Below are 72,089 nucleotides of genomic sequence, written 5' to 3'. Positions count from 1 at the left end.
TAGAGGTGTTGCATATTGTCTTGTTAAAAATTTCGGTGTTGACGTTTGTTTGTCTTCATAGTTTGAGTCATATTGATTTTGAAAAGATAACTGCATACTGTCAATCTGTCTTTCAAGTATTGATATTTCATTTTGCAGTTTCAAAGCTTCATTTTGGTGCTGCAAATCTCTGAGTTTTTCGTGTAACAAAATAAGCTCATTGCTATTACTAAAATCTTTACTCTCAGCCATTTTTACAAATATCTATTTTAATATGTGGGGCCAGATAATGGTGTTTTTATCTATATGATCCCACCGCTGCCACCAATTTTTGTAACGTGTACCGAGCGGATGTACAACGAATATATAATAAATTTTTCTTTGGGCTACCTGCCGTTTGATTAGATACAAATGATTATGAAATTATCATATACCATAAACAATCAGATTGAATTAAACTCCGAAATACACTATTAAATTATCAAAAGTCACAATACAGTAAATATGTTTACAATATAACACTATGAAATAATTCAAAAGCTATAGATATCACGCTGCAACCCGATAATTTCCTATAGTCCAGCAACTACCTCCCTATCTATGAAGCATGGCTTCTATTTAGATAGAAAGATAAGCTGCTAGCAGGGATTTACAACAAAGTTCCAACTATTTTATCTATACAAACTTATTTGTTTTTAGAACACCTCTGGATTTTTAATACCTATATGTTACCAATTCCCTGATAGCGAGGCTTTCAGGAAATGTGGAGATCTATAAGTTCCCAGAGTCAAATACAACTTCACAACTAAACTATAACGACACTATATCCATGAAGCTAGGCTTCAATTGGATAAACAAGGGTATATAGTTTTGCCAATTCTTCTTTTCTACCTATGAAGCTAGGCTTCAGTTAGGTAGACGAAATTATCCTCTATGTATGAAGCGAGGCTTCAATTACATAAAGTAACCTGGTCCCGGTGAATTCCTCTGCAGACTGAATAATGTTGGCTCTGCCGCCGTATTTATACCTGCTGGGATGATCGCTCAAGCATGACTTATTTTCATTTGCTGATTAGAATGATCACTATCACTGAGACGATTATTATATTATATGATATAAAACGTTTATTGAAAATACGTATACCAAACGTATATTGTAAAGTACCGTAAACTAAAATATGTTGTCGCAATATAAACAATTAACATAATAGTAAAGTTACACTAAAATCATTTCAGCAAACGATAATCTTTAATAAAATCTAGCTTAGTAAAAACGTCAAAACGTTACAATAAGAATGTAAATCTTTTTTTATTTTTATAATAAATAATTGAGTAAACAATTGAAAAAAAAAATTACTTAGAGCTTTCATCAATAGAAATGATATTGATGTGTATTGTTGATAATTTTTTGTTGATCAGTACACATTTTAGAAAATCGATAACTTTGATTTAATAATTGAATGTCTAGAAATTATGAAAATTCAATCAAAACATAACCATGCAGAAGCAGATTTCATGGCAGTGATGACAAAAATTGTTAGCAAAAATCATGCAATGGGCATTTGCTTGAAACAGGACACATTTATGAAAAGACCATGTTTTTACTGAAAGCATTCAAACAATTATGGAAAAGAATTAAGAGACAAGTAGTACGTAATTATCAATATATCTGTGTATCATCAAATTTTTTCATCTTATATTTGTTTTCCACCAAATAATTAACAGCTCTTATATAATACACTTTCAACTAGCTAGGTCTACTAAAAAATTTTATTGGTTCATTTCTATTTACTATTAATTTTCAAATATTCATAAAACTAGTAATGTGTCCATAGGACACGGGTGTCCCCAAACGCCACTGTTCTGTCAATCTTATGACTCTAGGTCAAATATTTTTTGAACTACATGTCCCACAAGTTGAAAACTAAAAATCCTTTACTAAGTAAAAAGCAAGAATTTTACAAAAGCTGAATAAATACACAAGCAAACTCCAAGGTGCACAAGTACACATGCTGACCAAGATTCTGGCCTACAAGTCAAATACTTAGCTATACATGAACAAGTTGAAAATTGCAAATTTATACTACTGTAAGTCAAGGACAATAAGACGAAAATACCCAGGTGCACAACAACACATGCTGATCAACATTCCTGTCAAGTTTCATGACTTTATGTCAAATTCTTTTTCATGACTTTATATCAAATACTATAAAGATCCAAACAAAAAAAACCAAGGTGCACAACTACACATGTAAAGTTTCATGACTCTAGGTCTAATACTTTTTGAGTTAAATGTGACACAAGTTGAAAATTGCAAAATTTTTACTAAGTCAAGGGCAATAACTCTAAAAATACTATATAGATCCACATGAAAATACCCAGGTGCACAACTGCACATGCTGACCAATATTCCTGTAAAGTTTCATGACTCTAGGTCAAATACTTTTTGAGTTACGTGCGCCACAAGTTGAAAATTGCAAAATTTTACTAAGTCAAGGGCAATAACTCTGACAACACTAAAAATATCCAGAAGAAAAGACCCAGGTACACAACTTCACATGCTGATCAACATTCCTTTAAAGTTTTATGACTCTATATCAAATCCTTTTTGAGGTACATGGGACACGATAGAGATCAGAAGGACGGACGGACAAGGGTAAATCTAAATGCCCCCAACCCCCCACCCCCAAAAGTGGGGGCACAAAAACAATAGAATGTATTTGGATTTTCTTGTAAAATGCAGCTTTAGAAAAGGATAAAATTCTAATGTGATTTAGAATGACCATTTATTGGATGAATTATAATATTTATTCTAGAACTTTGATAAATATATCACACTTGCCAACAACTTCCACTATATAATTCCCTCATGGTCTGTTGTTATGACAAACACTAAATACTGTCAACATTATTTTTCATTCTAAGACTAGACCATTTCAATTTAAAGGGACTCTACTGAGGCTTAAAAGCCTAAAAACCTAACATTTGAATTCCTTACATAAATGAGCTGGGGCACCTTAAACAAAAATATTTGCAAAGATAGCTAAGAAAATACTTTGAAATAAATTGAAAATCGTATTTGTATGCTTTTCTTAGCCCGATTTGAGTTAAAAGCGTTTAAACGCTTCTCATTTTGGGTCATTTTTTTACAATTTGAATAATTATTCTGGAAAAAGAAGTGCGCGAATGAATGATCTGAAATTTTGCACAACGATTAGTGGTCTAAACCTTCATCAAATGGTTCATTTATCTCGAAAAAATATTTTAGTCCCGTCATGTCAATAAACCTGGAGTCCCTTTAAAAAGAAAGTGCTTTTTTTTTATTTTTGAATAATATATTCAAATAAATTTCAAATTTACTGTTTACTTTTTTGGATAAATTTTATATACAACTGACATAGGATTTCATGACATTTATTGACTGTTTATTACTGAATGAATTGTCTAAAAATATAAATAACATTTTTCAACCTATAAATTTCCAGATATTTAGTGTGAAATATTCTGTATTTAGTTTGATACTAAAACCTGCAGCTTAAACAGACTGATGACTGCCAGATCCATTGAGCTTACAACAAATTTCTCTTCAACAAAAATTGAGTAATGTCTTTTTCAAACTTTATTTATTAAGTATTATTACAATACAATTTTAATACAATAATATTTTGGTTGGCTTCAGTTGTACTAGAATTATTTCCCTTTTCCCCAATTTTCAAGACACATTTTTCGAGTTCATAAAATATGTTCTTAGGTAACAAAAATGGATTAAAGGCCCATTATGACTCAGAAATACATTTACTTTTCTTTCTCAAAAGCTTTTAATTTTGGTGTGCTTTTTATAGTATCCATTCAAAAAGTTACTCATAGGCCAATTACCTCAACCATCTTTTTCATCTGTTGCTTTTCAGCAATAAGTACAGATATAGCAAATTAGTATTTTGTATGGAAGACAAAATAATACTTTGTTCACATTTTGTAACTTTTATGACAAATTATTTCACATTTATCACGACTTTCTTCAGGTAACAAGCATCTAAATTCAATAAAAACTATTTTTTAATCATTTATAAAATTCATGTTTGCCTTTCCAAAGTAAAAATTTATTTGTTATCTGAGGTATAATGTGCCTTTTAAAGTTATTATAGAAGCTCCAATCTATTGCACCAATATTCTTGACTCCATATATTTGGATAATTCCTTTCAATCAAAAGTTTCTGTATGACAAATTTCTGAAGACATTTTCAGAAAAACAAAATTTTTTTGCAAAGTTTTATGGATATTTCATAATTGGCAAAATCCAGTTTAAAGCAATCACACATCTCCCGAACCTGCAAATTTTCATGAAAATTTCAATTAAGTATTAAAAAATAAAATATTGTTGTGAAGTGAACAAAGAAAAATAATTTACACATGCAAAAGGGCACATACAACCCTATGTAAATTACTGAAACAGATGAGTGAAAAAAAAAAATGAAAAAAATAATGCTTACTGTGTTACTAACAAGTAACTAAAAAATTTGGTGAAAAATACTACAAAATCATCATTATTCACAAATAACATGGAACATCATTTACTTATCTATCTTGAATCTTATTACTTTTCTAAAAATCTTGGTACAATTTTATCAGGTTTGATTTTCTTGAAATATTTTGGGCTCATCTGGAGGCATGCAGCTTTAAAGCCTGGTAAAGATCTGTGTTGTCTGTTGAAAAAGTAATGCTGATTCTGCTTTGTCAGCCATGTTTGTTTTCATCAAGTCTGTCCAAGTTAGAAAGTAGGACCAACATTCATATAACAAAAAGCTGATGAACCATTTAAAAAGTGCACTTCCAGGTTCTATGTTTTAAAGACTTTTAAAACAGAAATAAAAATGATAACAATAATAATTATTTACCTTGAATAGTGCTACATTTCTGCAAGACCAAGTACAATCTGTTGTCAAGATTTATACACATCCTTATATTTAATGAATGAGCAAAATCCAGTTTAACAGTCTGTTTTAGTGCAGACAAATGCTATTGTTTTTTGCAGCAAATACAAAAAAACTTTTCAAAACTTTAATTCCAAATAAAGCTGTGTCTTTCTAACACAATCATGTGCTCCATTATTGTTTTCTAAAAAAAGTTAGTGCAAGAATGACAATCACCACTTTATAGCCTTATGAAACTACAACTTAAAATTAAAACACCAGTCCAATTGCTTAAATACGACCTTTACGCATTCGTGCTAAACCACTGAAGTGTGTCTTGTCTTTCATGTACACAAGAAATAGATAAAACGAAGTTTATTTGTCTTTGGACTTACTATTTTTACACAATGCATTTGGAGGCCTATTTTTTTCGAATGTCAGATAACTAGCTTTCCTTAGATGTTAAATTTTTGCAAGTTTTTTTTTAGTATTTCTGCAAAAAATAGCAATTATGTCTGCCACTAAAAACAGACTTTAAAACTGCGATTTTGCCATTCATGAATGTTCAAGCAGCAATCACAACAAACACCAACATAGTGTTGATTGCGACCAGCATGGATCTTGTCGAGACCAGCCCAGCACATCCGCTCCAGTCTGATCAGGATCCATACTGTTCGCTTACAGACCTTTAAGTTATAACAAGTAAAGAACTCACTAGCGAAAACAGCATGATACTTGATCAGCACTAGTGCAGCTAATGCGTCAGGATGAGTCTGGATCCATGCTGTCGCCATAAACCCATTAATGTTGTTTTTCGTTACGCCCGGCTCAAATGTTGCATAGAACTTGGGGACAACAATTCTGTACTTGTTTCAGAAAATGAGCACAGTGCAAGTAAATTCTTATTTTAATCATTTTTTTATTGTTTTGTAATAGTCTTTAAAACATATGACTGAGCTGTACTTTTCCAAATGTCGTCAACTTTTTGTTATTATGAATTTATGCCTACTTGTTACTTTGGACAGTAACCTCTTGGTGAAAAAACAAACATGGCAAAGCGGAACTCACTTAATGTTATTTGACATTAGTCTTCATATTTTGACTGTAAACCTGAATAAAAAATATTCCCTGAGTTATCTTATGGAACATATCTCTGACAATCACTGCAACCCCTCTGTGTGAATTATTTACACATTTTTAAACAGTTTGACTTTCTGTGCCACCATTTGACCTTATCTTAAAAAAAAAATACAATAAAAATCATCCAAGGGTCTTGCCAATGTCAGACTGACCCTGTAACTGTACATAAACAGATAAAAATAAATGTTTCAGAAAAAATCATGGGCCGCTCTTATTACATCAAATGCATGTTACAAATTAAACGCAATGATATCATCATGATTCTCACCAGAAAAAATTACTCCGCTTCACGTTCCCGTATTCGCTATAATGGCCGGATACAGTTCGGTGGGGTAACCCAGTTAGAAGACATTTCCAAATAATTTCAAGTTCTTACCAAAAGTTGGCCTCGTCTTCGGGCATCACCGTGGACGCCCGAAGACACTGAGGACAGCCCTAATCCCAGACCTTCACCAAACCTGCCACAGCCCTCAAAACATGCAACGCTAACCCACATCCATCATTCTCGTAAGTTTGTAAGTTTTGTAAGTATTTATTATAATCAGTAAGTGTTATAGTGACTATATGTTGCTGGCGACCATTTCAAATTCTCAGTATTTTATACATGTTCGCACCTCCTTGAACAATACATGTGCCGCATTTTGGTCCAACTTCTCGTGACGTAAGTTATCACGTGCTATTTCACAAATAACCACCAAAAAGGATACTTTGTAAATTTCTCCATATAATATTCAAAATAAATTCACAACACACAATTTTCAACAAAGCATTCCCGTTTCAACTTTAACACATTTGAAATTTAAAGACGCTTACTCCGACAACTTCGTGTTTCTCGTGCAAAACATTACAGACTGTGTCACACTGACTGTTCTTGTTTTCTTGCCTATATCTAACATTCTTAATATTAGCGCACGTGTGATCTGACGGCACTTTTGTTTTATGTTAAGACATGAAAATAAAGAAGCCTTGATTGATAATATCTAAAATTAGTACATGTGACAATAATAACACAGGGCATTGTTTGTTTGTTGGTTTGGTTTTCTGTACTAGTTAGTAACCTTTAACATAAATTTTCTGTTTTGAACTAATAGGTTTTGAAACGCGTCAAATAAACTGCATAGTGAAACAAATGCCTGCACTAGAAAATCCACCCTATGTTATAAAGATTCTTTGATATTAGTTAGAAAATCCCTAAACTTCGATTCATATTTTTAACTTATAAAAAAAAAAAAAAACCACCCTCATCTTTTAAGAAGTTTTCGAAATATCGTTAATTAGTGAACAGCGGATATTACATGAACAGAAGACCAGCTCGGAGACCTTGCTTATAGTTTTGAAACAAGTGATTATAACCATCTCACATTTGACTCTTTCGTGATGACCCGTGTGACACTCCGTCAATTGCCATCTTTCTTAACATAACAAATATCCTGGAGAGTGATCCCTCGGAAGCATATTTTAAAAACCAGCAAATAATTACATCAAAAAATTGCAGACTCGGTTGAATGAAGGAATAATGAAAAATTGCATTCATCCTCATGCCCCCTAGCACCGGCTGAGGCTTACTTAATTGCTCAACACTGTAATAGTGCTGGTCAATAGATACCGAAGGACAAGAAAAAAATTAACAACACTGAAGTTGAAGTATCTGCGGTAACTTTTCTCATCGGCTGCCACCCCCCCCCCACCAAATCCACAACCTTTGACACGATGCTGTTGTGATGTGTAAATATCTGGAACCAAAGTGATCCCTCAGCAGCATTAAAAACAGACGCGAAATTACATGAAAACATTGCAAAACTTCAACACATAAAAATTAGCTATCGATAATATTGCACTTTTCTTTATATATCGGTAATCGGGAGTCGAGTGTGTATTTTCTAAAGTCGACCGAGACAACAATAAGAGATGTTATATTTACGTGTCATTGTATGACAATGACATTTAATTGTTGTGTTTATGATAGTTTTCAGTTATTTCTTTAGGGCTTGTTTATTAGTTAGGTGGTTCTAGCTAGTTATTTCTTACTTGGAAATAGGATTAATATACTGCCTGCTTTTTTTCAGTTTGGGTCTTTTGACAGCACAATCTTTGATATACAGGATTTCATAATTCACCAATTTCCAATCTATTTAGTTTCTCCCATTGTTTAAGACATACACATTCTTTTACTGCGGACCATATTGCCCGTTTTCATGGAATGGCTATTAAACATGTTTATATTGAAGCATTCCATGGAAAACGCCTGACGAATACACATCTGCGGGATAGTTCATAAAATTCAAAATTTATTGACTTTCATTTGTTAAATGTTGAACTTTCTTGCTCGGGCTGGTGGACGGTTAGCTTGCATTTTCCAGTACACTTCAGTCCAGCTATGACGAACAGAGGCTTCAATCATAAGCAAGTCCTATTAACTTTTTTACTATTCCGTTTTGCACGTTCTATTTGCGATTCTGTTTCTCTCTATTTTTACCAAGTGAACGTCCCATATTTGTATGTATTATTTATCTTATTTTATGAGGCATATCAACCAATTAAATCATGTATATACTTTACTCCAAACATATTACTCACACATAAAATGATTCAAGGCGACCATTTTAATGAAGAATTTAAGTAAAATATTGCAAAACATTTGAAAATAATGATTATTATTGAAATAATTTTTGGCTATTACAAAATACCATAACAATTAATAAATTGCACGCCATTTTTATATCGTCTAATGTGATGGTAAATGGGAGATTAACCCCTAATAAAATGTGCTATAGTGCGTACACTGGTTATGCTATCTTGATAATGATTTATGATTATCATAACATGTTATGACGCTTAGTTCGAGGGTGCACGTTAACTTAAACTGTATTTCTATCAAATATTGTACAATATATTTGTCATAAACCGAATTCTTATTAATGCCAATATTTTGTCAGTTAGTACTTAAATAAATGCTACTAAGTTATCTTAGTTAGTAGCATATATTTTTGTTAAATTTGTAAACTTTATTATCTGTTATATGGATCTAAAGTACGCTATTGTTAAAACTATGAAAACAAATAATCTCAGCAACAATATCTGGCTTACTTTGTAGTACAAGATTGACAATAAACTGTTGACTATAAATTGCATGTGATTTTGAAAAGTATGTAAATGTTATGTTTTTGTCTACGTTACGTTGCGTTAGTTACATTCCGTTATTTTATATTTTGCTTGTTTATGAACGCACAATTTTATACATGTATATGTATTTTGCTACTGCCAAGTTTGCGTTTATGTAAGTTTGCTACTGCATCTACTGGTTACTGCTAATGTATTATTATTAATATTTTAGCCATCAGAATATCATTTTTTTATTGGCGCCATCCTATTCTATTCCAATATACTTTAATGTAAGAAACCAGTTATTAATTAGAAATAACCACATCTGATATCTTTGCATATATCTACGAATCAGTGTACTATATCAACATAAAAATGCTATACTAAATGTACCGCTGAAAATAAAGTACAGACACTCTTGTTAATTTACATGCTTCTCAGAAAAAAATGAATTTTCACCATGTTTATATTATTTGCATATTTGTGAAATTGCTTGTTCGGTGTTTGCCCATAAGCAAAATTTCATTTAACATGTACATTGACCTAAGTCTTTACTTGCTGATTTGCTAGGGGGGGGGGGGGGGGGGAGGGAAACCTGATTAATACTACCAACCACAGAAAATATCATGAAAGGATGAAAACATAGAAAGATTATATTGTATATATTAAATTGTAAGTACGTACCTTCGTCGTCCAGTTTGTAAAAAGTGGGAAACAGATATACATTCATATACACATTCATTTAATGATAAATTACAACGTTATGTTCGGTCATGAAATGAGCCGCGTCATGACAAAACCAACATAATGGTTTTTTGACCAGCATGGTTCCAGGACCCAGCCTCTGCGCATCCGCAGTCTTATAAGGTCCATTTGGCTGTTTCGCTTACCAGACCATCAAGATAGCTAGAAACTGATACGATCGAAATCAGCATGGATTCCTGATCAGAAACTGCGCGGCTCATGACGCAGGCTGATTGAATCCATGCTGGTCGCAAAACCCATTATGTTGTTTTTGTCTGATTACGGCTCAATATGTGATCAGATGTACAGTCGAAAAGTAGAAATTCATGAATAAAACAATCTTTTCTTAAACTACTGTAACGTACATACAAACAAAATGCAACTTTCAAGATTTTGAAAGAATATAAGATTAAAATGTGTTTTAAACATAGTCAAATTAATAGTTGAGTATTAAATAACTTGTAATTTGGAAGTTCGAAGGTTACTTTACTATGAGGTTTTTTATATTATCAGCCAGAATTAAAATAAAAGCCATACTTAGCATATGATAAAAACAATTAAACCAAAACACTTCCGATGCACGACCTCTTCCTTGTACAGATCTTAATACGACTAGAATCACCTCGCCAAGTGCACTTGAAAACTGTTGGTCGTGGTGTTCATTATTTTATGCATCCCACAATACATTGTATATCCCTTTGGAATAGCATTGAGTGTTTAAATTTTTCTATGATATATAATTATTGTCACAAAATAATGCCAAATTGTTAACTAGCAAATATGATACCAGATATTTTAAAATCTAATAAAATCAACAAAAGTACACAGTGAAGGCTATTTATATATTTTACATGATCAACCAACTATACGTGTCTAGAAAATTAAAATACACTTGACTGTTTCTCATTTTATGTAAATCTAATCAGGTACGTAAAATATACGTACCTGAGCTAATGGATATTTTGAATAGGCTCTTTCGGATGTACAGTAAAAAAACAAGTGTTTAATATCTGGGTTGGGACTATATATTATTTGAAACATATTTGAAAGAAACTGCTTCAGTTATTTTAATTCCTCTGTGATTCTTGTTCAGTCAGTCCTCTTCAGACTTGCTAAAGATACCACTGACATGACAAAAAAACCATGTTTGTGCTGTTTTTAAAAACAGGGTGATCCATCTCTTCTCTGAGGATACATATTCGTCCAATGTCCTTTGTGTGTTGTGTGGAGAAGGGTTTTGAACGAATTATATTTAAGTTTTTGTTCAATTTTCTTGAGAGATAACAACTTCTTTCTTCTGTATAATCAGACCAGCTGAATCAAGAGGTAAACCAGTAAACAACTCTTGTACAACACATTCTTGTATATAGCTTTATTTGACGCACTAGAAATTACAGCTTTACTCTTGATATTAAGTTAAAAGCTTTAATAAGTTGAAACGAAAGATCTTCTCTTTAAGCTGAAAGCTGCTTGGGGTAAATCGGTCGTCAGCAGTCACCAAACATCTTAGACCTCAACCTTTCGTTGGCATTTCACATTAACTGAATTACGAACATCTGACTTATTCACATTTAAAATTTAAGTTATTTCTTCTTTTTCTAATATTCTGAAAGTTTCTCCCTCATTATATCTCTTTCTCTCTTTATTTAATTTATTCTCCCTTTAATTCTAATTAACAGACATGATAGGTTCTTGTATTATCGATTCTTCTTTACTTTGTTTATATTTTTGCTCCAGATTAGAACAATTTTTGATTTAATTACTTTAAAAAGGATGTAAGACCAGTTATATTTCCAAGCAAGTCACATATGCTGTCATACAGTATTTTATTCATGTATGTAAATCTGTAAAAAGGCCTTTATAAGTTCAACTTTACGACCCAATCCTTCTTTTTAAAAAACAATTTATGTCTGTATTGTGTACTTTAATTATTGGTATAATTTCAAGGGGCAGGACGCTGAAGTGGTTTGCACACTTGGCTCAGCGAAAATAATGTTGCAAATTTTGACAAAATGGTTAATCGAGTCAATGGATATTTACAACACCGGCACATATTTTCTACAGGAAAGTGGTTTGTATTGCTATTTTTGAAAATTACCTAATATGTCTAATTCCTTAAGACAATGTTTTTGACATTCTCGGTTTTGGCGTCTCGGCTTCCTAACAAAGGTTTTATACTAAAAAGTATATTGCTCAAGCACATTTTGGTTGCAAACTTGTACTTCAAGCATTTCCGGTTGCAAACTTATTCTTACTTTTTTAGTCACAAATATAAAAAACTGCTATTTAAAGGATTCAACGAAGATCCATATTTATTAGTCACAGATTTTTTCCTTGACAATTTATACCATTGTGTTATTTCACTTGCTTTTAAAATTATTTTATACGGCTTTTAAAATTTAGTTGGTTCTGTACTGTTCAAATCTTATCATTTATTTACTCTATGTTCCGGCTTTTTGTGCCCTCTCTTGCTTTTTGTTGGGTACCCTACTGAGTGCCTTTGCGGTATTAGTCCAGTGTGGGGACTGCATTCTCTGAATGTTACTTAGCATTGTTGATCCCTTGTTGTATTTTCTTGTTGCATATCCCATAATAAAAACGTGCGTAGTTCTTTTAATTGCACGTTTCTCAGTCCATTAATGAAAAAAGCCAGGCGGTGTGGTAAACTGGAAATATGATTTTTTGCCAATTGCCACGAGACAACAAATGGAGCAGAAATTTATTACTCGTCCATGTTAAAGAAGTCAACATTTAACATGCAGATTCTTTTTTTTCCCCAGGGAGGAACCCGATCCAGTTTTTTAATGGCGAGTCATATTATTACATTAGTACACATATAAATACTTTTTTTAAATCAAGGTCCGCCTAGTCTCGAGTGACGGTCCGCCCTGTCCCAAAATATGGTCCGCCTAGTCTCGAGTCACGGTCCGCCCTGGTACGGTCCGCCCTGTCTCACGGTCCGCCCTGTCCTGCAGGCGTGCCAAAATGATCCTATTTCCATTTATTGATAACATAACCAGAGGTTAATTAGAGTTCAGAGTGGAAGATTCCGGAGGTTTATTATGGTTATTCCAGCACATGTATAATTGCTTTTAGATTATACATCAGATCTTCAAGATTTCTATAGATCTCTATTGATACATACCCCTACTACTGCATAGCCTGGTCATTTCTAGACTCAAAAAGTAATTATTTCTTACATTTCTCATTTAATTTATATGAGTATTTTCTTGAATGTGACAATATTGAACATGGCTTCAAAAAAACTTTATAAACTTCAGTCTTTATTCATTGTAGTGTACTGTTTATATACAGTAAAATATCTACATGCATATCTGTCTTTAAAAAAAAAAATAAATTTTGGGTCAGGTGCAGTAATATATTTGACGAAAATGTATCGTTGGTCAAACGTTGGCCCAACATCTGTTTTAAAGTACATATTTATCGTTATTGGGCCAATGCAGAATTGTCGCTGGCATTAACTTATGGTTGGTTCGACGTTGGGCCAACAACTGCATTATATAGTACATGTTAATTAGAGTTGGGTCAACCATGACCCAACAACGATTTTCCTATGACGTTTTTCTGTGGTTGGCCCAACCACTGCATGTTTACAGGGGAGGTGCTGAGGAAAGACCCTACCTGTTGAGAAACGTCATCATCAATTGATTTGTTGGAAAAATCAAGGTGGCAGTATATGTTTGTATCACTGAGGGAATCAAGGGAAGCTCTAAGAGAAAGAGAGTGGTTGTAACTACCACAGTACTGGCAATACCAGCTGAATTGGGGAGTCCGATAACCTTTCATATGTAGAATTTCCTATCCCATGGCAGTCTGTATGAAACCAGCGATCACAGTTGTCGCAGAGGATGGCTTTCTGGCTCCAAGTTACTTCCTGATCACACTTACCACAAGGATACTGGGGTATATTACTGACTGGTCCAGGGTTCAGCTCTATGTCTGAGGACTGATGAGCTAGCAAACAAAAACAAGTATAGAAATCAGGGCTGGAAATTCAAAAACTGCGTCGTATCCTACAAAATGTAAACAAACGCCGCCATCTTGTTTGGAGTTGGGTGTGGCCGAAAAAGTAATGTGTTATAACTCTTTTATGTTGTGTGGAGAGTGGTGGGGGGATGACTGAAAACGTGTATGAGTGTGACTCATATGCATATAAACACGCTAACACTAATGCGCTTCATGTTGTATCCCCCTGCCCTCACTATCGTCGCTTCGCCCACCCCACCCTACTTCTCCTGCCCTCACACAACCCACACACCAGTGATAAAGCGAAAACTTCTGCAACTCGATCAAGCGGGGGACAGAATTTTATAAATAGTGGTACACGCAGTTCATATGCTAACATCGTTTTACTCGCTTCAAATCAAATTCACCCTAACTGTCAAAACATGAATTTTGCAGGGGTGGGGTGATGTGGCTGAGTTTATCTAAAACTTTCCATTTAAAAGAAGATTTCATATTTTCTAAGAAAATTAATAATTTTTACGAAATGATACGACGCAGTTGAAAATAAAATATGATACGACGCATTTGTATTTTTGGAGGTAGCGTGACAATACATATATCCTGTTTTCAGTCATTTCCAACAAAAAGAGTTATAAACAAAAACATACATCTGTACGTTTTTCGTTCCAATTAAGATGGCGGCGTTTGTTTACATTTTGTAGGATACGACGCAGTTTTGATTTCCAGCCCTGGAAATGATAACTTGCATTGGACATGGTACTGTTTGTTAGCTCTTCTAACAGATAAATAAACACCAAGGCTTTGTAATTTACATATAATGTGGGTTGACATTACCTTGTTCCTATTCAAGTGGATGCTGGGCTGGTTCTTTTGCATAATTGTTCTATTAAAATTTACCACAAGACTGGTCCTCTTTCGTGTATCGTTGCAATTTTTTTTTTCTTAAAAAAAGAAAAGAAATGTTTATGCAAAAAGTGAACAATACTAAATTGAGCTAAAAATGGGAGAATACGGGCTTGTAATGTGATCAGATTAACTTGCATATCAGTTGTTCCAAAAATGTATGCATTTTTTGATGTCCCGGATACTTTATAATATATTAATAACTACATATTCTACTTATTGAAAAAGTTGTTAAGTCATGATTTTATGTTGATCGATTTATAATCATTTTAAATTCCGTATCTGTAGATAGCATAAATTTATGGAATGACTGATATATGAATGATGATTTGTATGATGGAAAAAATGGAACACTTTAAACTGACAAATTTCAATTATGTAATGTTGTAACTTGTACGATATGACATGTTGTGTATTACTGTATTAAGTAAGGTGTGAAGTAATTAAGACAGGAGGTACAGTTGACATACAATGTATGTTAAAGATAAAAGATTATAATGAATCATCGATTTATTTCGTAATAAACATTTAAATAAATAAAAATTAATAAAATATAAATAGATATTATAATGAATAGTCCCCATAACATATGTTAGCGATTTGTTAATATACAGTTATATTGTTCAATAAAAGAAAGACACAAACTTTCCAATTTCCAATTTTACTGCCTGATACATTAATTTATACACTTTTTATTGAAATTTTTTAGAGCAGTCGAATTATACATAATTATGTTTTCAAATTTATAATAGAAAATCATAAACTTCCGGTTGAAGTTGGATATGTTTTCTTCTTTAAACATAAACATGTCCAAAATATATCATTAGCTTTAACTCATATTACAGAGTATTATGTTTTTCCATCCAAGTCCGATCATAGATTTTTAAAAATACGATTTGATTAGAAAATTATTATGCACAACAATCATGTGCATATATATATAACATGTTGTGCTAATGTCTTGAAATAAATGATTGCTGTACATGCATAATTTGTGTTCCAAATATCTCTAAACCTGCAATATATTTTATTGCTTAAAAAACTATAAAAAAAAAAGAAAAAAAAAAAGGATGGGACATGAAGAGAGTGCCTCCCTGTGGTGTGGCCTGGATGCACTGAACAGCTAGATATTACACGCGATATCTATTCTAATTCAGTTGCAACTGAACGCTCTCACCAATGCAGTCGGGTTTTCTTTAATTTCAAAAACATAAATTATCTTAAATAATCACTATATATGTATTATACATGTTTTTTTTATAGACAGAATTTAAACTTCACAGCTGATTTCGGTAATGCTAAACACATAACGGGTTGTTTAGAACAAAGGGAAGTAACTCAATAATTACATTTTTGTTAATAACATCATTAAAATAAAATATTTTCAATAAATTTTTTTAACTGAAAGTCTATTTCACTAATTTTCATCAAATAATGAAGAAATAATAGCAATATTTAAACCAGTTGATTTCGGTAATGAAAAGTTGATTTCGGTATCGTAACGTACCCCGAAATGACTAGGGGACCGACCTGACATACACCGAAAAATGTATTTTTGTTGAGCAAAAACACACTAACTCACGTTGAAAATATACATTTTGTGTGACAAATAACTAATACTATCCAAGTTGGGATTATTAAAACTCCACAACCTGTTTGAATGAAAAAATCCGGTCATTTACGGATTTTAGCATGAGAAAACAACAACAACTATATACCGGAAACTTTAGTCACGTGATCTTCCGGAAAAAGCCGCGAAATACTGTGAGCTAAATTACACATGTGATTAATTTCCAATTTATCGACTTTTTAGAAACCAAATTACAATGGGGGTTTATTTATCCGCTCCAGTAACAGAGAAAGAATCTAGTGACAAAAAATGTCCAAGGTTTACATATGGAGTGTCGTCTATGCAAGGATGGAGGATGTCACAGGAGGTTTGCATCATCAAATTTATTCCACTTGCACTCTGGGGGTCAGACCCAGCCTTTTTCTTCATGAATCAATGTCTGTTGCTTATAATACATAACTTTTAACATTTTAACACCAATAATGCATCCATCTTTATCTTAAAACTTGTTTTATACAGGCTGGGGAACTCTCCCGATCGAGCTATATAGCTCAAACAGGCTATTTTAGCTCGTTCTGGCTATATGACAATGAATGAAAACGTGTAAAACGGTCATTTTTACATACTTATCCGAAATATCGCACGTAGACGGAATGTATGCAACTTACACTTTCACTACTTCAAGCGAAACAAGAAATATCAATACAATTCAGACTCCACTTTTTATAGAAAATTTGGGGTAAAAACTGACAATTTTGAAAATTACCACCAATATTGCTGTTTTCAACTATAATTAGACACTGCTTCACAACGATTTTTGGAGCAAAACTCTGTCACTTGTTGTTGTGTCCACTTCCGGTGAAATTTTTAAGATCAAAGATCGCAATCAAACGAATTTAATTGTTTTTCATTAATTAGTACAGGGTGTTCCCGCATGTTCTACAATAACTTTATTCTCTATCATCATCTGACTGTTCGTCGTCTGTAATATAAATGTAAGGATAATTCAAAAATATTACCAAAAAAATATTCCATTTTAAGAAAGATATTGTCATATCATAGGCACTATATACCAGTACTAGGCATCTTATATATTTCCTAAAATATAAATTACAGGCGAACACATTATATACTGGCAATTAATTCACAGAATTTACACATCATTTGTGCGTCACCATTTATATTTTAAATTAAAAAAAAATAATTAATACCTATTTCGTCAGCGGTTGCATTTTCTAGGGCCTGTATAACTTCTTTATAAAATCCAAGCATATCTTTCTTAGTTTTCACTGAAAATAGAATGGCATGATCGTTCTTGTGTCGTTTTAATCGACATGATAGAGTATATAAATAAGTAAAGTAAAATATGAAATAAAAAATAAACAATTAATGCCTTTAAGTTGACCTTAAAAGGTTTATTGTACGTATATCTTGATTTGACGGAAATATTACTAAATTTAATTAACTACTTTGTTACTTTTATTGTGTTGTGTCAGTTACCTTTGATTTTTTTCCAACGTTGTTCAAGTACAAATGCAGCATCTGTGTGGCCATTATTATGGATAGATTTAATTGCGTCTTCAATTATTGTAGCAATTTGCTGCTTCGATTTTTTTTCTACGTCATTAAATTTTTGGCGGTGTAACAACGTCGTAAAAACAGGTATGATATTGATACCTTTGCCGGGCTCTTTTCCGTTCTCTATTCCATCTAAATATATGTTCATATTTGAAGAACATTTTGACTCAAACAAAAACAGCTCGTGATCTGCATACGTACCAGAAATGGAACAATGTTCTCTGAAAGAATATGATAAAATATTGATTTAACTGTTATGCACATTAATTTGGTCCAATTAATAACTTGCCTTAGATAATTGAAATTTATTTCTGTAATATATATATTAAATGAACTACACGTATTTCAAAGTATGGCTGAAGTTTCTTTATTACTAGTTTAATGTTGAACTTATTTTAATAATTTTATCTAAAACAATTGATTTACTTTTATGTTTACTAATGTTAATATTTAGCACATACTTATTTGTTTCCTTATTGCCTAGATATCCACTTTTTCTTATTTTGCATCGCCATTCTAATACTTCAGTGGTTATATCTCGCTGATACATTTTTGGAGTTGGTTGTTTCAAATCAAGTTGATTAAAAGTGTTATCTTTAATCTACATAAAGATATGATTAAAATCATTAATCAATGAAATGACAAACTTGCATATAATTTTAAAATATCAATTCATTTCAAATACTTATATCATTTTATAGAGTTAATGCGGATATGAATATGTTCCATTAATATATGTATGTGATTAATAACTTTTTCATATATATAATGAAAATATAGGAATGACACAGATTATACAATGCTATGAACCATTTGGTTAACATATCCCGACAAAAGCTGTTTATGATCATTTGAATAACATAACTTTAGCTTTATCAAGTATTTCACACACTTATCTCAAATTTATAATTGTACCTTTTGCAATGAATCTAAATTTCGGCAAACTTTTAACCAATGATTCTGCGTTGGAATGCCGGGTGGAAGCCACCGTTTTGCTCGCCCATTCACCGCTTCCAACACAAAATCACCACCCTCTCCCTTGCTATGATCCCCCGATATAGAGAAGGATTCTGTGTTTTCCAAGAATTGTTTAACTTCTTCAGGTGCAAAAACCCTTGCTTTTAAATCTCTGAACATAATTTCCTGATAATAAGTTTGATTAAATCCGTAAAATAATTTCATGAATTTGCACTTCCCAGCCATTATATACCTATAATTATTTCTACGTACTCCACATCTAAATACAAACACAGCTAAAACATAATTAAGTAAAACGTCACACATAAATCTATAGTTTTTATCTTCACTTTGAGCTTTGTAAGCATATAAACCATCTACAGTGGGTGTTTGTTTTTCTATTCTTATGAAAGACACATAAGTATATAGAAGTTCATCGATTGTACCAAACAGAAATATTTTTAACATCATCCATGCCTTATGATGATCTGTGCAATTCTGACAACAGACAAGGGCTCGTGGCGTTCGAAAACCTAGCATCTGTGCCAGGTCTTGCAAGGATATATCCCAGAGCAGTTTAAAGCAACTCTTAACGACATTCATTTCAAGGTGACCATAACCAGGAATAAGAAGTAAGTCCTTCAAATCATTATTTCGATCAATTATCCTGCTTCCGAGAATGTAAGGAAGTCCGTCGCATCCAACACATGACCACTGCCTTTTCTCACCGACGCCTACCTGATCTTTCACATGCTGAAATTCCAAGGACAAGGTATGTTTAAAAAAATCGATTTTTACTTTACATGCTTTATAATAATGCATTATTCAACAATGATATTGACAATCTTATAAAGGAAGTCAACTTCATATATCTCTTTATTTATTTTTAATTACAGTATCGTTTTATATTTACATATATAATTCATGTAAATCAAAAAATATTCTATAACAATAACTTCAATGAATAACTTTTATTTGTAAATATGATTCATTAAGATGTAAATGGAAGTTTTGCATAATATGTGTTGTATATTGTATACATATATGTTTAATCTTAATAATATATTATACTGTAATGCGCATGTCCATTATTTTCCCGCCAATTATATACTTGGAACATCCAGTGGTCATTAAACATATAACTAGTAACACGTGGCTGTGTTATATATTACAAGTGCACGCTCTGTGTACATATTAATTAATATACCCATAATACAACAATATGGTTACATAAAAAACAAAAAATGTCATAATTATAATTAGCTAAACGTAAATGATAATGATGAAATGCATTCCATCAAAGAATGAATTATTTTCATTTAAAGGTTAAATTGAAATTAATCATTATACCTTCAAAACATTTGTTACAGAATCATATGAACATGGATTGACCATAGTTGGTTCCATTATGTTAATATCAGGTTTCGTCTGATGCCCACTTGGCACCCAATCATAGGGATCTTTAACTTCTTCTTTCAAGTCGCAATTTCCACCTTTTGAACATATAATATAATTTTTGTTTTAAACTATATTTCAAAGACAGTTTTATGATGGATAATTTTATCTTAAAATTATAGAAACGTTTTGATAAAACGCTAATCTAAATTAGCCATAGTAACTTTCAGCGTTCTTAAGCAGCATTTATTATGCATAAAAGGATAAATAAACAAAAGAAAGGAAGTGACGTGACGTGACGTTATTGAGTGACGCTCGCCGTTGCGCTTTTCAATTGCCTTCTGCTGTATGATTCTTTAGTTATAAATTTATTTATTCTTATTTTATTTTTTCTTTCGGTATTGGTCATTCCCGTATAGTCTTTCTAGTCCCATTATCGAAAAATATCGTTTTTATTGTATGTTATATATACGCAACATATTTTATGTTCTTTCATTTTTTATGTATTACAGATAATAGAGTTAATAAAAAGAATCCTTTACAAAAATCTATTTATGACTTTTATATATTTACTAATTTGAAAATTAAATAATGTGTTGCAATTTTAAATAATAAGTTGAATTTCATTTGTAAGTCTTGCTGTTGAATTTGTCACAATGTTTTATTTTTCTATGTATATGCACTCATTATTTTATTTTTTTTTCAAACTAAAAAAAAATCAAGAAATTTCTTGTTTTACAGAGTATGTGAATTGAATTTTTCAGCATACTGTGTTGAAATAAAACAAACAGAAAATACTATTACATGATAGTAAACATTTTTATTTTTTTACGCAATCTCACTTTATGAACCTCAGCCATTTATTAATAAATATAAAATAAAAATATATCGCTTCAGATGCATGAATTCAGGACCAATGCTCAGACAGCACCTCTCTAGCAACCTATCATGTTGTATTACAAATTTGGCTTCCTGATTTTGTTCATAATCTGGCCATGATTTACTACCCAATGCGGTTTCTACATTCGATTGAAGATAGCAATCTTTTGCATTAACATTATATAACCCATTTCTTGGGCTGTAACAAGGCTGACACTTGTATTATTCGCTATTAAGTTTAGCGCATCTATATATGCACTAGTCGTATTACAGAATGCAGTTGCATTATAAATCCATTGTAACCCTCAGTTCTTGCTACAACTTGATATGTCAAGCAAAAGTTACAATATCCCCTTGGGGGCTTAATTTCCATGGCTTCACAGAAATGGATTTCAACAACAGTTTGAAGCCTCATTATAACTCCCACCGAGCATGGTTTCTGCTTGTTCGTGTATCTGTGATATTAATTATGCATTCACTTATGTAATATGTTTCTGAATTACAACAGAATTGCGAGTGGAGCAAATATGTCAGGTTAGAAGCGTTTATGATTAATTATCAGATGATGATCACACATAACCACATTCTTTTTTGCAGTTTTGCTGTTGTATAAAGCGCATACTGCTATTTATAAAGAAGACCAATAATTTGTTTTATCAATCAACAGATTTTGTAATTGAAAATTGGATAGAATTTGTATAATCTTGTAATTGCAGGATTATTTTCTGCCGTTTCATGTCCTAATTTAATATTGATATATGACCTATGCAGACGCAAAGTTTTCAAGTTCATGTCTCATGAAGTTCATTATTGTGAGATATCACTCAATAATATCGTCTATGTTTAATTGCAACTTTCTCTTTTTTTTAATAGAATATGCCTAACATCAGTCTACACCAACTGACACTTATTGCACTTCATTACGTGGTTTACAGTCTCATTTCGGTCTTCATGTAATTCAATATATCACAACCTTTAATTTTTAGTGATTTTTTACTTTTATGCGCAAGGGACTGTTGTTCTACCTGTGAATTTTCATGGCTGTCTACAGCACAGAGAACAAGCATTTTACCAAAATAATTAATATAAAAAAAAAAACTTTTTTCTTTTTTTTTATTTTCACACTTCACATGCACCTTTTGTTTATATATGATATTCAATTAAAGCTGTAAACAAATACGGATCTATTGAAATTAAAAACATTTATTTTTCAAAAATAAAATTTGTTATTGTTCATTTAATATACAAAAATACCATATTAAATTATAATACAAATAATGTGCGATCATAACTATTATGCCAAACACCCTAGTACTAATTAATGAAAAAAACAATGAAAATTCGTTGTGCTGATTGCAGCAGTCTTGATTTCTTAAAAATTTCAACCGAAAGTGGACACAAGCAACAAGTGACAGAGGTTTTGGCCAAAAGATCGTGTGACAGCGGTGTCTAATTATAGGTTGAAAAGCAGCAAATATCTGGTGGTAATTCTATTCGAAAATTGTCAGTATTTTACCCCAATTTCATAAAAAGCTGGATGTCTGAATTGTATTGATATCTTGATTCTCGGCTTGAAGTAGTTGAAAAGTGTAACGTTGCATAATTCCGTCTACCGTGCGCGATGATTTCGGAAAAGTATGTTAAAAATGCCAGTTTACCCACGTTTTCATTCATTGTCATATAGCCAAACGAGGCTAAAAATAGCCGTGTCTTGATCTTAATATGCCTCGATCGAGAGAGTTGCCCCAGCCTAGTTAACCATTTCCCAGAGGACCAATCGACAAAATTCGTAAAATAGGGGCACCACCTAGACCCGTAACGAACCTAACCAGAATGACCAATGCGTTGATTATAACCTTATTTTTCATTTGTAAATACCCCCTTGTCCCAAATTAATCTCTTGTGGCATTCTTGCCGATAAAACAATTATTTTAATGAACCCGTTCTATACTCTATTCTAAAGTATCAAAAATAATAATGACCGTCAATTTGAAATTGCAACATACAATTACGCCGACTACAGCGTCGGATATGACCGAATCCGGGTCAGCCGGCCCCCAAGTCAGCGCTTGGCCCTATTCGCACAACTCGGCCCACTTGAAAAGAAAGGATGTATTATTATCTTCAATCAATGTGTATGTATTAAAGATACCGATTAACTTAGGTAGTAGAATATGATTGACCAGTGTTTTTTTTGTTCACCAAAATATCGGCGAATTTGGCTCCCATTCCCCCTAGGTCCAATAGATTAGGACGTTACAGTTGTTATAGTTTTTGTTAGGTTGAAGCTGACGATCTAATATTATTTCTCACTTAAACGGTCAGCATTTTTTGAAAAATATTAGAAACAAATGTCTGTTGATTGCTTCAAGCCTTTATTCAGAAGCTCTATCTTCTGGTTCCTTTCCATTAGGCATGGTCTTCATCAAAAAACTTTCAAACCAATGTACTTAATCAATTAAAAATTCAAAATGATAAATAATCAGTCTATTTGCGCATCATCGGCCATCCTGGTTAAAGTAGAAGCGTTTATACAGAATTGATCTCCAATTTTTTGAACGGAGAAAAGATCTATTCGAACACACTTGACGGAGCCATGGCCATTATTCGTTGAAAATCATTCCGTTAGATTAGTAAACTTCATTGGACATTTTAAACGCTTGCTTTGACATTAGCAATCAAATTTTCGCGCACTGATAGGGCGGCCATTTTGATATATCGGCATTGTACAAAGAGATTAATTAAATGCAGAGGATTAATCATGCTTATTCGGTTGTGACGTTCAATTATTTTGTTTTAAAGGTGGATTTATTTTTGTGGTAGTTTGTTCATAAAGAGACGTCAAGAATTAATGTAAAATACACACTGTTTTAACTTGTTTAAATTTCATCATAGATCTAAAGATCGATCAGGGCTCGAGCTGAAGTGGGCGAATTCGGGCGAACTAGTCGCCGAATTCTCCGTCTGGACTTCGCCGACATCTACATGGAAAGCGAAGATGAAGGCGCCCGGATTTTATTGATCATTATTGTAAATTTACCAAACAATAAACTGTGAAGTAACATGTGGTTTGTGTTTGCTTTGTTTACCCTCGCCGCCGGAAAAAAGGAACTGTCATGCCATCTCAACGTCAACGCGAAATGATCATTCTATTCCGTTTGATTACCAACATAGTCCCCATAAAAGTCTAAATTAACAGCACGCTCGACGGGAAAACAATTAGACTCCGCCCATGGCGAGATTACCGCATACGGTGCGAGAAACCAATGTGTAATTCACGTTTTAATCGAGCGACATTATTTAACATCAATTAATTAGCTAACATTACAAACTACCGTGTAACAATACTTGTAGCTGACGGAGTCAAACGTCAAATTAATGATTCACTTATCGAAGTAGTTGTCAGAATTTAAGCGGAAGCCGCTCGACATAAAACAATGTAACGGTATTTATACAAGTGAAAGTTTATGATAACCTTTTTTGTCGACGAGTGTTACAATTTGATAAAGCATTTAACGCGACGTATTCCTGTATTTATCAAATAAAGTGAAATGAAAAATAGTTCGTTGTAACACAAATCATATAATTTAAAAAGATATGACAGTGATCAACATTATTGCGTAAACACTACAACATAACATCAATACATTAGAATCCTCCTCACTTCTCCCTAAAGTCTCCCCACTTCTCCCTAAATCAGCTGGAGGGAGAAGTGACTTCTCCCTAAATTTTGAACCTAGCTTGAGCCCTGTCGATGTCTAATGTCAATTTTTTTGCTACGCGATTTTGCAAAGATCTGTTAAGACCTAACGTAACATGGAAAATGAAAAATGTAAAATATCAGATTAATGAATGATAAATATGAAATAGGTTACGTATAGGTCTTATAATTAGGACTACATTCTCCCCTCAAAATAGTATGTTTTTTTCCCCTCTCAAAGCCGAAATTTCCCCACTCATATGGCAGCCAAATTTGCCTGCAATGGATACCATTTTTTTTGCATATAACTACCGAAAAATGTTTTATATTAAGCCTGTATAACTTACTGTTAATCAAAGTTGTTTACAAATTGTTCACGGGTATGTAAGGGGAGCTACTCCTGGCGTCCCAACAAGTTTAACATGCGACTCTTTAAATTCTGCTGTCAATATTTTAGATCTGTATATTAAGAAAAAGCGGCGTATTTTAAACTTTTGTTGCAAGAGTTGCTCCCCTTTTCTACTCACTGGAAAGAAAACAATGTCAAACAAACAAACAAAAGTAAATCTTACAGTGGTAAGTGATGTTGTATTAAAATTTGCATTGGATTCGTTTTTGTTTCTTCATTTGTGAAGAAATAAAATTCCCCCTCCTTTTGCATTTTTCCCCCTCCAAACGGCACCCAAAAAGTGAAAAAAAAACACTGTTGACTCATTCATTCAAATTTTATTGGGGTGACCACCTGCAATTAATTAGAAGCTTATGCTATTAAGTAAACACGTTTTTGTTTCATTTTTTTTTGAAAATTACTTTACAAACAAAATGCATCTAAGGAAACACATTTTTATTATATCTATATTCACAGGCACAAGTATAGGACCTGGGAAGAAAAAATATGAAGTTATTTTATCAATCTGTTCATATTTTTTCTTCCCAGGTTCGATAATCGTGCCTGTGTCTATATTAATTTTATCAAATCTGCAAGACAAATAAATAACTTTTTTTTCTAAATATACTTTATTTCAGCAGAGGTACAATGTATAATCATATAATAATAATAAGATATTTCTTATTATTCATTTACCTTAACGACATGCAAAGCAAAGTAAATTGTATACGTTATAGGCCTATATATTTTTCTAAAGTGGGCCGAGTTGACCCGTGCCGAGTTGGTATATGGCCATACATGCCATAAAGTCCTGGATGCCCGGGATTGTCCCGGAAATCGGATGTCTGTCCCGGAGATGTCCCGGGCATCGATTTGATCCCGGAAAAAAAATCATGATATTTTGCAAAATTTTCATATATTTTCTTAAATCAAATCTCGCACATTTCACCTCTAGATCGTAAAACATAATCTGACCTGGTACACATAATACACAGGAACGTTGACACTTACAAGTTTACAATATACAGCCCCCCAATTATCGACTGTCGATTCCCCTCGGCAATAGATTCTTCATGCATCGGCAATTAACATTCCCTGTTGAATTCGGCAGCGTTTAATGGTCGGGTTAATTAATTGTTTACGGCCCTAAACAATTATCGTTAATCCCCGATAATCATTAATTTTTAGATCAATCGCTAACTTGCCGAAAGTCTAATTATTACAAACAATGTAAATATATCTATCAAATTAAAAAATTAAAAGGTGTCAAATAAATCACCTTGCTGTGTTTGTTTTTATGACTGGAAGAATTGCATTACGTGACATGTAGTAATTATCATGACTTTAAGATATAACGGGTGAACAACATGGCTGCGCCCATTCACCGGGTTTATATAATTTACAACTTACTTGCTTTTAGGGAATAATAAATTAAAATAAGAAATACTTTTTAAATGATAAATATGTCGACCTAAAAGACAACTTATAAATTAGTAAGTTAACTGTTTTATCATTAAAATTCAGGAGAAAGTCGTCCTAATTTAATAACGTTATACGATTGACACCCCCCCCCCCCTTTTCCACAACTGCCTACACATCCATTATTGCCGCGATGAAAAGTGTCCCGGAAAGCTGTCCAAAAATTATGGCATGTATGTATAGGGCCGAGTTGACTCTTCCGGATATGACATTTAGGAGGTTAGCGACTTTTTTAACCCAAATTAACTGGTAAAGGTCAATCTTGTTATCACATGGTCAAACACTTGCTGATTTTTTTACCTGTTAGAAACTATGAGGTAGTTTATGTCAGTGTATGCGAAAGTCATTTTTTTTTTCCAGGCCACAAGGACCGTGACCCTTAGGTTTATTTCCGGCCCGGATGATATTTTTCCGGCCCAGACATTTCAAGCATTATTTTATAATAAACTCTGTTGAATGTAAAAATGATTCTTTCTTTAAATTAGTGTGACCATCAATATAGAAACATAAGAAGATGCTGACCAATTGAAATAACCAGTGTTGCATCTAGAATTTCAAAATTATGGGGGATTGTCCCCCATAATTGAAAAATGTGGGGGATTTAAAAAAATGTGGGGGGCATACATTTACCTTACAATATGACATACCGAATAGAAGTCATTTATTTTACGTTCAGGCATTTTTGACAGCTATCATCCGCTCAAAAATAAAATAAAATATTGACGAATACTACAAAACACACGTGAGATGACTCAGTCAGCTGCTACACGCGATTTAGTACATATTTTAGTCATAACCATGAGTGAAAACAAACATGGCTGAATCGTTCAAGATACGATGAAGATACTGAATTAAGTTCATAGTTGAAAAGATTGTCAGATGCGCGACTTGGCGTGCTTTGACTTCATTAAAATGTGCGATCTGCATAAAAAATGCAAATTGCGCAATCGCGCAACCTAGATTCAACACTGAATAATTTAAGCAGGGTTCTCACTAGGATTTTCAAAGTAGAAGTCCTTGGGAGTACTCCAAGCACATAAAAGTAGGAGCACAGAGCACGTTGAATATGTTAAGCCATCTTTGCTGCACTTATGCAGTTGATGAATATGATGTATATTAGCAGAGTAAGCTAGGGGTTAATGAGAGTTGGAGTTTGAACAGAGCTCTCATTGCATGAAAAAAAAGGAAGTTTTTTTCTTTATAAATAAAACATAAGTTTTTCCTTTAACTGTCGGATTATGAATATGATTTCTATTCACGTATCTGAAAACCTAGCCAAACTTTGTCTTCTGTACTTCTGTACATTCCAGACATTAGTTACGTCCTTGGGAGTTTTTAACTAAAATGAAATTAACCAGTTACTTAACTTAAAAAAAATATCAAATATGATTGTAGAAATTATTCCACCCATAAAATTATATGTAAATATTCATAAAAAATGTGCAGACAAATATGCAATTTATGTTCAAGTTATTGTAGAAAATATCTATTTATTATGGCAGATGCCACTACGACTGATTTAAGTAATTTCTATGAAAATATACATGCGTAATACCTTTTAGACGGTGATTTTAATAAATAATGTCATGCTCTGGTTACTCTCATTTATTTAATAGTAAAACTTTTATTTAATTACAACATGAATGAATATTTCAGGATGCTCACAACTGTATCAGTGATTTTGACCCAGAAACAAACACAGCTCTTTTTGCAGTCTATGATGGACATGGAGGTACTCTTTGGTTTTGCTTAGAATAAATGTCATGGGTTTTTTAAATGAAATATAAAACTGAAAATCACTTTGGCTAAGTTTTTTTGGGTGAGTGATTTAAGTTAAAATACATTTTGAATTAAAACATTTAAATTGTCATACTTTGTGTAGCTTATAATACCTTATATTATACACTTATTAAATGAATAATCTTGGCATTGCAGATTTACTTCATATTTGACTGAAATTTATTATTTATATATGATTTTATATAAACCAGGTGCTGAGGTTGCCCAGTATACTGCAGCCCATCTTCCCGATTTTCTAAAGAAGTTACCCTTGTATAAGGAAGGGAAATTAACAGATGCTTCTACAGGGAGGCAGTTCTTTAGTATTTGATAGGGTTCTAACAACAATAAAATGATAAATTCAAGAATTGAAGACTTAGCTGGAGTAGGATATGTATCGGATTGAAGAGGTTGGAAGGTTGGACAGGGATTTTTTAATCATTTCAAAAAATAGGAAGATTATAAGTACATACCATATTATACTATGCCACTTAGTATAGGGCTCGTTCATAATTTAGTCGCTGCCCATTTAGTATTTTTGATTTGAAAATTCCTAAGCTAACTCATTGTAGTCTGTTCACTTTAGAAGTATTTATTTAAAAATCCTTTGACTCAAGTTCAATTCGCAAAGTGCTGTTGTAATTGTGTTACTTAATTATTTATTGTCACTTTTAAGTCACAAGTTTATCTTTTAATATGTTATTTTTATTGCTCTAAACATAGTTACTGTTCCCGTGCTTTGTCTTTATCTTGTATTGCTATTTAAATGAAGACATGCTGTTTATATGATACTTCAGATGAGATGGTGTGGCGTAAGAATCAGACGTGACATGCATGGTGCCAGAGGCCGAACATGCCGATGAGGAGCTAATGGTATGAATACTCGGCAGTGAGCCCCTCCAGCAAACCAAGATGAATAAGAGCATCTTAAGAAAAAAAACCAAAAAATTTTTACCCCCCAAAAAGGTTTTACTCCAAATGATCAGAGCTTAAGAAGACAACTGAAACAGTTTCAGTGCTATTTACTGATACGAAAATGTAGTCTGACATTGAACAACATTGTCAAGGATGACCCACACATATTGTTTAAGATTCACTAACTTCAAACGATTTGCTCCTCAATTGGTTTTAATCCTGCTAAGAACTTAGATTTTTTTTGTGTTAATGAGCTGTCCAAGTTGCTTTACAACCATTACAGAATAGGTCACAGGTGCAACTTTAAAAAAACAACAACCAACAGGGATCATCCTGGTCAGGATTTTTTGTGAGAGATTTTCTCTCATTTGAGAAATTTTGATGAGAGAAATTAGATTTTCTTGAGAGATTTAATTTTCATGATGGGCGAGGTTAAAAATATGGAAATTTCTAACTTTTTAAAAATCACTGTACATATAAACATTGTTTATCTAATGAGGATATAAGAAGATGTAGCTTCTGTTATTTACAGTGATTTTTGTTTTCACTTTTTTAACACATCCTATGCCTTTTTCTTTTGTGATTTTTTAAACATAATAAAATTCTAATTGTGAAAAATAAATATAACACCTTTATTCTGAAATATAAAAGAATTATACATGGATATCTACTACAACTATTATTTGCAGTCAATGTTCCTAATAGACAACACTGTACTGTACAGAAGTGATTGTTGAGATTTGAAGAATATCTTTATAACCTTTCATTTTGTTTTCTTTATGATTCTCTTCACACACCTCCCTCCATTAAAAAATATACCTGAACACATAATGACAAATATCTCCATATCCACAAATATAAACAATAACTAAAGTAATTTTTTTCATAAACATCATTTTTTAGTGTTATAAAACACCTTTAAATAACACTTGGCTTCCTTTTAGAATTTTTTTTAATCACGACATCGCGAAAATATGTGACAAATGAATATTTGTCTGTTTTCCGCTGAAACATTCACAATTCTAGCTGTTGCTGATTGCAATTATATAAAATTAAATATTTTTGTTCAATAAAAGAACATTTATATCAGCTATTTCATCAGGAATCGTAAAACAAAATTTTTTAATTTGTACTTTACGGCAAAATTTACCGTGGTTGATGTGACATTTAGAAGACAAATTTTACCGGTAGATTTATTTTTGACATGTCCATTTTTATGTTAGTCTGTGTCTAAAATTTTTTATTAAAATCAATTAAAAGTGTTTTGTGTAAATTCTCGACTTACAGATAGATAAAGGTTAGTCATCATACCGTATTTCTGTACGGTGAATTTGCGGTCTCCGATCGGCAATTATTTTAGGCTAAATAATTCAAAGTGTTGGACTACTTTTTGGAGTTTTTTTACACTGATTTCATTAATAAACAATTTGAAATTAAATTCTTGTGGGAATCGTGAATTTTTCATCATATTTTTGTGTAATTTTAGCATTCCTTACATTGTGTTTAGACATTTTCTGGCTCAAATTGCGTGCGAGATTTTCTCTCATTTCACAAATTTCTCTGAGATTTTGGTGATATTTTTGCGAGAAATCGCGGAAATCGCCCCCTAGAATGATCCCTGACCAAATATGTTACATGCAATACAGTTACTAACTAAATAGAAAAACAACTCCAAAAAGCTTTGGCTTGAATCAACTAGTTACAAGACAAGATTTCCTTCTTAAATGTGAAGATGCTTAAAATGTGCCTGTCTTATACTGCTGTTTGCCATTTGTCTGAATGAGCCGAGTGGAAACTGGAATCAGTGCCAAATTTTTCTAACAAAATTATAATGTTCTAGTAACGGAAAGAATGATGAACAATTGTGATTGTGTTCTTGGTGAAATAAAGTAATGTTAGAGGAAGTATTATCAAAAACTGAGAAATCATCATATTCAATAAAATTTTCAAATTAGTTTGCATACACAGCATAGGCAATTTATAGTGACAGCCTTTTGTCTTTCAATGAATTACATTGATTAACAAGCTGATCTAAGCTTCTGTTAAAACATACTTCTTCTGTTGACAAATATGCTTAGTGGCATTTTAGGGAACTGATACCACTTCAGGGTTTTCATTATATTTCCAAATCATTGTTTGATATGATATGCTGTTAAAATCAATTATATTTTCAGTCTGTTGGTTACAATATTCCCCTAGACCCTTAGCCATATTGGTTGTTTTCATTGGCACATTTGTTGCCTCGGTTAAAAATGAAAACCCTGCTTTTATAGGCAAGATCAAACAGCCTGTATTTTACTGTAAAATCTAGGAAAAAAATCACTGGCAATAAATACCAAGTTTATGCAATAAATAATTAACTATTGTCATTATTTACTGTAGGTAACAATGAATCAAAGAACAACAATGCCACAAGTTCATCAGCACCTGATCCTCTAGCAACAAGGCTTGATGGCAAATTAGAGAACGGAGAAACACCTGACAATGACAATAATCTCAATGTAGAAAAAGAATTACGTGAGGCAGAGACTCTTGGTACTGAACCAGACAGTACTGGTGATGTTAAGTCTGAAAATTTGAATAATTCTAATTGTGCTTTGACACTTTCACCTATAAAAAATGGTGAGGACAGTAATGACTCGGTCAAGGGAAGTGATATACAAAATTACACTAGTGTAAAATTAGAAGAAGCAGATAGTACTTCAGATAAAGCTAAAGATGTAATCAAGGCATCAGGTGACTCTTCAACATCAGAAGTATCATCTGGCTCTTCTAGCACTAAAGAAGTACCCTCAGGCTCGGATTCAAGCAGCCAGGATGGTGAGTCAGAGCCAGGTAAGTCTGCAGGAGGATCAAGTGATGCTGCATGCAGTTCTTCCTCTGGATCATCTAGTTCATGTGCTGGTAGTAGTAGCTCAGGATCAAGTGCAGGAGGAAGTAGCTCTGCACCTTCAGGGTCAGGTGTTCAGGTAAGAAGTTTTCTACAGTCCATTAACAGTTAACATGACTTAAATATCAAAATGCAAAAACATTTCCATTTTTGTAAGATCATGAGAAATAATGTGTTCTGACATTGTATAGATTCCAGGGTCTTAGATACTGCTAATATAATATCTGAGGTTTGCTAGTTACTGCAAACACGTGTTATAGTACATGCTGTACTGATTATGAATGTCATGGATAGACATGAGCTAGTGAGTGTTTGTTTCTAGACCATTAAATCTTGAGTTTTTGAGACTTTTCAATTTAATACCTGCCCTATTTGACTAGTGTTTGTAAAATTTAATTTGCTCAATTACCAAGTCTTTTTGACACTGCAAGAGGACATGTTGAATTTTACAACCCCTGGTTCCAGATGGTTTAAGGTTATTGTCTTAAACATTTGAAATATTAATATGGAATAGATATTATTTAATGCAGTGCTTTCAAATGCACATACATCAATCCTTTATGATTTCAAGAATGTAAAATTGATAGCAGTAAACCATATATTGTAGTTATTGTTCTGATAAATGTATCCTTGTCTTTCAAATTTTATTTCTTGGGTATCATTTAAGTAGAAGAATAATTGATATTTATTATTTTTTTCAGGCTGGTGGATCTGGTGTTTCCAGTAATAAAAAAGTTGCATTTAAGGCAGATGATAGTGATGATGATTCAAGTGATGATGATGAAGATGATGATGAATACATAGATGACAGGTTGTTCTGTTGTTTATAATAATAATTGTTCCCTGTCTTAATTCTATAATGTCAGATATATAAAAAAAAAATAAAGAGAAGTCATTAAATTCCTAGTCATTTTTCTCTGAGAAAACTTTGGGTATTTTTAAGGTTCCTAGATTCCGGTTTATACCGGACGAGTCACTTGAATGATTAAATGCTAAAGTCTCGCATTCTCACCCACTGAAATGCACTTTAAAACATTTAATTCATCTGTTTAGACCAATTTATGTACGATAATGAATGAAAAATGTAAGAATCAACAAAAATTGCGATATTTCTACTTTGTGATCATGATTTTGCAAGCGTCTTAGAAGTACTACACCAACACTGTAGTGTGTTAAATCCATTAATTAATAGTTTTTCAAAGGCTTTTGAGATGAAGCTAATCAATTCTAATGTTTTGAATAAACTACAGTGATGATGAAGACGACGACGATGATGAAGATGATGATGATGATGAAGTAGGGATGGAAGGAGGTATATTTGGTATGAGTAAAGTAGGTTCAACTGAAGAAGAGGAACACTCAGAGGAGGTACGTCTACTGTAGAATTTAAAGTTTTCACCAGGTGAACGTAGTTATGATGATTTCAACATTCTTTGGAAGAGATATGCCGCGTCACGACAAAATCAACATAGTGCGTTTGATCAGCATGGTTCCAGACCAGCCTGCGGATCCGCGCATTCTGATCAGGATCCATGCTGTTCGCTTACCAACTCTATTACAAGTAGAGAAACTGATAGCGAACAGCATGGATCCTGATCAGAAATGGATGCGCAGGCTGGTCTGGATCCATGCTGGTTGCAAACCCATTATGTTGGTTTTGTCGTGACGCAGCTCATATATTGATTAATTAGAGCAAAAGTGTTCTTTGATAAAAGAATTTGAGCATAAGAGACCTTGCAGGTCACACAAACCAATTGGTGAAGGAGACATTGTATGTATCTTAGCATTATTTTAAACAGAATAAGCTGCTTGCGTTTAGGAAAATAGATATCAGTTCTGAGTGCATTGTAGAATAATGTATATGGTTTGAGTTCAAATGCATAGTAATATAATCACAAAGGCGATAATTACAAGCATTTGAACGAAATAATGTGCATTATTATACAACAATGCACAAAGAATAAATATCTATTTCCATTCTAACACGTAAAGAAAAAATATAATAATGATTATATAGTTGGACTTTTTGTTTGGTGGTTTAATTTGTTTTCGCCTCAGAGTTTCCAATAGAAACGTTCTTCAAAGGCTGTTCTAGTGGTTTGAAAAAAATCTACCGTGTGAAGAAACATTTTGAGACTAACGAATTTTGAAAACGTTGATAAAACTTTGTTTATTTTATTTCACTCTATATTTTTCAAGCGAAATATTAAGTAAATGTGAAATTTAACTCGTTTGCAACATTGAAATAATGTTCTTGATTTCGATTGTTTTTGCATGTGCTGTTTGGCGCTACATTGTGATGTTACTTAAACTATAAACGTCTGGATTCATTTTCTTAGTTAGACCATTTTCTTTCATACTATATAGTTTCCACAACAAAATTCGACAAAAAATTGTTTTTTATTTATCAGATTTTTCAAACAAAATGGCGCCGTCAATGTGGCGGTTTGAAAATACACAGGGAGGTAATAAGAACAGCGAGTGCATTGTTTTAGAATAATGATAGTGATAGAATGTCTGTTCTAGCGCAGATTTCAGCTAATTTTTATGCCCCAACAAAGTGGTGGGCATACAGCGTTGCACTTGTCCGTCCGGCTGTACATCCCAAAATCTTGTGAACGAAACTCCTCTTAAACCGGATGGCAGATTTTGCTTAAACTTCCAGGGATGAACAACCTTAATGTGTAGATGGTAGTAAAGGAAGGAATTTTCGCTGCGACCAAATTTAATACAATTATGGCCCTTTGTTGAATTTTTTCACTATATACTATGTAGAAATTTTGTGAACGCAACTCCTCTTAAACCGGATGGCAGATTTTGCTTAAACTTCCAGGGATGAACAACCTTAATGTGTAGATGGTAGTAAAGGAAGGAATTTTTGCTGCGACCAAATTTAAAAGAATTATGACCCTTTGTTGATTTTTTCACTATATACCATATAGAAATTTTGTGAACGCAACTCCTCTTAAACCGGATGGCAGATTTTGGTTAAACTTCCGGGGATGAACAACCTTAATGTGTAGATGGTAGTAAAGGAAGGACTTTTTGCTGCGACCAAATTTTATGAACGCAACTCTTAAACCGGATGGCAGATTTTGGTTAAACTTCCAGGGATGAACAACCTTAATGTGTAGATGGTAGTAAAGGAAGGAATTTTTGCTGCGACCAAATTTAAAAGAATTATGGCCCTTTGTTGATTTTTTCACTATATACCATATAGAAATTTTGTGAACGCAACTCCTCTTAAACCGGATGGCAGATCTTGCTTAAACTTCCGGGGATGAACAACCTTAATGTGTAGATGGTAGTAAAGGAAGGAATTTTTGCTGCGACCAAATTTTGTGAACGCAACTCCTCTTAAACCGGATGGCAGATTTTGCTTAAACTTCCAGGGATGAACCAGTGTTCAATCTAGAGCGCGCCATTGCGCCATTGACCCCCTGAACAGACCGCCGGCGCAAAACAAATTCAGCTGTGGGCCCGACGGGCGCACTCAGAGAAAATGCCATTACTGACATTAGAATGCTTTCTTAAACATAAAAAAGTTTCTTGTGAATAATATTAATAAATACTGAATTCAAAACTGAAGTTTGTAAAGAAAAACAAGAGCATGTTGGTAAGAAAGTTACCGCACTCGGTTACCCTTTTAAAACCTTGATCGCTACGCTGTCTCGGTCGGGTCTGTAAATACTATGTAGACCTGTTCTTCGTACCGTAACTATTACTTACTTTTGTCAGTCACAGTTTTTATAAACAAAACAAATCGTCACAGATAATCCAATATGTGCGTGTAGTTATAGTTTGTAACGGTCAAAACAAATTAATATGCAATAAGTTAACTTTCAGGAGAAAAAAACTATACGTGAAAATGTGCGAGTTAATTATAAAGGTGTGCATAAATTGATACGAACACGCCTTCAACCAATTAAATAAGTCTTAAAGATGGAGCTAATCAAACACGATTGGCTAGGGAGTGTCTGACAATTGAGTAAATAAACTTTGATTGGTCTTTGGCTGGTCGGCGCTAAAACATTGTGCATGTCATTAATCAATACAGATATCTTAAGCGTGACGTAAGAACTGCTGCCCTGACAAAAGATAAAAGGTACCGGTATGTCAATATACATTTCTGAGCACCTGTTGACACTTTGTTTTTAGCTTGAATATATTGAGAAGGGTAAATGGTTTTAGCGACTATTGTAAGTTTATAAGCTAATTGCAAAATATGATTGTCCTTTATTTTTAATTATATATCTGGCGCTGATTAAAAAACTGAACATTGTTATCAAATATCCGTGGCAACATTTAAATAAGATTCATATGTTTCTTTGAACATTATGTCATTGTTTCTTTACCAATCAGTTCTAAAAATTGAGTCTGCATCAACGGTAACAGAACTCTCGAAAAAGGTCCAAATAATGTCATTTTTTTAGTTGAGTTTTTACTTCTTGTCGGTTCCTGACGGTTCTTGTCGGTAATTAGGGAGACCGGTTGAGTTGATTATTATGGAATTTTGCAACCGTTTTTGGTCTATATATGGTACATGAACAAGTAACTTAAAAAGATACAATACCTTATTTGAAGTAAATGTTCATTTTAAGTGTTGGCCCCCTTTTTTCTCAAATGACCCCCTTTTTAAAAGTTTATGGGCCCGAAGGGCCCCCTGGAAATTTGTTCTAGATTGAACACTGTGAACAACCTTAATGTGTAGATGGTAATAAAGGAAGGAATTTTCGCTGCGACCAAATTTAACAGAATTATGGCCCTTTGTTGATTTTTTCACTATATACCATATATATGTTGTCAGTGGGGGCATGCGTGTCCTTTGGACACAGTTCTAGTTGGTGATGTCTCAGTGGTCAGTCCACCTTATTGACTTTCCTGGATAGCTTACCAATAAGTACAGATTTCTCTGAAAACGGCCGGCTACTAAACACATGATTTTCCTAATAGCTGTGAGAGACTTATGACCAATAGACTTGATGTCTGGAGAAATTATGTCTAGAACTTATGTAGATTCTGTGACTTTATTTAAGTACAATAATGATTTTTACTACTAAAAATACAATGATTAGATATCAAAATGTAATATAGTAGATAATCTTTAATTTACTGCAATTTTAAGTCTTAATCAGATACCTTAGAATAATTTGTGACTTAAATGGATAGGCTAAATGATAAGACAACTTTGTAAATTTCCAGCCAGGTACAGACAGTGGATGTACAGCTGTTTTAGCTCTTTTGAGAGATGATAGGATATATGTAGCTAATGCCGGAGATTCACGATGTGTCATGTGTCAAGGTGGCAAAGCTGTAGAGCTTTCATTTGATCATAAACCAGAAGATGATGGAGAGAGAATTAGAATAGAGGCTGCAGGAGGCAGGGTGACAAATGATGGGAGAGTTAATGGAGGCCTTAATTTATCTAGAGCTCTTGGTAATTTATAATATCAACTCTCATGTTTGTTATTCAAATGGCTTCTTTTAGTCAAAATCGCAACACTTATATTTTGAGCCTACTTTACATAAAATATGTAGAACTACCTTCCATAACTCTTTCGCCTCGTCTGGTTTAAGCTTTCTTGTTACTATGTTGTTGTTTTACTGTGTTCTCTCTTAATTACTGAATTAACTTCCATCAGACTTCAAATAGTTGTTCCTCTTCATCAACTGTATCATGTTATATGACAGGTTACATTACTCTTAGACCGCCTCTGTGGTCGAGGGCTGCCTCCTCAGTCGAGGGGTTATAGTCGATGACTTCTAATCCAGTTACTTCTCTGGCGTGGGTTCGATCCACGGGAGATACTTTGGTGGTTTAGCGCGGAGGAAGGTAGTCTAGTACTGGTGTAACTCTCCAGGGACGATGGTTAGGAAACTACCCGCCTATATGACTGAAATACTGTTGGAAAAGGCGTAAAATGAAACAAACAAACATTACTCTTAACTCATTAATTCTTGAATAATGTCTCCTTAGAGCTTGAAAATATGAACTTGGATTGTAAGGACATCAGATATATGTGGTAACTATTACAGGTGATCATTGGTACAAAAGAAATGAGACAAAAGAAGCTAAAGAACAGATGATCTCAGCCTTACCTGATGTAGAATGTGCTACACTCACACCAGAAGATGAATTTATTATAATAGCCTGTGATGGTATATGGTAAGAGGGGACTGAAACCGAATCTAATTCTCGTTTTTATAATATTTTGCATTTTGGAAAAGTTATTATGTTTAAATGAGTGTTTCAAATACTCAAGTTGAAAAATTATTACGTACTCTATGAAAGGGTGTTCAGATTTTTGAGGAGTTCAAAATAAGTGACTGAACTTTATACTGTATTTTTCTTAAGCATGAGGTGTAAGTAGTACTTTTCATCAGTTCCTTTAGAATAGTGCATTTAGTTCCACTTAATAAAAAAAATGTGGAGCTATTGTCATTACCTTATCATTGACATTGGTTAAACTTTCTGCTTCAAACTTGTAAAAAAATTAATTACTTTTAAAATGAAACATAGTCTATTGAGGGGTAGATGAAAAAGTTCTTCAGTAGACAGCAAGTATTATGGTCATGTACATCTATAAACACTGCAACTGTATTCATTTTAGAGATTCAATTATAATGCTAATCCCAGAAGTCAATTTGTTAACTTTGAGATTTTTTTTCCATATTTGTTATACATAAGTCATAACCAGTGATATTTTACAAAATGTATATTGTTTGCTGTTTTAGGAACTTTCTGACTAGTCAAGAAACAGTAGATTTTGTTAGAGAAAGACTGAAGGATCCAGTTAAATCAGAAAAGCCATCTCTTATATGTGAAGAGGTAATGTGACTTGTTAAATCTTGAAGTTTATCGCATGTAGCTGAATAATGTATATACAATGATAGTTTAAGGTGATAGAGTTGTCTAGAGGTCCACTATACATTTTTGTTTTTCTTCAGGTTTAATGCCAGATTATATAAATATTGTTTACCTGCTGGCAAAGTTCACTCAAGTAATACTACTACCATGTGCTTTCTCAAGTAACTTAACCTTCACAACATGCGATAAGAAATCTGGATGAATTTTTTCAACAGTACTGTCTTACAATTGAATATTCTGCCTTCAAGGGGTAATTTGAACAGGTCAGTGCAACACAAATTAGCCCCTGTGGTTAAAAGCAATTGTTGTTTACATCAGATCATTTCTCACCACATTTAGTTCAAATCCAGCATGGGGCTTTCAATTCCTTCATGTGAGGCAGATAATTGAAAGTCTGTTTGTTCACTATGGTGCTGTCTGGTGCCTGAAATAGTGATTTAAAAGGCATCACTGATCTTGATATCATATATTACTATGACTGATAAATGGCAATATGACATTTACAGTTTCAGTGCGCCTAAAAAAATGACCAAAAAACATGTTTTGATCTTACTTTCGAACATCTTTTCCATCATAAGATTTATGTATCGGTCAATTAATTTAAACAAATATTGCATTTTTATTTTTCAGCTGTTTGAATTTTGTCTAGCTCCAAACACTATGGGTGATGGTACGGGATGTGACAACATGACCTGTATAATTATTGTGCTAAATAAATCTTCACAAAACTTAAAAAGAGATTTTGACAATCTAGATTCGTCAGTGTCGGATGAAGTACAGGCAGAGAAACGCGCACGAGTTGACGGGGAAGAGTCTGTGGATAATAAAACCTGATAAGTCAGCAATAGACTTTAGTCTATGCAACTCAAGTCTTATTTCACCTGTACAGAGGGTTGTGTTTAACTTTATAAAGATTGGTGGTTCACAATGAAGTTAATAACAAGTGGATATTGATTGAAAATTATACATAAAGACTTGAATTTGGTTGGCAGACGAGACTGTTAATTGAATTATATCAAAAAGTTTTTGTTGAATCTATATGCAGAATTTTGTTGTTGTTGTTTATTTGATACACTGTTACTATTCTTTATAAGCTAGTATTAAGTGCTTTGTGAATAATTTAAAGTTGAGAGATCAAAGTTGTATTTTGAAAATTCTGATGTTTATAATGTGTGGAATCTCTGGCTGCTGTTTGAAGGGTATATATTTGAAAGTTTTAGCAAAATTTATGAGGTCCTGTTTGTAGAAACTTGGAGAACTTCACATACTTGTTTATTTAATGCAAAGACCTGTTTGAAGTTACTAACTACTAAGATCATAATTTTTATCTTTGAACCTAAATGTGCATGCCATTGAAATAATACACATTATATGTTTTAGGTGGTAGACTGACCTTGTATATTTTAACTGTGAGTAACAGTCATATTGTTGTATATTGCATTTACTGTTAACGGGTCATTTCATTGGGCAAAATTCCCAATCTCTTACAGTATTGTTTTCTTGTTAATATGCTCAATAAAGCCTCTCAATATTATTATGGTAGGTTGTTAAAAATTTCAAGTCAGTTTCACAATGATTTATCACAAAGGCAAGGCACACAATAATGTCCCTATCTCGAAAGGCAAGTTCACAGTGGGTAATTAACCTTTATATGTAGCCAGGTAGTTGTTTTACATATGTATGGGAAAAATTCAAATACAGGACTGAATATCAAAATATTACTATGATTGTTAGCATTTGTGTACCTACCTGTAACTGGTCTGCTTGCAGGTGTATAAAGCACACTTAATTTTGTAAGATTCCTAAATGAAAAATTCATGATAAAGGTACATGTACAAGATAGCTGTGGGTAGATCACAATTGAAATTGCTTGTAATGTAACTATTGTCAACCCCAAGTTTTATTATGAATGGTGATTTATATTGAACTAATAGGTTAACTTTTTTTTGTTATCAACTTGTGTCATGCCTCGAGCTTTTTTATGCCCACACTCTAGTGGGGGTATTTAGATTTGCCCTTGTTCGTCCTGCAAATTTTGGATTTTCAACTTGTATGGCACTAAGATCTAAAAAAGATATTTAACCTGGAGTCTTGAAACTGTACAGAAAAATTAGTCGGCATGTGTCGTTGTTCATCTTGGGGGTTTGTTTGTATATTTATTCAGATTTGAAGAGTAATTGCCCTTAATTTAGTAAAATCCATTACAAAATGTTGTGTCACATGTACCCTTCAAAGTGCTTGAGCTAGAATCAACAAACAGGAATGTTGATCAGCATGTAAAGCTGTTCATCTGGGGTATTCCTTGATTTTTTCTTAGAAGCGTACTTTAGGAGATAAAATTGAGATTTAAATTCTTAATACTGGGATAAATCAAGGTGTCAACATTGGAAAAATTATATGTCATTTTTATGCCCCAACTACCTTGGCGTAGAAGAAATAATGTAGAAATTCATTTCTCTGTCATACTGTCCTGCTGTACATCAGTAGACTGTCAAACAGTGGCGTGTGGGGGCATCCCTGTTGTGTCCTATGGACACATTTCTAGTTGTATATGTTTTTGGGAAATCTATTTTGAATGAATGTGCCTATGTTAAACTGTAGGAGTGTCCTGTCAGAAATAATGGACTCTATCCATATCAGGTTTAAGTAGTGTGGTTCTATTTATACAAACTAAAAAATGTGAAGATTAATATTGATGCTATTGCCAATAATTGGCTTTATTATTGATGTTATAATCAAGTATGTGATGTTAAATAAGCATAATTTCCTTTGTAAAAAAATCACAATTCGTTTGAATAATTGTTAAGTATTTTTGGTAAAGCTTGTTTTAAGTCCGTCCAATTTTAACATTTTGTGGATAATTATACCAGCTACCAGCATCATTATAAAAGCGCATGTGTTTATCTCCATATTATTAAAACTTGATTATCATTTACTTTTGTGCTTTTGATTTGCACAATTTTTAATTTAGAAATGAAACATTGGTACTGAAAAACTAATATGAAAAAACATTGGTACTGAAAAAAATTGTAAATGTATAAAAGCAATAGATTTAGAGAGGCGGTTCAGACTTTTGGCAATATCAAGTCATTTGCATATATTAATGTAACCTGTCCGTTTACTTCAAAACTGTATTTTGTTTGAATTTTATTCAAACTTGCAAGTGCCCGTATTGCTAGTGTTTGTAATAGAGTCCTTAGTTTTTTTGCACGAGTATAATTTATATTTAGAATTATATGATAAACATCTTGACTTAAAATTAAATTAAAATAATGAATTTAGACATTTATTGTTAATATATCTATACAGATAAAAAAACAGCAGCAATAAATATTTTAAAATGACATGGTTTTCTTACCTATATTAATTATATATAGCAAGTTGTCCGGTAATAGTGTTTTCTTCTCAATCAAAAAAGGATTATTAGATTTATCCCCATTGTAGTTACATTTATATTTTCCCCGAGTTTATTTGTAGAATGGTTAAATGAAAGGTTCTTTCATAGTCTTGCTATGATAAAAATGTAAGCAAGTAAAAGTGGTATTAGAATGTTACGGGCAATCAAAGAAAGGAATACTTTAGCATAATCTTCGTGCGATGGGATTAACAAGACGTTTGTATATAAAAATAGTATAAGACCTAAAATGATTGTCCAATGAGAGCGTCACATGGGGTCTTCTGTAATATTCGAGTTTAACGAACATCCATATACCCTGCTGCACAGGACAATAATGTGGGTATAACATTTACCACCCTTGACCCGGGAAGTAAACTCCTGCGCTATGCACATGGTGCTTTTTAAATTAATTTAAATATTCCCATTAGTCCAAAAGATATGAACCAACTCGGCAGACACAACCTTTGGACTTCACATTTGACCTTTAACAGTGATATTGACCTGGATGTTGCGCTCTACTATTATTGTGCCAAGTTATTAAAAACTTCCAACAATTTAAATGTTAAAAGTTGCATGTCTCCAGATGAATCAATTTATTTCAAGAAAGTCAAACTTGAGAGAAAAATGCACTAAGATTTTAAGAAAGTAAAAAGATTAAAGTAATAATTTACATGTTATGTGCAATTAATCACATTTTTAGCTCAACTATACGAAGTATATGGAGAGCTGTCCTACTCGCCCCGGCATCCGCGTCCAGATTTTAGATTAAAGTTTTGGTGCAGTAAAATGTTTTTCACTATAAATTCTTTATTTCTTAAGGTATCAACTTCAAACTTCAAATTCATGTTCCTTATCATCAACCACATCTTATGTGACAAGGTTAATAAATATAACAACACTATTTTCAGATTTATCTCCCCTTGAACTTGAATTTTCCTTAAAAATATGTTTTTTATTTCAAAAGGTATCGACTTGAAACTTCAAACATATGTTCCTTATCACCAACCCCATATTATGCGACAAGGTTTATAACTCTAGCACCAATATTTTCAGATTTATCTCCCCTTGAACTTAGAATTGTCCTCAAAAAATACTATTTCTTACTGTTTCTTCTTTATTTCTTAAGGGATCAACCTCATACTTCAAATATATTTACGTTATCATCATCCCCATCTTATGTGACAAGGTTCATAACTCTAGCACCAATATTTTCAGATTTATCTCCCCTTTGAACTTAGAATTTTCCATAAAAAATATATTTTTCACTGTTACTTATTTATTTCTAAAGGGATCAACTTCATACTTCAAATATATATATACGTTATCATCATCCACATCTTATGTGACAAGGTTCATAACTCTAGCACCAATTTTGCAAGAATTATCTCTCCATAAACTTAGATTTTTTTACTAGAAAAATGTTATTTTTTATTATAACTTTTTTATTTTTAAAGGTATCTACCTCAAACTTCAAATACTTATTCCTTATGATCAATTACATTTTATGTGACAATGTTCATAACTCTTGAAGCAATATTTACAGATTTATCTGTCTTTGAACTTAGGATTTTCTTTAAGAAATATAATAACTTCTTTACTTTTTAAGGTATCTACTTCAAACTTCAAATATATATTTCTTATCATTACACAAATGTTGTGTGACAAGGTCCATAACTCTAGCATGACTATTTCTAGAATTATTCCCCTTGATCTTGGAATTAATGTTAACAAATGTTATTTTTTTTCTATAACTTAATACATAATTATACATAATGGATTTTTCTTTCATAGTTTTGTCCTCCTTACTGCGTCCAGTATTTTATTAGTCGAGCTTCGCTGTCTCCTGTGACAGCTCTTGTTTACAGTATTCATCATATTTCTACTGCGTGACTAACTCGGTACTTGTTATTTTTACATAGTTTTACACTTTTTGTATGCTTTCCGAAATAGGGAACTTTTCTTTTTGTAGCATCCGTCCGTCCGAACTGTCCAGTCAATAACTTTGTCATTTATGGAAGGATTTTAAATATTTTTGTATAAATGTGTAGCACATTGGTGCAACACCATCTTGGTCTGAAGCTCGATCGCCAAGGTCACACTGACTTTAGAGGCAAAGAAATATTTGTAAGACTGCACTGATGTCATGTCCGATCAACAATTCTGTCATTGATAGATGGATTAAAAAATATGTATAAATGTGCTGGACCCAATGACGTGTCGCGCGCAAGAATCCGGCCCCTTCCTCAAAGGTCAAGGACACGCTTGTAGATCAAAAGTCATGATAAAAAGTAAACTGACGTTCGTGCCTGGTCAACAATTCTGTCATTCCTGCATGGTAAAAATATTATACATAAATGTATTGGACGCTGGTGTTTGGTCATATCTTAGGATTCATTCACGGATGACTTTTGAAATAAGAATAAAATGTTTTGTTAATGTTAGTAACCGTGCATTGATGCAAGTCGAAGGTCGTGTTCCTCTACTGGACCGTGTTTGGGGGAATTTGTCCGTTTCCAGTTCCACTTCTTGTTTTTGGTAATTTACGTTGATTGTAAGTGCCGATTTCAATGTGTTGATTACTTTGTTCATTTACCTTTTAAATACATTTTCAAAATTTTCATGAAAATTAGCATGAATCTGGTGGCATACTGCTTCAACAGATCGGATACGAAAAAATGTACAAACGTACGGACAGATGGATATTATTTTTATATTCATATGTTAAATCTTGATTTATAGATAGTAACCTATCTACAGCTGTATGGGTAAAAGTCACAATAATCAAAACGTACTGTAAATATTTTGTAAGAAAAAAAGGGCACCGTTCGTCAAAGAAGACGCTCACTTGCAAATAGATAATTTTATACTCCGAAAAGTGATCATCCTCGTTAAACGTGATTATACTTTAGGACGGTTTTGCTATGTCTCAAGGTTTGTTTAAGTCGGTAAATTACGTGAGACTAGTATTTTATCTCCATAGATTGGTATGTGACTTCTATATATGTCTTATCATTTAGAAGTCTGCGACCAAATTTACAAGATGGACACTAAGTTGAATTTCTTTCTGTCTTTTGCCGTTCTATTAAACTCCGCCAATGGTAAGTAACTTTGAATTATCATAATTGTTTGATTTCTTTTAGTCTTACTTTTGGTTTCAAAACTAACTACGGTGTGACAATATTTCGGCCAAATAGTCAACGTGAAAATCATTTTGCATTTAATGTTTAATAATCTAAAACAGATCATTTTTAGGAACAGATCATTTTTAGGAAGGTTAATTACGCTATTTTTTTGAAATACACATAAAATACAACCTATATTGTTATTATCAATGTTGAAAATATTTATGCCATCGTGCTAGGACTAAAAAAGCAGTCAAAATGCTGTATGGACTAAAAAAGCAGTCAAAACGCTGTATGACACATACAGCGTTTTGACTGCTTTTTCAGTCCTAGCACGATGGCATAAATATTTTCAACATGACACATACAGCGTTTTGACTGCTTTTTCAGTCCTAGCACGATGGCATAAATATTTTCAACATGACACATACAGCGTTTTGACTGCTTTTTCAGTCCTAGCACGATGGCATAAATATTTTCAACATGACACATACAGCGTTTTGACTGCTTTTTCAGTCCTAGCACGATGGCATAAATATTTTCAACATGACACATACAGCGTTTTGACTGCTTTTTCAGTCCTAGCACGATGGCATAAATATTTTCAACATGACACATACAGCGTTTTGACTGCTTTTTCAGTCCTAGCACGATGGCATAAATATTTTCAACATTACACATACAGCGTTTTGACTGCTTTTTCAGTCCTAGCACGATGGCATAAATATTTTCAACATTGATAATTATAATAAATTATTACAATATACTGAAGAGTACGTCTGAAAAGTCATATTATATCAAGTGATGAGCTATCAAGCTTGGTACAGAAGATCGGTTGGTTGTACCGGATGTCTACTCGTGCCGGGTAAAATGCGGTGAAAACCACCATTAAAACATAGAAAGTCGCCATTTTATGACTTTTATTGTAACTGCGGAACTTTAAAAAAAACACAAAATAAAACGCATTAGAACATTAGAAAAGGAATAAGAAAATTAACTTATTTGTCAATGCTTCACTTCAATAGACGATTGTAAGCCTCCGTAAGTTTAATGTTTGGCATTTACACTAATGGAGGACTACAAGTCATAAGGCAAAATTAAGGTCTTTTGTACTAGGCTGCCCTTTTAATACACAACTAGGCATATATCTTCTGATAACAAACATTACTATATAAAGATCATGATCAGGATTGTCTGTTGATTGCCACACTCAGTGTAGAAGTGACTTCTATATTTGGAAGATTTTGATAACAGTGAAATAGAACAAGTGTGCAAATGTATCCTTAGTTTCGGAACTTCAACTATCAATATGAAACTGTGTTAACAATGTTCCCTATTTTCATAGCTTACTACGTATTGAATATATATTTCAGGCTTTTTGTTTGACGTCATTACAAACCATCTACCACATACAGTATGTTACGGGGATCTCGGATGTTTCAATAATGGGATACCATTCCTTGACCTTTTGCATCGACCATTATCAGTAGCCCCAGAATCACCTGCAAAGATAGGCACGCGATTTTTGCTGTATACGCGGTATATGACATCTTTAACACTCTGTTCAATCGTGAAAAGAATATTATCTGTTACTATAAAAAATGATAATTTTGCTAGGTTACAGCATTTAATGTTTTATCTATAAATTGGCATAAATGTGTAATTAAACTCGTAAAGTATATCTTGAATGATATGGCATTTTAAAGTTTGAGCATGAATGAAGACTGGTCTGTGAAGGAACCACAGACATATAAGCAACATGATTACGTTAGAAATGATTCCAAAAATTGATTGCAGAAGTTAACTCTGTAAAATAAGTAGAGTATACCGGTACCATAAAGATTGAAATACAGTTGAAGAAATTAAATAATTTATAAATAAATTGAAATAAAAACCTTAATGACAATTGTTTTCAATTCAGGGCCAATCCTACCATGGCACAGGAGCAAGCACTTGACCCGCACGCTGACACGACAATACAAAGTTCAAATTTTGATGGGTCAAAACCAACAAAAATTATCGTGCACGGTTTTACCCATAATGCCCACAGAACATGGATTCTTGATATGACCAAGGAACTTCTAATCGCGGTGAGAAAAATCTGAGAAATATCTCTGATCTATGATTAGTTTAAATTTTTTCAACCTTAGTTCGATTGTGTTGGAAACGATAAGCTTATTGAAGAACTCTCAAATCCGTTCCTGGAACCAATCATTAGTAAACAATGAGGTACAAGTTTCTTGCTCAAGAAAACAACGGCTTGTCCCAGACGGGGTTTGAACACAAATGACTAGCAATCCTTAGATTACTAGTCAGATGCGTAAATCACTCACCACGTCGCAACTCGTAAATTTATGACTCAGAAATATAACATGCTATCTCTTTCTCGAACAACAGTTGGTGTACTGATATTGAACACAGCCCTGGCTCCTTGGCAAAAACAGAAAAAAAAAGAGAAAAAAAAAAAAAGCAAAAAAAACAAACTGTGTGTTTAATTGAATAATTAGCTTCCAAAAATCATAACTAGGAGTAAAAGATCTCTAGTATAAAGACTATGTACATCGTGCGAAATTTTACTTTAAAAGTTTTAATATCAGTATCATTCTTGGATGACTGGTTTCTTGTTTATCGTGGATAGGCCAATCAACGAATTTAAAATCTAACGAAACTTAATTTCTACTGCTGTAAGATTATTTTGCATTGCATTATTTTCATTTTTCTATTTTGCAAAAGCAAACAATTGACAGCATTAAGAACCAACGAAATAAAAAGACGAAATTTCATGCCCACGAAATTGAATTATTTCACAGTATATAATTTTGGCAATCTTTAGGAAATGGATGAAGAACACACAACATTATAATTCACTTTAATTATCGTTTAATATCAGTATTATGTTTTACATTTTATTTTATGTCATAATCAAGGGTGACTTCAACGTGATTACCGTGGACTGGCATAACGGAGCAGTGTTACCATACGAGAAGGCTACTGCTAACACACGAGTGGTTGGAGCCCAGCTAGCCCAACTCGTCAACAAGCTTATAAAGGGCTATAGCTCCACCTCGGCAATGTTCCACATTATCGGACACAGTTTAGGAGCACACGTTGCTGGGTATGCCGGGGAGAGAATAAGTCACCTTGCTAGAATCTCAGGTAAGATGGATGATGATGCAGATTTTCAGTTCTAATTATGCTGTGAATGTCCTATACATAGGTGTTAAATTTGCCGTACTATACAATGGCCGGTTAGTTTGTTAACACCCTGCCCCCATTTCTCCCCCCCCCCCCAAAAAAAAAAAAAAAAATACGACAAAAAGATCACCTCAGCTGATAACAATATCAGAGCAATATGAAAATCAATGAATGTTTCTTCAAATTTTATTGATTTGCAGTAAAGCATGAAAGCATATGCTGTATTAGCCCTTAATTTTCTAAATTACATGTCTTAGTTTACTCGACTTTGAATTTCGAACAGCTTTATATTTCAAAAAGAAAAAAAAATGTACCAACGGTATAGAGCCTAGCAAGACTTGGCAGGCTCACTTCCGGTTTAAACATGTTCAGGGTGAGAAATAAATGTAGTTATTCTGATTACGATGGTAATCGCTTGGTTAAATTGTTTATTCAATTTGCTGCTGATCTTGATGCAAATTTGATGTTATTTTTTCTCACACTTGACTTTCAATGCCAAAAGTACAGTATCAAACATAGAACATTCTCACTAATAACAGAGACTTCCATCTTGCTTAGTACAAATAGGTTGTTCTTTAGCACTCAGAACATAAGTGATTCCCAAAGATAGAAAAGAAATATTTTTTTTGAAAGTAAAATGGATTTTTTTTTGTTCTCGAATTTTTTTCACTATCCTTTTTTTTTATTTCAAAACACATGTGTCACGGTTTCAAATTAGATACGACAATAAGATTCGTAGTAGGTTGTCATACAACAAACCTGTCGTTTTTCTACATAATGTACGATATAAATATATTTTACCTATATTTAAATAACCCCCCCCCCCCAAAAAAAAAAAAAAAAAGCTGAAATGAATGGTTCGTCAAATTATATAATTCTTAAGCTCTTAACTTACTAAATTATTTGTTTACTCGACTTTGAATTTGGAACATTTTGAAAAAAAAAAAGAATAAAAAATGTGACAATGTAAAACTAGAAATGTGTCCATGGGACACGGGTGCCCCCACCGCGCCACTGTTCTGTCAATCTTTTTACTAAGTCAAGGGAAATAACTCTACAAATACTGGATAAATCCACAAGCGAAACCCCAGGTGCAAATCTAAATATGCTGAGCAACCTGCCCATAAGGTTTAATGACTATGACAAATCCTTTTTGAGTAACTTGCGACACAAGTTGAAAATTGCAAAAATTTTCTAAGTGAAGGGCAATAACTCTAAAAATACTAAATAAATCCAGACGAAAATACCTGGTGCACAACTGAACATGCTGATTAACATTCCTGTAAAGTTACATGACTCTAGGTCAAATACTTTTTGAGTTACGTGCGACACATGTTGAAAATTGCAAAATTTTACTAAGTCAAGGGCAATAACTTCGAAAATACTAAAAATATCCACACGAAAATACCCAGGTGCACAACTAAACATGCTGATCAACATTCCTGTTAAGATTCATGACTCTAGGTTAAATACTTTTTGAGTAACGTGCGACACAAGTTGAAAATTGCAAAATTTTACTAAGTCAAGGGCAATAACTCTGAAAATACTAAAAATATCCACACTAAAATACCCAGGTGCACAACTAAACATGCTGATCAACATTCCTGTAAAGTTTCATGACTCTAGGTCAAATACTTTTTGAGTTACATGCGACACAAGTTGAAAATTGCAAAATTTTACTAAGTCAAGGGCAATAACTCTGAAAATACTAAATAAATCCACACGAAAATACCCAGGTGCACAACTAAACATGCTGATCAACATTCCTGTTAAGATTTCATGACTCTAGGTTAAATACTTTTTGAGTAACGTGCGACACAAGTTGAAAATTGCAAAATTTTACTAAGTCAAGGGCAATAACTCTGAAAATACTAAAAATATCCACACGAAAATACCCAGGTGCACAACTAACATGCTGATCATCATTCCTGTAAAGTTTCATGACTCTAGGTCAAATACTTTTTGAGTTACATGCGACACAAGTTGAAAATTGCAAAATTTTACTAAGTCAAGGGCAATAACTCTGAAAATACTAAATAAATCCACAAGAAAATACCTAGGTGCACAACAACACATGCTGATCAACATTCCTGTAAAGTTTCATGACTCTAGGTCAAATACTTTTTGAGTTACATGCGACACAAGTTGAAAATTGCAAAATTTTACTAAGTCAAGGGCAATAACTCTGAAAATACTAAAAATATCCAGATGAAAATACCCAGGTGCACAACTACACATGCTGATCAACATTCCTGTAAAGTTTCATGACTCTAGGTCAAATACTTTTTGAGTTACGTGCGACACAAAAGTGAACGGACGGACGGACGGACGGAAGGACGGACGGACAAGGGTAAATCTAAATGCCCGCCACTAACGTGGGGGCACAAAAACATAATGCATAATTATGTTTCGTATTTAAACACATGTTAAGCATATAAAGGAGGTATTGTATTGAAATGTATCTGTGTATTTGTATCTTATATGCAATATAATTCTATCAAAATAAAAATTTACAGGGCTTGACCCGGCTAGTCCTTATTTTGAAAACATGGATATAAAAGTTCGTCTGGACCCAAGCGACGCAGATTTTGTTGACGTCATTCACACAGACGGCGGCGGTATTAAGAACATTGGTTTTGGTGCTACACAAGAAATGGGCCATGTTGACTTTTACCCTAATGGTGGAGAACGTCAACCAGGCTGCTCGGCCGACGCTGTTGATAAACTTGGCGCAACAAGCTGGACTGCTATAACTTCACTGTTTAATTATTATGGTAGTTATCAAATATTTGGATATCTTTACTGAGAAAATGTAACAGCTTTTTTCATTTATCAAGCTAAAATTATTGGTTTACCCATTACATGCTGAATTTATTACATGGATTTGTCCAGCTTACATTTCACTGGAACTATCCAGTATCAGTTTTGTAGATATCAAGGCTGGTCATCTCACACTATAGGGTCTGACTTGCAGGTTAAATGATCAACTGTATGTTGGACTGATCATGGGACCAACCTGCCTAACAGTTGCAATATTTTCAACTTAGAACAAAGTATTCTTTGGCATTGTTTACCATGTTTCTGTCACTGATTTTACAGACCAAGGCTACAAATGTATATCTTCGATATAAGCGTTGTTTTTAATTTTACATCCGGGTAATTCTTTCAGCCGAGGAGGAAGCACTGGCATGTAGTCACGAACGCTCGTACTACTACTTCACAGAATCTATCAACTCTCCATGTCCATTCACTGCCTTCGTGTGTCCCAGTGCAGACGACTTCCACAATGGGCATTGCGTGAGGTGTAAAAATGACGGATGCTCAAGGATGGGTTACCATGCCGACCAGTTTGATGCACGTGGGAAACTTTACCTTGAGACAGAATCTAGCTCAACATTTTGTGGTGTGTTAGATATTACATTAAAACAAATTATTTTAAATAATGACAGTCACGTGTCACTCTCACATTAGATATGTATTTTATTTAACTTTAAGAAGAACCCGGGGTCAATCTTTACTTTATATCAAGTTTAGCCACATGATAAAAAATATGGCCTATATTCGTAGCACGATAGAAATGTAACTCATCACATACATTCATTATTCTAATATGTCAAGAAGGTTAAGTATCGTCAAGCTTACAGAAATCATGTACATGTGTTAAATTGATGAATTTGTAATTTAGTTCTTAAAGTGTTCGCAAACTACAAGCGAGATTAATCATTGTAGAAGAATTTTGAATCCTGATTAACTCCCCTGTGAACTCAAAGAAGACTTTATTGACTGAATTAAGGGTTTGTATCAATGTTTAAGGACGTACTTGGAACAGGTCTAAATATATTCACAATGTACATGTGTATCAACCTAATAGGCATTATTTTAATACTAGTACATGCATTACAATGTTACTAGTGCAGAATACTTAATTATAAAGCAATAATACTTCAATAGTTGTGGTCAATCCACTTAAGTCTGACGCCATCATTTATATTGTATCATACGACAAATTCTATAATGGCATGTACATTTTAAATAATATATTTCATACAAGTTATCGTCACAGATAAACACATTATGATAAACACAGTGTGATAATAAAAAACTAACCTTTTGTCTATGATAAGAAATTTTATGCACCGGGCGAAAACATGAAAATGCAAAAAACGAACAACTTTGTGGTAGATTGTATTTTCATGTTTTCATCTGGCGACCGGTTACTTTTTGTACTATGTTGGTTTTCATGTGGCACAAATCACCCACTATAAAATTTAGTGCACAAATTTATTCAAGGCAAGAAACAATCTACTCTATGAAAAGTCTGTTGTTGGGTTGACTCAGGAGACCTGGAGGTTGAGACTGGTGTCCCTCCATTACAAACAGATTAGACAGAAGCTGTCCTTTTCAAACTATGCACATGTTAGAAAAAAGTTAGAATAACTATTCAGAATATGATTTTTTGGTGACTTTATTAATTATATTGCTTTATCCAAGTTTAAGGACATTTTCAATCAATACATGTATTATCATTTATAACTTTAAATGAATTTTCATCCCTTTAATAATAATGACATAACTGTAACTCTTTAAATTCAGAAATGTTATAAGTCTCATCATATCAATATACTAAGATGCACATAACATTAATAATTTACAGTTCTATTAAATAAATATGAAATCCTTACATTAACATGCTTTTGATGACCTTACAACTGGTAAATTTTAGTAAGTAATACCTAAGATAGACAGAAAAAAAAACAAATAATTTAGTAAATATGAGTTACTTCCCCTTAAAATAAAGAAAACCTGAAACACAAGAGAACACCCTAAACAGCAAAATTATGAAATGTTGCAGCCTCAGTTTTAATAAGCCATGCAAATTGATGGTAAAGTATTCATAAAAAATAGTTGGCCATGTGACAGCAGTAATTGCAGAAAATCGGATAGCTTTCAACATCCGGATACTGGTACACTTTGTAAAAACAACCATTCTGTGCAACAGATAAACGTAACATGGATAAAATCAATAGGATAATCGTTAACAACAGTTAATTACCTATCCTTATACTCATTTGCAGGTGAACTTTCCTCTTGTAGGAAAATTTTGAAAATATATAAATGAATGATGAATGGATACGGCATCAATGTAGACCACAACGATATTCGAAATCCGGGTTTTAGTATTGTCAATAAAACTAAGGGACAAGCTGTTAAACTTAGCCTGCAATTTCCTGAAAATAATATCACAATGCACATGCTTTTTACATAAAGTTATTAAATACAAATATAACAACATATTTGTTTACTTGATTTTTACGAATCAAAATAAAACTAATTAACACAACATGACATTAACTGCTAATAATAACAGCTCCTTCCATAGGCCAAAATAAAAAGCGTTCCATAAAAGACGACGCCGCTCACCGGCGTCGCCACTAATTATTCTAGGTCTACGCATAAGTCTTCATACATTTAATATACTCCTGCAAGCCGATTTTGTAAGGTGGGTAAACTTGTATGTCAAATTTTGTTTGTCTGGGGCATACCTCAAAAAGTATTGGTGCTTAGATATTAGGCTCCTAATTGGAATTTTCAGTACTTTTTTCTTACAAAGGCAAGACACATTTACCAGTGAAAATTTATTTAAAATTTGCATGATTAAAGAGAATCCTAAAAAATGGGGGTGACTGTCCTACTTTTAGAGTCTTTCCCCCCTGAATTCGAGTTTTTTTGTTGTTCTCTTGGATTATATGAAGGGTAGAAAACTCAGCAACATCTTATTTGATTTAAAATTTGTATTTGTTAGTTTATATCCCTATCATAGTGCAATATTTGCTGAAATCTTTTGCGACAGATTTTATTCTATAGTTGCTAAAGGGAAATGATAGATTTGTATGCCCTTGTTTTTAAAGAAAATACAGTATGTTTACACATTGACACATAGCAAAATATCTTTTTGACAGAATCATTTTAAACTTTGCAATATGGCTGAAAATTTAGTCACAAATAATAATTTGAAATGAAATAAAGAATCGATATGCGTTCGGGGATATTTTAGCAAGGAATACTAGTATTGCAGTTTTAGTTCTATTTTATTGTTTAAGTATATACATGTATATAGTTTATTATATATTATATAGATTATGTGTATCAACTCAACATTAGTACTATAAACAACTTTGATGGTATAATTACAATAACACTGGAGGGAGTAAATGGAACAATAGGACCAAAACCCTTAATGAGGTCAGCGTTTTAATATTTTAAAAATTCTTGAAATTATGATTAAAGTTTTACGGAAGAAAAATCTCTCTTTTCCTTTACTAACTTGTCCGAGTTTTGTGCTTAAATAGCTTTTTTAAAATCAAACATATGTCATAAAGCCTTTTTACCTCATGACCATGACATAAACGCATTATACCTTACATAATACTCTTACATAATACACATATACATGTAGTATTGACGTCATAAACGTATGCTGCCATATGTCATAAACAAATTATGTCTTTTGTCATCAACATGTAACATTTATGCAACATCTGTCGAATGTTTTACGTTATCAACGTACGTTATATTATGTTATAATCTGTAATTATCATGAAGTAAAAAAATCATTATACTTGTTTGTGTTAACTCATAACATTTCTAAATGCCCATTAAGAGTAAGAAATGCAATCATTTTTCTGTTTATTTTTAGTATCATACGAGCGTATTACAGTTTCCAAAAGTTTTTGTATAATTATAGTGAATTACTTTTTTGTATGGAAGTCAAAATAGATCTACTACTTTGTTTACATTTTGCTACCTTTGTGACACATAACTGCATATTCAGCACTACTTTTTTTAAACATCTAACATGTACTTAATCCATTAAGGAACATTATAACTCACATGTTTGACATTTCTAAAGAATTAAAAATATATATGCATTTCTTATGCATGATGTATATAATTTATCTCATTATACTCGTAGCTTATGTCATAAACTTAAAATATTCCATATCATAACTGTATAATAATTCATTGATAAACTTGTCATTATTTAAGTAAAAATGAGCTACATCTACGGAATGAGGTCATCAGTAAAACGTTCTTGAGTAGGACCGACATAGGTGATGCCAAATCTCTAACGGTGCATTATGAGAAGATTGGTACCGTGCTGATCAGTGGCTCGTACCCGGATGACTGGCACGTGCTCGGTATCTCCGTCTGGAGGGCAGACGATCAAAAACGGTAAATCATCGATATCTGTTTAAAGTACATTTGTACATATTAAAAACAAATGTTATCAATTATTTAATATGTTAAATGTTGCAGAAAAAACTGGCCACATGTGCTGCGAGTCAATATATAGCTTTCGGCTATTTACATATAATGAATATCGGGAAACTATTTAACTAATCATTATAAAGATAAAGCTTTCATAAACAAATTTCCACATCATGTGTACATGTTAAAATTAGAGAAATAACACCAGTGTGTCAAATAGGTAGGTATGATGCTGTGACAAGCTATAATATTTGCATGGTATATCGAAACATCTCACATTCGTAATTGATAAGTTCACAGATTTTAATGTTACACTACATGCTATGATACAATACCATGTGGCTGATTAAGTCTGGAAAAATATTACAAATTTGTTATACTTGAAACAATCGTATTGTTTTATTTACACCTATATTTGTTATATTTCATGCTGCGATCAGGAATTCATTCTGCGCCTATCACAAGGAGATAGATAACCACAAGAACGCCTTATTTGGTCGCTCTGGTACCTGCTAAGACAACTCTACAACCTCGTACCTGACTTGTCACATAAACAATTAAAATCCTAGATCCTACTGTGCTTTCTATTGCTCTATCTGACACTCGTTCCTAAACTCGCGAAATTTAATATTGAAGTGACTATAATTACATTTTTGAATTGATTTCTTGATTTTTTTTAGTATCAGATACTAATATCCATATGTATAATGGATGCCTTACTCGCATTGTAATCTCACTGAGATACTTTTAACTGGAAAAAGTAAAATAAGAAAGAGCAAATAAATAAATAAATAAATAAATCAATCAATAAATAAATGAATAAATATATAAATAAATAAAATAAATAAATAAATAAATAAATACATAAATAAATAAATAAATAAATAAAATCAATAAAAAATTAGAAAAAAAGTAAATAATTAGATAAGACATAAATAAATACATAAAAAACAACCCCCGGTTTACACGTTTGGATAAATATTTTTAGTATTACTATACATGTACGTGTATAATCTCGAGAACTAATTTGCTAAATTTTATATTGTCATTAAAAATGAATTCTTATAGTTATGTTACTTTATTATTGTTCATATTTATGAAAAACAAATATTATATACTTTCAGTGATTATATCATTAATTTTATTTAACAGACAAAACTTAATATGCATGTATAAAAACTATACAGGAATCAACTTTTCTTCAATCAAGACAATTGCAATAATGAATATCTTAAGCACCTAGAGATGTCCCCGATACATGCAGCAAATTATTAATTTAGTACGTGCTATTTTATTTCCATTTGTTCTGTATTTTGTTTGGTTTCCATAGTAATATAAACTATGTAATTTTCAGATCATTTATCGCGGGCGAACTCTTTATTTGTTCGAATATCAATGTACTATGAGCTAAAATTCATTGACATTGTCACATAGAAAATACCAGCGACTTCGATCGAACTGCGCCAACAATATTATACTCCAAATCTGAATAAATTTCCAATCGTCTGCAAGAGCCTGACGATTGATCGCCTGCTGTAGCCTCGTTCTGGAAACGAGTATGATTTATGCACAACTTCCATTCCCTATAGAAACGAATATATAAATTGATAATATAACCTATTAATATTTGTGAGAAATGGCTAGAATTGGGAGTGTTTAATTATTATAGGAATATATTACTGCTATTAAAGATTTTGAAAATGACGCGACACAGGTTCTATGGCATATGTGTATGAATGGAATTATCCGGGTTAAATCCCGTGAATGCTCTGTGACTTGAGCATTTTGGAGTTAATTTAGATTCCTATACGGTAGGTGGTTTTCAAAGGACTGGAAACAGTCATGTTCTTATATATTGATAATGATAGGGTACATGTAAATATGCGTTTTCTTTCTCTGTTGAAGTAATGTTCATAATATATACAGGAAAGCAGTGAATATTGACTGAAAAAAATAACAATATTGGTTTCATATGATGTTGATGGGGGAATCGATTCAATCCCAACTGTATTTTCCTGTTAATAGGAAAATATTGCCATGGTAATCAACCTATGCTATATAAACAGTTATTACTGCATAACTAGATTGCAGAAAGATTGATAATGATTTTGCTTATAAAACAGATTTGTTTAAACATAACCTATATATCAGCGATCTTTATCCGGTATAAAACAGGCACACATATGTTCTCTTTAAGTACAATCTCTTCTTATCAGGAAGAAAAGAGGAGGGGAAAATGTGTTGATTTACAGAGGCTGGTGTTTATTTCTAACCTTTTTTCCTACTGACACACATTGTGTAAACAGAACAGGCTGCATAACCTCTTAACTCGAGTGTTGTTCTTGTGTTTAGAACATGCCAATACTGTGTACAAGATCAATAGTCGCCTTGGGTAAAGAGAGGGAGAGAGAAGAGAGAGAGAGAGAAAAAAGGCCAGAAAATCAATGTTCATACTGCATTACTCGTTATCAACGTTACATTCTGATATAGATAATTAGATGGAATCTTGCGGATAAAAATAATTAAAATACAGGAATCTGTGAAGAAATGTATTTCCTGCTAACCAGTACCTAGGGTAAAGATTGTGTTTGTAGGTTTGGTTGTGCAAAGGTATCAGTGTATTTTACTGAATATATACATGTTGAGGAAGCTACTGATATGTGAGTAAAATGTATTGAATTTATGTTCTTCTAGTGACTAGACAATTTTTAAATAGTTTTTTTTTTCATTTACTCTAGTTAACTTGCTATATGTATCCTGGCCGAATTTACCTCTTATGACTATCTTCCTTTCATAGTGATCATGGAAACTTTAATATTAAAATGAAAAAAGCTCAGTTGATACCAGTATATTTTTACATATTTTCCCTTTTCTGGGATTCGTTTGGTGTTTATTTATATATATAGTTTTATAATGAATGCATACAAACCCCTTTGAAATTTCAACACATGTATACATTATCCTGAACATATTTTTAGAACTTTCTATACACGTAATTTATAAGTTACGTACATGTATTTTTTTTTAAAGATTTTAAAGATGCTTTTATTATATGTGCGTGTATAGATGTAATTATTTTAATCTGATAACAATTTTAAACAGTACAAGCATCATAATTATAGAGTGTAATAAACAACAATAATAAAATGTGATGTTATCTACAATGAACGTGTTTCTTGAATTCATTAGTTAACTAGATGTATTAAGTTCTATACATTACAAGGCAATTAGTCTGGTATCGACATGTGTAGAAATCTCAATATTTATCAGCATGTTAATGCATACTATATCTTTACAATAAATGTTACATTATTACAACATTTCTCTCTTCAACTAATATAAAACATCTTCCCCAAACTATCCAATATATTTGCTTGATAACGAGTATCTTGTCTTTAATGAAACTTCAATATTTCACCTGTTAATTGAAGTATTGCATTTTTCCGCAAAGTAACTATTTTAGCCATTATGCAAAGAATAAATTAACTTGTTTCGTCATAATTTTCATATATTTATAATACAAGAACATATCATTGTAAACCTTAGGTAAATCATCAACTTTAAGATTTGTAAACTTCACTAGCTATCCCTGAAAACCATGCACATTCATAGAACTTTATTACATTCGAAACATATGGGTTGTTCCGGGGGTTACGTCTGAAAGCTTTGCACTCCCGACCCAGGAATAAAAATTGTAACCATGATACTTCGTTCATAGTGCACTTATGCATCTTGCATTTGTATTCAGACGCCAGCTCGCTTGAATATAACTTCTGTGTCACATTTGTAATCACAAAGCGGAAACAGCTGCATTGACTTATAGAAATCCTGTTTAATTGACTCATTATTGCGTTACATTTATAATTACATTTATCACAACGATATTACTCTATCTTAAAAGAACATATCACAAGAGTGAATATATAAACTTCTGACAAACTTGTAGGTAAAATGAAACCAACCACTTAATAAGGCAATTTAGATTAATATATCATATAATTATACATTCGCTTATAGTTAATGAACTTAATTTTGGTTTCGATTCACTACATTACAAAAAACATTAATCAATTTCAGCATACTGAGTTTTTTACGAAATGTATTTAATCTAATATTACAGTTAAGTTCCATAGATTTATAGAATAATAATGGTCATAAAATATCTATATTTCCTGTAGACGCCGCATCTGAATAATATTGATATATTATTTGGCATACTTTAATTATAGTTGTTAACTGTCATCAGGTATCATCAAAGTCTGCTTCTATCTGTGTAACTTAATTGGACTTTACTCTGTCAGCTGCCCATGTTTCATGGACTTAACATTGTCATCTGTCCATATTTCATGGACTTTACACTGTCAGCTGCCTTTTTTCATGACATTAACACTGTCAGCTGCCCGTTCTTCATGGCATTTTCACTGTCAGCTGCCAACGTTTCATGTCTTTACACTGTCACCTGCCCATGTTTCACGGCCCTTTTTACACTGTCAGTAGCCCGTGTTTCACAGCCTTTACACTGCCATCATGGACTTTACACTGGAAGATGCCTATGTTTCATAGAATTTACAATGTCAGCTGCCCATGTTTCATGGCCTTTACACTTCCAGTTGCCCATGTTTCATGGACTTTTCACTGTCAGCTGCCGTGTTTCATAGACTTTACACTGTCAGCTGCCCATGTTTCATGGCCTTTACACTGTCAGCTGACCATGTTGCATGGCCTTTATACTGTCAGCTACCCGTGTTTCATGACCTTTACACTGTCAGCTGCCCATGTGTCATAGAATTTACACTGTCAGCTGCCCATGTTTCATGGCCTGCCCACGTTTCATGGATTTTACACTGTCAACTGCCCATGTTTCATGGCATTTACACTGTCAGTTGCTGACCATGTCTCATGGCCTTTTCACTGTCTGCTTGCGATGCTTCATTGTTTTATGGCCTTTACGCTGTCATACACTGCCCGTGTTTCATTGACTTAATATCAGTTGCCCATGTTTTATGGATTTATGTCAGTTGCCATTGTTTCATGTCCTTACACTGTCAGCTGCCCGTGTTTCATGTGATTTCTGTCAGCTGCCCATGTTTCATAGACTTTACACTGTCAGTTTCCCATGTTTCATTGACTCAACACTGTCAGCTATCTATGTTTCATGGACTTTACAATGACAGTTTAACACAACCAGCTGCCCATGTTTCATGGACTTACACTGTCAGCTGCCCATGTTTCATAGACTTTACACTGTCAGTTTCCCATGTTTCATTGACTCAACACTGTCAGCTATCTATGTTTCATGGACTTTACAATGACAGTTTAACACAACCAGCTGCCCATGTTTCATGGACTTACACTGTCAGCTGCCCATGTTTCATAAACTTTACACTGTCAATTTCCCATGTTTTATTGACTCAACACTGTCAGCTATCTATGTTTCATGGACTTTACAATGACAGTTTAACACAGCCAGCTGCCCATGTTTCATGGACTTACACTGTCAGCTGCCCATGTTTCATGGACTTACACTGTCAGCTGCCCATGTTTCATGGACTTTACACTGTCAGTTTAACACAACCAGCTGCCCATGTTTCATGGACTTGACACTGTCAGCTGCCCATGTTTCATGGACTTGACACTGTCAGCTGCCTATGTTTCAATTTTTGGAGTCTGCACTTACCAAATACTACTCTTTGATCAAATATTTAAATGATGACAAGTTTGTTTCACAGAATCAGCGTGGAAAATAACCTTTTTATGCCCCCACAATGTGTGGGCATATAGCGTTGCACTTGTCCGTCCGTCCGTACGTCTGTCCGAGCAAACATTTTGGGTTTAGGAGCTATATAATAGTAAAGGGAACAATAGGTTCTTTCCGTGATCAAAGGGTTTAGGGGCTAGTAGCCCCTAAGAAAACAAAGAAAATAACAAAGAAAATAGCCCCTAGAGCCAAAATGTTGGAACTTCCTTCCGTCTGTCTGTCCGTCCATCTGTCTGCACGTCCCGAAATCTTGTGAACGCAACTCCTCTTAAACCGGATGGCAGATTTTGCTTAAACTTACAGGGATGAACAACATTAATGTGTAGATGGTAGTAAAGGAAGGAATTTTCGCTGCGACCAAATTTAACAGAATTATGGCCCTTTGTTGATTTTTTCACTATATACTATGTAAAAATTTTGTGAACGCAACTCCTCTTAAACCGGATGGCAGATTTTGCTTAAACTTCCAGGGATGAACAACCTTAATGTGTAGATGGTAGTAAAGAAAGGAATTTTCGCTGCGACCAAATTAAACAGAATTATGGCTCTTTGTTGATTTTTTCACTATATACTATGTAGAAATTTTGTGAACGCAACTCCTCTTAAACTGGATGGCAGATTTTGCTTAAACTTCAAAGGAATGAACGACCTTAATGTGTATAGATGGTAGTAAAGGAAGGAATTCTCGCTGCGACCAAATTTAACAGAATTGTGGCCCTTCGTTGATTTTTAGTTTCAACTTGTGGCACATGTAGTCCAAAAAATATTTGACCTAGAGTCATAAGATTGACAGAACAGTGGTGTGTGGGGGCATCTGTGGACACATTTCTAGTTATTATTAAGTAGTTTTTACGAGATGGTAAACAAATTGTTGACGTAAGTAACACCTTAGCATTTAAAGTTTAAGTAATTAGTATGGGTGCTAGTTTTATCATAAAAAAATGTACATTTTATAACATGATCATAGTCAGTGGGCAGTCTGGCGTCATAGTGGAAACTGGCACTATAATTATATTATTGGTATTTTTTTCAGAGACAGTTGAAAAACAAGCAAACAAAAAATACAAACAGTTAAGATAATAAAGGTTATGAATATTTTATAAACTTAGAGACAATCGGCTAATTTCGTATGACTTTTAATATCAAATAATCGAGTATTAAACAACATTAATGGTCAAATTCATCTCATCCGAGTAGATATTATGCATGAATAGATATGAGCCGTGTCATGACAAAACCAACGTAATGCGTTTGCGACCAGCATGGATCCAGACCAGCCTGCGCATCCGCGCAGTCTGATCAGGATCCATGCTGTTCGCTTACCAACCCTATTACAAGTAGAGAAACTGATAGCGAACAGCATGGATCCTGATCAGACTGCGCGAATGCGCAGGCTGGTCTGGATCCATGCTGGTCGCAAACCCACTATGTTGGTTTTGTCATGACGCGGCTCATTTCAGCATTAACTACTAGTAGATATAATGACCATTCAATTATTCGTGTGACTGTGTACTTTCCAAGACATACCAAATGCCACCATGACCTCAGTCCTGATGATAGAAGTCATATTATGTGTAAAGTTGTAATTAGAGGCGAGTAATCGTCACCTTTTTGTTAAGTGGTTAACGAGACATAGTCACGAAGTCTGTACAATGTTACAGCGCCATCTATGATCTACAAATTCAGCATTATATTCTGTCTCGTCACACTTTAATACCCTATGAATATTCATCTCTCTGATGAACAGTTTATGATTTACACTTGTAAAATATGTCTATAAATTTAGGGACATCTTGTAACACAATTATATATGAAAAACAAGATCAAGAAGGACGGGCGGCATTCAACAAACGCATCCCCCATCACAGGTTTCCAGAAGCCATATATAGAACTTATACTTTGACCAATTCACCGAACATTTGTTGTTGACGTTGATTTACAGTTTAATTCTCGATTCAGCCATTTAAAGGGCAAGCTTCTATATTTTCTCTAAGGCTTAAGACCAAAATGTATTTTAAAGAACTTTCAGAAAGCTCTTTTTAGTGAACATTTTCCATATCTCACCATAATTTTCCCTACAGATTATTTTGCTCTCGATATAAAATTGCATTATTTCACCGCCCAAAATAAACAAACATACAAAAATAGAGCTTAATTCAAGGCATAAGTAACTGAAACGATTTTATCTATGAACTATTCACCTAAAAACAAGATATGTAATTCCAGTATTTCAAATAAACATCGTTTAACCATTAGACATATTACTGAATTATACATACTGGAACTATGTTTCTAAGATCTGTAATTACATCAAAATCTATGCTGAGGTCACAAAAATATCGAAGTTGATGCTATAAATTGTTTCTAGTTGTATTATTACAGTGCAATTTTTGTTCGTTAGTCACAGTCTGACGATTTCATTGTCACTGATAATTGAAAAAGTACTGGTCAAACTTGCCATCTCAGCCCTTTTATATTCCGCAAATCCCAGACACATTCTCTGTCATTCTTGTAATATTTTAGTTAGTTTATAATATTGATACCACGTGCACTGTCAATAGGTGATTTTATGATCCGTTCAGCGTTAGTGTTGTCTGTGATTAATCACGTGCACTGACAATAGGTGATTGTTTGATCCGTTCAGAGTTTGTGTTGTATGATCCGTTCAGCGTGTTTGTTGTATGATCCGTTCAGCGTTTGTGTTGTATGATCCGTTCAGCGTTTGTGTTGTATGATCCGTTCAGCGTTTGTGTTGTATGATCCGTTCAGCGTTTTGTGTTGTATGATCCGTTCAGCGTTTGTGTTGTATGATCCGTTCAACGTTTGTGTTGTATGATCCGTTCAGTGTTTGTGTTGTCTGTGATTAACCACGTGCACTGTCAATAGGTGATTGTATGATCCGTTCAGCGTTTGTATTGTCTGTGATTTATCACATGTTCACTACTATAAGTGATATTGTTGTTTTGTCACGTTCAGCACTCACTGACTTTTGTCACTACTTCTAGAACAATCAGCCTGGTTGACATGTAAATCAAACACTTGAAAAACACACACTACAATGCTTTTATACTCACTAAACTTTCTACCACTGTCACAAGTGATTTTCATAGACGACCAATGACGAATGTTTGTCATTGGATATTTTATAGTTATTTTTCAAGAGCTAGTTTATAAGATTTGCACTAGGGAACGGTCAAATGGTCTGTCGCAACTTAGTCTTACTTAATTCGTCTTACCTTATATGTATGCTTCATCTAAATACTGTAAATTCTTGTAGTTTGAATAGTGATTTACATAGCCCATAAACACGTGCAGACAAGCTGTCTCTTTCTTATGAACATACACTACATGTTTTACATTAATTTTAAAAGAATTGGTATATTGTTTTAATATAAAGGAATTTCGTATTTTTCCTGGAACTTATATGTAAAATCATGTTTCTTATATAATGTGATGTTGTAGTAAATAATGTTTTGATTGAGTGAGATAAAACGGGAAGCAAAAGTTTGATGTGCTTTGCATTGGTACCTAGAGTTTTACTATTTACTCGCCGAGGATTTTTTTAAAACTTTGATTCATGTTTGAAATTAACGGTGTACTATAATATTTACTCTTTGAAGATTTTCTTTAGCATAATTGCAAATTCTAACCCTCTGATTTTTTTAACAATAACAATAACAACTTTTTATTTTGTATAGGAAGGCCCATAATACATTTACAATACCAGTAATTGTCAATGTTATAGAGCTGCACCAAATAATTTTAGAAAAGTTTTATATAGTGAAAAGCAAGAATAATTCATTTTACTATTGTATGAATAAACCTTCATATATTTAAGAATTCTCGTTTGTTATTTGTAAACAAACATCTAATGTATTATGCAACATATTACCCAGATATCAATCTCTTGCCTGTGAATACTTTTTACACTCACAAAATACATGGATTTCATCCTCTACCACTGCTATCTGATACTCAAGACAATGGGTACATAGTCTTTCATCTCTGGGTATCTAAATATGTCTACCAAGTTCGATACCCAGTTTATGACTCGAACACCTGAAATATGGCAAAATTTTTATGTAGATAAAATGTGACATCCAATTTTAAGTAAACCTCTACATCTAACAAGGATTTAAACTCTTTATGATGACTACATCTAGAAGTGTTATTAATGCTATTATGCCAGTCTAGTGTAAGACAATCAGATACTCGCTGTTTAAATTTACTTATAAACATGGTGATATCATCCACATCTTGGGATAACCATACAAATCCAAAACCAAACTTGAAAAGAGTTTCTCGAATCTCGGATGCCCATGTTCTTCTTTTAACGTCATCAAAGATTTTAAGCATCAGATAACAGTTTCTATGATATGTATGATTCTGCATTTGCAGTAAATTACACCAATATTTTACAAATCTAGTAACATAATCAACATGTAATGGTAAACGACAGCATTCGCCTAGCGCTAAATCATTGTCGTTTTATTAATACCCAAAAACTGCTTTTTTACTTGAACTCTCTCTATAATATCAGAATATTTGTATCCCCATATCTCTGATCCGTTCAATAGTATAGGTTTAACCATTGAATCAAAAACCTTAAAACATTCTAAATAATCAAAATATCCGAATTGTCTTTGATACCCTCAAAAACAACAGACAGATTTTGTTGCTTGCGACTTTAACTTTTACTTTGCTTTTGCCACGACAATTAAGAGGTGAACAGCAGACCCATATATTTATAAATTGATGTAGTGTTAATTTTTGGGTCCCCAAATTTCTACTGTCCTAAATTGACACTCATGCCGACATTGTCACATAACAACTTCATAGTATTAAGTTGGCGTTGCAAGTTAACAACAGTGTCAGCAGGGTTTGCAACACCATTGTTGACTTTATAGTCATATATCAGTAAAACCATCACAGAAAAAATGTTACATATCAAAATAAATAAGCTATAGCAGTCTAGTGTTAAGACATCTTGGGATAACCATACAAATCCAAAACCAAACTTGAAAAAGAGTTTCTCGAATCTCGGATGCCCATGTTTCTTCTTTTAACGTCATCAAAGATTTTAAGCATCAGATAACAGTTTCTATGATATGTATGATTCTGCATTTGCAGTAAATTACACCAATATTTTACAAATCTAAGTAACATAATCAACATGTAATGGTAAACGACAGCATTCGCCTAGCGCTAAATCATTGTCGTTTTATTAATACCCCAAAAACTGCTTTTTTTTTACTTGAACTCTCTCTATAATATCAGAATATTTGTATCCCCATATCTCTGATCCGTTCAATAGTATAGGTTTAACCATTTAATCAAAACCCTTAAAACATTCTAAATAATCAAAATATCCGAATTGTCTTTGATACGCTCAAAAACAACAGACAGATTTTGTTGCTTGCGACTTTAACTTTTACTTTGCTTTTGCCACGACAATTAAGAGGTGAACAGCAGACCCATATATTTATAAACTGATGTAGTGTTAATTTTTGGGTCCCCAAATTTCTACTGTCCTAAATTGACACTCATGCCGACATTGTCACATAACAACTTCATAGTATTAAGTTGGCGTTGCAAGTTAACAACAGTGTCAGCAGGGTTTGCAACACCATTGTTGACTTTATAGTCATATATCAGTAAAACCATCACAGAAAAAATGTTACATATCAAAATAAATAAGCTAAATTCTTGCGATAATAGATTCCACTAAAATATTTTAACTATTTTGTTCAACATTTAATATACGTTTCATACAATTGAATCATAATACAACTTTATTTCATCTTCGATCACGGGGATATTAAACGATGAGAAGACGTATTTAGAACAAAATAACTACCTCGTTTAATAACAATTATGATCGTGTATTTATCATTGAAATGTATTATAGATGAAACATTTGCCAACTTTTAGAACTATACCACTGTTGCCCCAGATGATTGTAACCTTGTTTCAATATTCAAGGTGAAATATATTTATATTTATATATATTTCTGTACGAAATCTGCTGTGGTCATAGTATTATTTTCTGTACGAAATCTGCTGTGGTCATAGTATTATTTTTACAATAATGATTGGTTATATATGAATAAATAATCATATCTCAAATCTGCGACTATGACTTACAATGAAATTCTACCTTTAGTGTATTAAAAAGGTTTTTAATTTCCTGTAATTTTATTCTGTGATTATGCTTCAAGGCAGTCAATTGACCGTGAATTTTCTTTTCATATTTTGATTTCCTTGAAATCTGAAGACATGCAACTTTAATATGATAATACATTATTTACATTCCATGAAAATGTTTAAAGATATAAAATATCTCATGACATGTTTGTTCATTTTACATTACACCTATAAAGCAGCAAGCATAAACAGTCTTCACAAAAAGTAGTATGCAATCGTACCTATATTACATACGAATGTATGTAATATTTTTCTTGTTACAATAGCTTTAGCTCTTACATTTGGTTTGCTATTTAATCATGGTCATGCAACTACATAGTTAGGTAAAGAAGCAGACGTACGCTTGTTTTGGTTGAGTCTATTATGTTTTGTTTAGGGGGTGAGTTGTCATACACAAATTTACAATTTACATCCATTTATTTTTTTTCCAATGATTGTTATTATCTTAAATGCTTCTGGGATTGTTGTTTTATCAATTCATTTGTAAATAAGATTGTTATATGTCTATTAACGGAATAATTTTAATGAACACGAAATTAGTTCACACCTTTATATGTATTGATAACGTGATGGTTTAAGCCAATGAAAACACATCAATATTATTACAATCAGGCAGTGAAAAAGTAAATCGATAATCTTTATGTAGCAAACAAACTTTGCAAGTATTTTTTCATATCTTTTCGACAGGATAAACTGTCCGAGGAGGGCCAGGCATTTTCGTATCGTAAAATGACTGCCATTTACAGTATCAAGTGATTATCCCAAGCACCACCGCGACTTAGCGCGGGAATTATAAATATAGCTAACCTCGGCGCGTCGCATAGGATGGAAAATACCTTTTTCATATTTTATTGTAATAAATATTTACAAACTGTGTCTTTCGGTTTTTTTTTTATCAATATATAACCAATAATGATGTTAATATGAATAAATAATCATATCTCAAATCTGTGACTATGACTTACAATGAAATTCTACCTTTAGTGTATTAAAAAGGTTTTTAATTTCCTGTAATTTTATTCTGTGATTATGCTTCAAAGCAGTCAATTGACCGTGAATTTTCTTTTCATATTTTGATTTCCTTGAAATCTGAAGGCATGCAACTTTAATATGATAATACATTAATTACATTCCATGAAAATGTTTAAAGATATAAAATATCTCATGACATGTTTGTTCATTTTACATTACACCTTTAATGCAGCAAACATAAAGTCTTCACAAAAAGTAGTATGCAATCGTACCTATATTACATACGAATGTATGTAATATTTTTCTTGTTACAATAGCTTTAGCTCTTACATTTGGTTTGCTATTGCTAATCATGGTCATGCAACTACATAGTTAGGTAAAGAAGCAGACGCTTGTTTTGGTTGAGTCTATTATGTTTTGTTTAGGGGTGAGTTGTCATACACAAATTTACAATTTACATCCATTTATATTTTTTTCAATGATTGTTATTATCTTAAATGCTTCTGGGATTGTTGTTTTATCAATTCATTTGTAAATAAGATTGTTATTTGTCTATTAACGGAATAATTTTAAAGAACACGAAATTAGTTCACACCTCCCACCTTTATGTGTATTGATAACGTGATGGTTTTAAGCCAATGAAAACACATCAATATTATTACAATCAGGCAGTGAAAAAGTTTGCAAAGAGTAAATCGATAATCTTTATGTAGCAAACAAACTTTGAATTGCAAGTATTTTTTCATATCTTTTCGACAGGATAAACTGTCCGAGGAGGGCCAGGCATTTTCGTATCGTAAAATGACTGCCATTTACAGTATCAAGTGATTATCCCAAGCACCACCGCGACTTAGCGCGGGAATTATAAATATAGCTAACCTCGGCGCGTCGCATAGGATGGACAATACCTTTTTCATATTTTATTGTAATAAATATTTACAAACTGTCTCTTTCGGGTTTTTTTTATCAATATATAACCAATAATGATGTTAATATGAATAAAACATATCTCAAATCTGTGACTTTGACTTACAATGAAATTCTACCTTAAGTGTATTAAAAAGGTTTTTAATTTCCTGTAATTTTATTCTGTGATTATGCTTCAAAGCAATCAATTGACCGTGAATTTTCTTTTCATATTTTGATTTCCTTGAAATCATTTTTCTCACCTGAAGGCATGCAACTTTAATATGATAATACATTAATTACATTCCATGAAAATGTTTAAAGATATAAAATATCTCATGACATGTTTGTTCATTTTACATTACACCTTTAATGCAGCAAACATAAAAAGTCTTCACAAAAAGTAGTATGCAATCGTACTTATATTACATACGAATGTATGTAATATTTTTCTTGTTATAACATTTTATGACCAGTGGTAACTGACTATGACTACAGGGTCTTCAACTAAAGTTACTGGTTGTATTCCTAATGATGCATTAAATCACAGTTACCTTATGTTTTATATAATTGTATACACATTTAAGTACGAGAGAATCAACGCACTATTTGTACAAACGATATAACCAACACACTTCTGGAGCCACCCGTAGGGATTTCCGGTTGCGGCTATAGATAAACATTAATATCTTATATACAAGATATCTTTCATTACATATATTTTACGGGAAATTAAATTAATTGGCTTAATTTTTCGTAGGTGGTCTCATTTTGCGGTTGACATGCTACGATGAAACACGCGTTTGAATATATAAAATGCATGCCCTTCCTCTTGGTATATGTACCGTAGATATATTTCTGATGCCGACAATTAAAAACTTATCGCATTAATTCAATCTTCACTAAATTATCAGAAATTAAAGTAATTGTCTTAATCAAATGACAAAATTTGCATGGGTGGTCTCTTTTCACGGTTGACATGTAGCACGGGTTGGAATGTAAGCAAGACATTGCTGTTGCTCTTGGTTTACGTACCGTAGATATATTCCTGATACCGAGAAGTAAAAACAAAGAACATAAATTCAATTTTCAAATAATTACGGGATCTTTGAAAATGAATGGCAGGTTTTTACTAGGTGGCCCCTTTTTGCGGGTGACATGTAGCACGAGTTTAAATGTATATTAGACATTTCCTTACTCTTGCGGGTTTATGTACCATAGATACGTTAGTTGATTTGTTGTTTTTTTACGATGTTATATCTGAATGTGTTACCTTCTTTAAATAAAGATATTATTATTTTTTTGAATAATATTTTTTGAGACTGAAAATTTAAAAGGAAGAGAATAACTTCAATGTCCAATTTGTGTTAACAGGAAGTAAATGAATGGCGAAGGGCGTAACTTTAATATTCAGTTCGGTGGTATAACACTTCAAGTTTACCTTTAAAATCTTAATGGTTGTGTAATATTTGATAAAAATTGATAAAAAAGAGTTTTTGTTCGTAATGAAATGATTAATTTAATAGTCTATGGTAATTTTCCATTTATCAGGAGTAGATCAAAATCGCATCAGTTATGTACAAAAAACCGGTTATATCTCCATCATATAAAGTATGGTTGAAGGAAGATTTTTTTCTTAGCTAAAGATTTTTTCCTCATTTGTTTCTGCGCTAATACTACGTTATCTTTTTAAGTTGACACTAATGCTCTGTGAGAGGTGAGATAAGAATTTTTTCAACGTTATATATACATATATATTTCAGCATTGCTACTAATGTACTCTATTTGTTGACCAGATCGTGACAATGTATCAGTCGAACATGGCTTGAATCCAGTCCATTGTACAAAATGGAAATTTTATAACTTTAGGTTCGTTCAGTAAAAAAAACAATTATGTATATTTGAAAATCCGCAAGGTGCTCTCAAGCCTGCTTGCTGGTTTGAACTCTAGAGTCCGGTTCTAGAAATAAAGTAATAGTGTTATCCTATGTGGAAACATGGTCATTACCCCAGTAGAGCTCGAACCAACGATATCTGCGGTAAAAGCCAGACACCTGAATCACTAGGCTACCGCCCCCCCCCTTATGTAAGCATGTTGTTGTT

General features: G+C 32.9%; 3 protein-coding genes across 4 annotated transcripts; 2 read left to right on the top strand and 1 right to left on the bottom strand.

Moving 5' to 3' along the window:
- Window positions 1–16,480: 16,480 nt before the first annotated feature.
- LOC132718100 (uncharacterized) lies at window positions 16,481–42,507 on the top strand. Its single transcript, XM_060701730.1, has 10 exons — window positions 16,481–16,702; window positions 28,368–28,443; window positions 28,703–28,813; window positions 31,788–32,374; window positions 32,997–33,106; window positions 33,546–33,663; window positions 37,498–37,732; window positions 38,332–38,461; window positions 39,031–39,124; window positions 39,794–42,507. The coding sequence occupies exons 1-10, from the start codon at window positions 16,592–16,594 to the stop codon at window positions 39,995–39,997; spliced, it is 1,776 nt and encodes a 591-aa protein (XP_060557713.1). The 5' UTR covers window positions 16,481–16,591; the 3' UTR covers window positions 39,998–42,507.
- Window positions 16,848–20,746, bottom strand: LOC132718104 (uncharacterized). Of its 2 annotated transcripts, XM_060701735.1 has the most exons (6): window positions 20,221–20,746; window positions 18,829–19,623; window positions 18,375–18,514; window positions 17,836–18,134; window positions 17,547–17,624; window positions 16,848–17,317 (listed from the first exon to the last, which is right to left on the bottom strand). In XM_060701735.1, the coding sequence occupies exons 1-6, from the start codon at window positions 20,275–20,277 to the stop codon at window positions 17,286–17,288; spliced, it is 1,401 nt and encodes a 466-aa protein (XP_060557718.1). In that variant the 5' UTR covers window positions 20,278–20,746; the 3' UTR covers window positions 16,848–17,285. The 2 variants fall into 2 exon arrangements, with proteins under 2 accessions (XP_060557718.1, XP_060557717.1); XM_060701734.1 differs by having other exon boundaries at window positions 18,829–20,745.
- Window positions 42,508–45,521: 3,014 nt separating the features above from the next.
- On the top strand, window positions 45,522–56,721 carry LOC132718102 (inactive pancreatic lipase-related protein 1-like). Its single transcript, XM_060701732.1, has 9 exons — window positions 45,522–45,658; window positions 47,056–47,221; window positions 47,604–47,772; window positions 48,610–48,838; window positions 51,394–51,651; window positions 52,047–52,280; window positions 55,015–55,120; window positions 55,925–56,110; window positions 56,587–56,721. Exons 1-9 carry the CDS (start codon window positions 45,562–45,564, stop codon window positions 56,660–56,662), a joined length of 1,521 nt encoding a protein of 506 aa, XP_060557715.1. The 5' UTR covers window positions 45,522–45,561; the 3' UTR covers window positions 56,663–56,721.
- Window positions 56,722–72,089: the final 15,368 nt, after the last annotated feature.

The sequence above is a fragment of the Ruditapes philippinarum genome, unplaced genomic scaffold, assembly GCF_026571515.1.
Source record: "Ruditapes philippinarum isolate M1 unplaced genomic scaffold, ASM2657151v2 ctg1912_1_1_1_1, whole genome shotgun sequence".
NCBI lineage: Eukaryota > Metazoa > Mollusca > Bivalvia > Venerida > Veneridae > Ruditapes > Ruditapes philippinarum.
The sequence above is the reverse complement of the archived record's forward strand: the minus strand, read 5'-3'. Positions and strand labels throughout refer to the sequence as shown.

What these genes read in the sequence shown, in the direction of transcription:
- LOC132718104 (XM_060701734.1), bottom strand. Translation starts at nt 19,692, where the DNA reads ATGCATTATTATAAAGCATGTAAAGTAAAAATCGATTTTTTTAAACAT. An exon ending in GGCAATAAGGAAACAAATAA is followed by an intron (nt 18,135 to 18,374) that starts GTATGTGCTAAA and finishes ATATTCTTTCAG; the next exon opens with AGAACATTGTTCCATTTCTG. An exon ending in TGCAACCGCTGACGAAATAG is followed by an intron (nt 17,318 to 17,546) that starts GTATTAATTATT and finishes TTTATATTACAG; the next exon opens with ACGACGAACAGTCAGATGAT.
- LOC132718100 (XM_060701730.1), top strand. Translation starts at nt 16,592, where the DNA reads ATGGGGGTTTATTTATCCGCTCCAGTAACAGAGAAAGAATCTAGTGAC. An exon ending in GATGGAGGATGTCACAGGAG is followed by an intron (nt 16,703 to 28,367) that starts GTTTGCATCATC and finishes TGAATATTTCAG; the next exon opens with GATGCTCACAACTGTATCAG. An exon ending in GATGAATACATAGATGACAG is followed by an intron (nt 33,107 to 33,545) that starts GTTGTTCTGTTG and finishes AATAAACTACAG; the next exon opens with TGATGATGAAGACGACGACG.
- LOC132718102 (XM_060701732.1), top strand. Translation starts at nt 45,562, where the DNA reads ATGTCTTATCATTTAGAAGTCTGCGACCAAATTTACAAGATGGACACT. An exon ending in TCACCTTGCTAGAATCTCAG is followed by an intron (nt 48,839 to 51,393) that starts GTAAGATGGATG and finishes AAAAATTTACAG; the next exon opens with GGCTTGACCCGGCTAGTCCT. An exon ending in AGGGCAGACGATCAAAAACG is followed by an intron (nt 56,111 to 56,586) that starts GTAAATCATCGA and finishes TGCTGCGATCAG; the next exon opens with GAATTCATTCTGCGCCTATC.